This window comes from Helianthus annuus, chromosome 17 (genome assembly GCF_002127325.2).
Source record: "Helianthus annuus cultivar XRQ/B chromosome 17, HanXRQr2.0-SUNRISE, whole genome shotgun sequence".
Lineage (NCBI taxonomy): Eukaryota > Viridiplantae > Streptophyta > Magnoliopsida > Asterales > Asteraceae > Helianthus > Helianthus annuus.
The window spans coordinates 26,406,754-26,478,842 of record NC_035449.2 but is presented as its reverse complement, the minus strand read 5'-3'; the positions used below and the strand labels follow the sequence as shown (position 1 = coordinate 26,478,842).

Here is a 72,089-nt window from a genome sequence, read left to right as displayed (position 1 = left end):
GAACGTTTTAACTGAGTTAGAGCCAGGGAGCAAACTACCGACAAACTCAAAAGATTAGGGAGAAAATGACTATTTGTAAACTATTTGAGTAAAACCATTAAAATGACCAAACCAAAAGAAGTATAACGAAAGTTAACTCAAAATAATAATATACTAAATTATTAAAACCAAATCAAAACATACACGTAAGGTGGAATGAGGATGGGACAGGACTTATCGGCCGTACAAACAATTATTGCAAATCGTCGCATCTAATCCACCAATCCCGACGCCTTTCAAAAAATCTTATCCTGCTCTCACTTACATGATATATAAAATTAGTTTTATTTTGGTTTATAAAAATTTAAGTGATTCGCGTGAAGTAAAACGCAGACAAACTCGAACTTATATATGTATTAGTCAAGAGGGTTATGGGTGTTTAAAAAACTCGTGTCTCGTAACTCGCTCGAAAAAAATTTGAAAAAAAACTCAGCTCGAAATTGGCTCGGTTGTAAACGAGCTAGCTCGGCTCGGCTCGGTTTGTAAACGAGCCGTACTCGAGCTTGGCCTGGCTCGGCTCGTGAGCTCGTGAGCCGGTTCGATAAGGTTGACATCCTTCATTTTTTTGTCCCGCATCGCTTAAAAGACAAACACTAAGGGAGTATCTCCCATATAATAGAAGGCAAAGACAATCTACAAAGTGAGTTCTATTTCTACTTGCATATTTAGTCATTTGGTTAAATTGAATTGCAATTATGGCCCTTAGTCTATGAAGAGATTCATTTTTAGGCATTTTTAAGTTGTAAATTTTACGGTTCTTTGTTAGTTCGAGCTAGATCCAGCCGAGCCGAGCTTGCTCGAATTTAATCGAGTCGAGCTCGAGCCTCAAATTTTAGCTTGATTTGAAATTCGAGCTTGAGTCGAGCCAGCTCAAATTAAGTTCGAGCCGAGCTCAACTCGACTCGACTCGTTTAAAGTTTGAATTGGAGATATTCGATAGACTTTTTGAAAGCCGGGAGGTGTTGTCAACTTTGAAACTTGAGAGGAAGGGGAAATTCCATTCATCACCGAACAAAGTTTGAATGCGAAAACCACAAAAACTCACTGGTGCAATCCCACTTCATTGCAGCGGCCGAATCGAAAGTGAAAAAACGTAAAACAAACCATGAATTTATAAAAACTGGTTGATTAAAAAACAACGTTACGAAAAATTTCATCGAAACGTAGAAAAAATAACTCACATAATAAAAAATTCATTAAAAATTCAAAATGAAAACCTTATTCAAGTTAATGGATTGTAATGTAAATTGGTTAAAGGAAAAAGAAAAAATAACAAACCTAAAGATGAACGATGCAAATGAAAATTATCAACTTAAAACAAAAAAAAATGTGTAGTTAAGAGAAATTTGTGGTCAAATTCAAAAAGATAGAACTGTGTGCTCAAAACAAAAAAGTTATAAAATTAATTGTAGTTAATGAGTTGGTCGATTATACATATAATATTATAGAGTTAGGTTAACGTATAAGAGCCTTTATCCTATATTACGTACGCGATCATCTCAGCCGTCAGATCTTCATCCCACTTTGAAATCGCATGTTGGTTTTTGTAACAATTTCGCATGTTGGTTTTTTAACATACGATTTGATTGCGATTTCATCAAAATTATCACATGCGAAATTGTTACAAAAAACTAACATGCGATTTCATCAAAATTATCACATGTGATTTCACATCGCGTAAGTAGCGTACGTTAAGCCATTTTGTACAATACACTTTTTCTAATATTATATATTTAATAATATAACTATAATAATCAGAAAGAGAATGATGTTAACAAATTTCATGTTCATTACTTCATATTAATACAATATTTATGGTACATAAGTATTAGGTAATAATTTGGGTCATGTAATAGATCAATTATGATTATAAACAATAACATAATAAAAAAAATAATAGTTAGAAAATCTGATATTGAAAAATAAAATTTTGACGTTGAAAGTGTAAGAAATTATTTGAGTTCTATTTTTATAAAATAAAAGTACGATAAGAGTTTATTTGAGTTGATAAGACATATCAAATTATACACGACCTAACTTATTACTTAATACGTATGTACCACAAATATTGTATTAATATAGAGTAGTGCATATGATCCTACTAGATGATGAAATTTGTTAATATCATTCTCTTTCTGTTTATTCTATTTATACTACTATAAGATAAAGAGAACTTTTAAGAAGAAAATAAGTATTTTCATTTCACGAATTATAAAATATGTTTATTAATTTATATTTACCAAAAAAAAAACTAGTTTTAAATATCATGTAAGTGAGAGGATTTAATGATCTGAATTTCTCTTGTATGTGTTACTTGATTTGTTAACGTCAATATTTTTTTTTTTGAATGGCAAATTTGGATCACTGATGGACCGCTGGAGTATTATCGTGCCACCAGTAGAACCACCCGATCATATCCATCTCCACTAGGCAATAATGCCTATACACCAATTCAGGAGGAAACCCAATAAATCTCAATTCAGGAGGAAACCCAATAAATCTGGGAAAAATCCCCTTTATGGGAATCGAACCCATTACCTAATGGTCATAAGCCTTATCCCACCACCAAGATACCACTAGGCCATAATATCATGGGTTTAACGTCAATATTAATATAACCTATTACTATAACCATAAATAGCCATTTATCTCTATGTATTATTAGCTACCTTTATCAAGTTTCGTTACAAATTCTCCTTCCAATCTAACTAATGACATGCTTAATCATCTTTACTCGTCTTATTAAATTTTCAAAAGTAAATATCAACTAAAAAAGAAAAATAACACAAATGGGTCATGATCATAAGATAAATAACAAGTCTTATCTTAAACATCCTCAATCTGTTTCGCTAAATCGTTTGTCACATATGATAGTATTATGTGCCTCAATATAACATAAAATTTAACTCGTCAAAATCCAAAATGCGTCAGCCCTGACATAATTGACATCCCTTACTGAGACCGCATCCGCTTAATGTGGAGCTAATTCAGTAATTAATGATCATTTGTGAATCTGTAATGTATTTAAACACATTAGCGGGGGACTTTATCGTTATCTTACACGGTGGAGAATAACATAGGCCAAAGATAAATAAAAACAAAATCTGATTGGTTGATGGAGGTGGACCCTATTGCTTTCTTCCTCTCACGCCCGCTATTCTTTTGGCGGAGGCCAAGGATAGTACCCTATTGGTGGAGGCGGGGTGATGTAGGGCCGCTATGGGATGATAAAATGAATGAGGTGGCCGAGAGCCTAAGACCACACCGAGTGTTCATATCATTCATTCTCTTTATTTGACAGATCCGTCATCATTATAGAAACCTATGGATTAAAAAACATATAAGCTATGATTTGTTTTACATTATTATAAAGTTCATCTAAGAAAGCCCTTAAAAGCTGTGAACAAATAGAATATTATTTAAAAGAACCTCTAAAGTAAGGCCATATTTATGAAATTGCAATATTTATATTTGATAGCCCCTTAAAAGCTGTGAGAAACTCTAAGTAAAGAAATTTGTAGGTATTAACCTCTTGTCCCCATTTGATTGAGAATATGTGATCAAATATGGTGGAGGTTTTAATGGGGGCTTGTCCATATGATATGCCACCAACCTCACTTTTTATTTCTATGCTTTTTTTTTTTTTTTTTTTTTTTTACTTTTGGCGATTGGTTTGTAATAGTTTATATTCTTAAGGTTTCGTTTCACTTTCACACCCGTGTATTATTTGTTTAACATAAAATAATTGCAATGCTTTCTCAATTTCACTCTTTAAAATTTATTTATTTTTTGTGACAAAGAGGTAGTGGTGGCCGGTGGGTGACTGGGTTCTTAAAGTGAGGGACATAGATTAATAAATTTATGTCTTATAAATGATCAGAAAATAAAAATGTCAAAGTGAATGACAATTTGATAGTGAGTTGGCCGAATGATTACATTAATTCTTATAATTAAAAGGACTTTAAGTTTTTCTTTTTTTAAAATAAAACTTCATTAAAAACACACCTCTGATTTAAATGGGTAAAAAGCCAAACAAGAACAACACCCCCGACCCAAACGGGCAAAGGGCAAAGTTACAACATATACAACGGATATTTACACCACTCCTTCCAAGTTCCAACTAATATATTTACATGAAGATCTATTTTTAACCCACCTAAAACCTCTCGCCTTAATCTCTACCATAATGTCTTGCGGACAACATATACAACGGATATTTACACCATTCCTTCCAACGGACATTTACACCTAAAAGGACTTTAAGTAGCATAGTATTCGTCCGAATGTGGATTTAAAGATTCATCTATTTCCACAACATATACAACGGATATTTGCACCACTCCTTCTAACAGATATTTACACCTAAAAGGACTTTAAGTAGCATAGTATTAGTCCGAATGCGAATTTAAAGATTCAGGAATTTAAAAAAGTTTCAAATAATTTTTTTAATGAATGAGCCTTGAGAGTTGAGAGAAATATCTAGAGTTGAACACTATTTGCTAACTATGGAGGCTTCATAGAAAGTCTTTTTGGTAGGAAGTGGTATAAATAGGTCATAGGTAGTGAGTCATTTGCACAAATTTCTAAATGAAATACTCTCCACTACTGAGCGAAAGAGTTCAGGGTCAGCCGCCCGCTCCCACCCCACTATTTTGCGCCAATATGCACAAATCACCTTGAGTGTGACTAGTAAATCTATCTTGTAGAAGCTCTCAAGCAATACAAACGTTCTTCTTTTGCATAATCTTGTGTTTCTTATAAGAATGTGAAAATATAAAGTAAGGACAATACCGTTATTGTGTATTGCACATACTCTTCCTAGTTCCATGAAAGATACAAATAGAGTAATGATACTATGCTTAAAAATAATTTACAAGTAGTTTAGTTTATGCAATCTTTGACACGCAATCTAAACAACCTTTCTCTCCGGTCTCCATAATCTTTTTCATTGGATTCGGTCTCCATAATCTTTTTCATTGGATTTGCTATATATGTCTTAATCTCTTTATTAGACATGTGCTTAGGTTGATCTGGCCGCCTACGAATCATTAAATTGGTGAATGTAAAAATAAAAAACAACTAAATTGGTGATGTATGGTGGAAAGAGGTGGTGCATAAATCATATAAATAACCTTTTGTTGTACGCTAATTCTACAAGGTGAAAGGGCAAAAATCATATAACTTTACTAGTGAAAGCATAAGTAGAAGGTTCAACGAAAAGTCGGACTGGCCGAGGAAAAAGGAGAAAATTATATATGCAATACATCTCTTAGCCGCATAGAGCCTATGGAAAAACAGGAATAATAAAGTATACAACGACAAAACCACGGTGCCAGTTAAATTGGTAGAAGAGATCAAAGCGGAGTCGTTTGAATGGATAAATTTAAGAACAAGACGAATCAGGGTAACATGGAACGAGTGGAGAAGTTTTTCTATACTGGAGTAGTTTAGTTATATATGATATATGTAGTCGAAAGTTTTGATATGTATTCTTGATGTAGTCTCTTTGGATTTCGATGATTCTTGATGTATACTTGATGAGGGAGGCGATATTTAGCGTCTTGCTTTATGTCGTCTCTTTGGTCTGGAGGAATAAAAGTGTTTTGTTTGCTGTTCAAAAAAAATATATATATATAACTTTACTAGTGTATAGATTGTTCATCGATCTGATCAAGTTATACATTTATTATATGCCTGAAACAACCCATTCATGTCTTGTTTTTTCTATGTATTTGCTATGGAAAGCCTTGGAAGCAGCAATTTGAAGAGTAGTCTAGCTTTTTGGAGCTTAATCGATCGAATCATGAAGAACTTGAGACACGAAAAAAAACACATGGGTCATTCTTTCTACTTAAGGCAAGTTGTGATTTCCAAAAGCATGGGCTTCACACTTCACCAACACACATGCCGTGTTCTTCGATAGATTAAACCCCTACGTTGCCAAGTAAATAATACGGTCATTCAATCTGTGGGCTGTCTACATTTCACATGTATAGACCTGTGTTCATTTCTCTCAATAAACGTGGCATACTTTTTGTCGGAAAGAGATAGGAGGCTTCGAGATACCTTCTTGGCGATTTGAGTTTGAATTAGGAAGATCTCTCGGGTTTGCATATACATACAAAGCGCATCGATGGAATATACATCAATGTATGCCAGTATTTTAAACGTGTAAATGTGAATATTGGTATAACCCAAGCTAAAAAGAATGTGGTTGATCCATTTACAAAGGCACTCCTACACACTAAACATGAGTATCATGCAAAGGCTACAGTCATGAGATATCTTAAAGAGCATGACCATCACCACCGCTACAAAAACATGGATTTGTTACGGATTTTTCCTACGGACACAATCGATAGCAAACTTTTGCTACGAACGAACTATGGGTTAGCTACAAACACTTTTTTGCTTTGCTTTTGCTACGAATATTCTGTCGTGAAAGAAATCTTTAAAATCTAGAAAATCAATATTCAAAAAAACTTTAAAAAACCGAGAAAATAAATACTTAAAAAATAATGTAAAAATCGTAGCAAAACTAAGAAATAAATATTCAAAAAAAAAAAACTATATAAAATCCATAGCAAACTCGAGAATTAAAAATGCAAAAGATACTCTAGTAAAATCTGTAGCAAAATTCATAGCAGAACTTGTAGCTAGATCCACATCAAAATCCATAGCATGCCAAGACAATAAATATTTAAACGTACAATAATTCAAAATAGTCTAATGGATTCGTTTGCTATTAAAAAGAATAAAATTAAAATTAAAACCCTTAGCAAAATCATTTAAGGACTATCACAAATATTTAAAAAAAATTAAAATTAAAATCCTTAGCAAAATCATTTAAGGACTATCACAAATTATAAGAAAACGTGACCGGTCAAAATGTATTGAAATAATTTATTATGATGTGTATTAACGAATCACTGTCAATCTTCATTAATCAGTTTAAAACTTGGTCAACCAAAGTCAAACTTGTCACTCATGAACATAATTTAACAAATCTGAAACATTGAGACCTAAGATGACCTATTAAGGTTTATTAAGCCCCAAAATGACTCGCAAGACATATATGATATGTTAAAAAGTCATTACGACCTAACTTGTAAGATAATTCTTGCTTAATTAAACTCAAACTTGGTCAAACATCGTCGATCTTGATAATAATAAAAGGTAATGCTCAAAGCTTATATCAGTAATATAAAATAAAAATTGGTCAATCATGAACATAGTTAATCAAATCTAACAAAACAAGACCTAATATGTCCCATTAAGAACTACTATCAACAGTGCAACATTCGTAAATTTCGGGTTTTAAATCAATGATCATTTTGTATGAAATTCAATTGGAAAATACAATCGTGTTTATTATTCAATTTGTTAGTTGTTCTCATGCGAAGTAAATCATGTGAAATTTGTAGTTACGTGCATTCTAAATACCACGATCGTGAACCGAGATACCCTAGAACTTTAAACAGCTAACTTAATTAATTAAACTAATTCAATTTTTTATAATAAATCCACAGTTTTTGGATTTGACTATTTAAACCCTAAAGTATTAAAACCTGATAAATCAAATTAATAATTTTGATTTAAAAGTTTTATCAAATAAAAACAGATATATATTATATATAGGGTAGGGATATGGTAAAAAGTGTCTAAAATGTAAGAAGGGTAAGAAGTGTTTTAAACCATTGGATATTTGATCTAATGGTTGAGATCAATAGGGTATAAAATGTAAATTGTGTTTTAATTAGAAGGACCTTATGTAAAAATTGAAGGGCAATAGTGACTTTTCTAACGTTTCAAAATATGGTAACCGTTTCAAAACCCCCATTAACCTTCCTAAAGATCAGCGAATTATATGGTAACCAGCGAATTATATGGTAACCGTCATCAATCTCCAAAAAATCAACGAATTTCTTCATACTTTATCATAAATAGATCTATAATCAGATTCATGGCGTGGTGTTTTTAAAAACTGGATAAATTGACTATGATTCAGGTCATGGTGTTTTATCTGGAGACATTGTTCATGGCGTAGTGTTTTATCAATAGAAAACGTTCACAGATTTTAAAACACCATGACTATGATTCAAGTCATGGTGTTTTATCTGGAGACATTGTTCATGGCGTGGTGTTTTAAAACATCTATGATTCAAGTCATGGTGTTTTATCAGGAGACATTGTTCATGGCGTGGTGTTTTATCAATACAAAAGCATCCCCAGATTTTAAAACGCCATGACTATGATTCAAGTCATGTTGTTTTATCTGTAGACATTGTTCATGGTGTGGTGTTTTAAACATCTATGATTCAAGTCATGGTGTTTTATATGGAGACATTGTATAATCAGATTCATGGCGTGGTGTTTTAAAATAACTGGATAAATTGACTATGATTCAAGTCATGGTGTTTTATCTAGAATCCAGAAAACATTGTATTGTGATTACATCCATGGTGTTTTAACATCTGGACAATCAAAATACAAAACATTCCCATATTTTAAAACACCATGACCATGATTCAAGTCACGATCAGAAATGAGGATGACGAAGATGAAAGACGATGACGGTGAATGATTTGTGGAGACGAAAGAAATTGGTGACGGTGGTCGGATATGCATGTGTGTTCAAATCGGAGAAGATGACGTGAAGATGATGATGAAACAATCAATCCCTAAAAATTCTCATGGCCAGTTTTTTTTTTCAGTTATGTTGTAAATCAATTAAATGACAAAAATGTACAATTACTAATCTACCCTTTTGAATTAATTAAGAGGAGGGACACTTGTCATTCCAAGATTATTTCTTACACTTCTTACAAAAGATGGACTTTTTACAGGATCCTTTACCTATATATATAAAAAAAAAACCCTAGAAAACCTAACCTCCCGACATTTTTTTTTTGAAAAAAATAACACATGTAATATACATGTTTTTAAGAGTTTTGGGCCAAAAAAATCAAAAAAACGCCGAAGGGATGATTTAAAAAAAAATCAGCAATTTCTGTCTTTTGTGCCTAACACATGTTAGGCAACCAGACATTGCTGAAATGCTGAAATTTGTTTATTTTTTTTTTAAATCCCTTCGGCGCTTTTTTGTTTTTTTTGGCCCAAAACACTTTAAAACATGTATATTACATGTGTTATTTTTTTCAAAAAAAAAATTGTCGGGAGGTTGGGTAAAAATGGGGGGAGATTTGAGTTTCCAGAGTTTTCTAAAAATCTAAGGGTTTTTTGTCTAGCATTACCATATATATATATATATATATATATATATATATATATATATATATACATAGGGGAAGATTCAAATGAAAACCCCTAGTTATCACGAAAACTCGAAAACTAAATGAAAAAGCCTAAAAAACATACCAATTTTTTTTTCATACCAATTTTCGCTATTTAAATTATTTAGAAAAAATTTAAAAAAAATTGTAGTGCACATGTGTAATACATGTGAATTATTACTCATGTGTACTACAAAATAAATTTTTTTTTTTTTTTGGAAAAAAAAAATTTATATATAAAAACTAGCGATTTTTAATAAAAAATTGTAAAAAAAATAATTGGTGTGTTTTTTAGGGTTTTTTTAGTTAGTTTTCGAGTTTTCGCAATAAAAATGGTTTTCATTTGAACCCTCCCCTATATATATATGTGTGTGTGTGTTCATAACAATAAAAAAGTTAGATTCTAAAAACCATCAAAATTTCAAGGAATATTGGATTTTAATAATCTCAACTATTCGTCGTTAGCCGCTAATAGTCCCAACTTTAAAAATAACCACCCGCAGTCATAACTTTTAACATATTGGCCTCCAATGGACCCTGACTAATAGAACCCTAACGTCGTTAGTCTCCGGTCGCCGAAAAAACGCTTTTTGGCTGTAAAACTCATTTTTGGCCGGAAAACTCAACATTTTCCCCGCACCTCTTTGTAACCTTATTATGGACCTTTGGGAACCTTTTTCTAGTAAAAACCTCAATTATTAAAGTCGCTGGAAAACTCCTTTTTCGCCGGAAAACTCAACTCTTTGGCCGGAAAACTCAAGATTTGCGTCCCAAACCTCTTTGTAACCTTAGATTGGACCTTTAGAAACCTTTTCCTGGACAAAAACGGTTTTCCGGCGACCGGAGACTAACGGCGTTAGTGTTCTGTTAGTCAGTGTCCATTGGTGGCCAATATGTCAATAGTTGAGACTACCAGTGGTTATTTTTTAAGTTGGGACTATTGGCGGCCAATGACGAATAGCTAAAATTATTAAAATCCAATATTTCTAATTACTATATGATAAAATGAAAACTGAATGAACAGTGTCATTCAGTTTTCATTTTTTAATCCTTTATTTATTATATGATATACCTTATATTCATTTATTAGACTATGAGGTATGGGGTGAGGGTTGGGTCGTGGTTTGGGTACAAATGCCCAAGTCACCACCCCGGGCGGGTTTGGGTTTCGGCGTCGCCCCTTGGGCGATATGATAAAATGAAAATTGAATGACAATTCAGTTTTCATTTTTTAATCCTTTATTTATTATGTGATATACCTTATATTCATTTATTAGACTATGAGGTATGGGGTGAGGGTTGGGTCGTGGTTTGGGTACAAATGCCCAAGTCACCACCCCGGGTGGGTTTGGGTTTCGGCGTCGCCCCTTGGGCGGGAGTTTCAGCTCAGGCGTTGGGCATGCCTAGCGGTCCTCTGTGGCCGGCTCTCATTGGCTAGGCCATAGCGGCTAGGTTTAAATTTTAAAAAATAATCGTTTGGCACTAGGTCCTCCGTGGCCGGCTCTCATTGGCTTGGTTGGCTAGGCCATAGCGGCTAGGTTAAAATTTTAATATTGAGCAATACCTTATATTCATTTATTAGACTATGAGGTATGGGGCGAGAGTTGGGCCGTGGTTTGGGTACAAATGCCCAAGTCACCACCCCGGGTGGGTTTGGGTTTCGGCGTCGCCCCTTGGGCGGGAGTTTCAGCCCGGGCGTTGGGCATGCCTAGCGGTCCTCCGTGGTCGGCTCTCATTGGCTGGGTTGGCTAGGCCATAGCGGCTAGGTTTAAATTTTAAAAAATAACCGTTTGGCGCTAAGTCCTCCGTGACCGGCTCTCATTGGCTTGGTTGGCTAGGTCATAGCGGCTAGGTTAAAATTTTAAAAAATAACCGTTTGGCAAGTCACTATAAAACCCCCCAACCCCAACTCCTGTCCACATCGCTACCCCAACCCTTCACTCCACCTACCCGAACCCGCTACCCACACTTGATACCGGCACAACGCGATGAAGGGCCGCCAACCCGGTGAGACCCGTTACTGGCCGGAAGCTTTCGCTAGCTATCGGCACAACGTGGGGAACGACTGGCACAATTTAAACGCGTGCCAACACAAGTGGCGCGAGCTACGACCGAAGCTCGGCCGTTTTAAAGCCTACTGCGATAGCGTCCCAGGTGGTGATATAAGTCACGAAAACCGGGTGGCGGTGGCCAACATTGAGTTCCGGGGTAAGGAGCGGAAGCCGTTTGTTAAGCTCGCCCTCCTCGAAATCTACCTAACGCTTTAGGCTTTTTTTGTCTTAACCGACCCAACACGTCACTCACCAGCGGGGAGGCTCGAAGTCCACGTGTCAACCCATGCCCCATACATGAATCCTGTAATTTTTACAGTGATTAAGTGGTGAAACAAGAGTTTACGTTCAGTCTTTGCAAGAAATGAAACAGTTAAAAGAAGAGTTGCAGGATGATGTCGGTCGAAAACACCAATACCTTTTCGCGCAACGCGCGTCATTGAAAAACACTAGTTTCAAATAAATATGCATATGTAGGTTTTGGAAATTTTTTATCTAAATTTGTAAAGCATTCCAAGAAATGAGGCATAGCAATTTCTCATGCTACCTAATTATAAAATTAAATTTATTTATAATCTAATTTTATCTTTCAAATAATTTATGGAAAAGCAATATATAATCTAATTTTATATTTAAAATAGCTTAGTAGGGGAGGATTCATTGGGAAACAACAAAAAAGTAGGCAACAGTGGGGAACCGACTCCAACGAACTCTGATTGGACTCATTCCTGCGGCGTTGAAAACAGCTTATCAAACCTTAACTAGGATCTCTTAACCTAAACCCCAAACTCTATACCTAAGCCCAAAAGCTAAACACAACTAAAACCTAAGCTAAACCGTAAAATCTAAACTATAAACCCTAAAGGCTAAATCCTAAGGCTAAATCCAAAACCATAAAGATAAACCCTAGATACTAATGATTAACCCTAAACTAAACCTTAAAGCTAAACCCTAAAACAAAACCCTAATATAAGACCTCTAAAAGCCAAACCTTAATATATTTAAGATTTAGAGGTTATGATTTTTGTTGGATAAGAAAAAGAAAATGGAGAAAAAAAGGGTTGCAACGCGAGGACTTCCCAAGGGGTCACCCATCCTAGTACTACTCTCGCCCAAGATAATTTAGGGTTTAGGGTTAAGAGATTCTAGTTGGGGTGCGACTAGTCGGTTCCAACGCCGCTGGCATGGGTCTAATCGGAATTCGTTTGAGTCGTTTCCCCATTTTTTAGCATTCCCAATAAACCTTACACTAGTTTAGTAATAACCAGTTAAAAACATTATATGGATAACACGAGTATGAGGATAATCTTGTATAGGGATGAGCATGGTACACATTCGGTATCGAAAGTACCGGTACCGAAAATCCCGAAAAGTGGGTACCGGTACCGGTACCGAATATACCCGATACGGTACGGTTCCGTACCGATACGGTACCGGTATTTTAGTGTAAAAACCAGTAAATATCGATAGGGGTGTGCAAAAAACCGAATTAACCGAACCATAACCAAATTAACCGAAAAAACCGAACTAAATAAAAAACCAGTGGGTCGGTTAATGTTTTTTTTGAAAACCGAAAGTAGCGGGTCGGTTATGGTTATCAACTTTCCCATACCAACCATAACCGAACAGAACCGACATGTAATAAATCTTTGTTTGATTTAGGACTTTTCACCGTATTTATTTGATGTTTTTGACTGAAAATTTTTAGTACTTTATGGGTTTTTCATATTATTTTGTGGTTTTGGTTGAATGTTTATTTGAATTTATGGAATGTATCATATCACTTTATTAAAATATTCGATAATAATTGGTATTAATATTATAGATTATATGTATATTTTAATACTATGTAATATACTAATATATACAAATATGCAATAACAATTTATTCCATTAGCTAAGCTAAATACACGGTTAACCACCCATAACCGACTTGCTATAACCATCAAAACCGAATAACCATAACCACCATAACCAATCGGTTATGGTTATGGTTTTTGGTCAAAACCGACCCAAGCCGACCCATGCACACCCCTAAATATCGATATCGAACCGGTACCGTACCATACCGGTACCAAAAATGTCAAAAGGTAGTACCGAATCGGTACCGAAAATGTATCTGGTTCGGTAAATTCGGTACCAGTACCGGTTCGGTACCGCTATCCGGTACCATTTGCTCATCCCTAATCTTGTACGCGTCGTTATGCATATGGCTTAGGCCTTTTTGTTAGATGGAATAAAATTGGATTTTCAAAAAAAAAAAAGAAAAAAAGGATGACCGTGAAAATAATTTGTCCCAGATATATTTTACTACAACTAGGATTATGACCCGCCCGCGTTGCGGTGCGGGTACATCGTAAACATTGAATGGATTGCTCCAAACATTATATGAAAACACACATTTCGACGTATCCAATTGAACTCAATGTAACCTGTATAAGCATTGTGATTGGATCAAACGTAAAGTAAATCAAATTCATATCGAATAATCATAACGTATTATGTGTGACCCAACTCATACATAGAAAATGTAACGGGTATGAAGGAAAATCCGCACATGTAATCGAAAGGGATTAATTAGAGCTTTCGAAAAAATGGGAGAAAAAGAAACCATAATTTGACTCCACTCGGTTCGAAACAAACTTTACGAAACATACATAAAATAAACGAAAAATATTATATTTGACCTGAATCATTTCCCAAAAAAGTTTACGTCCAAACGTAGAACAACTTGAATTTATACCAAAACGTACATAAAAATATGCACATAATATAGAATATTTATTTTTAATAGTTTATCTCTATTATTATTAGTTGTATTCTCCCCATATTTAGAGGATCCTTTCCATTGTTAGGTCTCTTTTTCCCCTATATGTACATCGGCCTATGGCCTTGAATTATGATCACAAATCAATAAACCTTCTCTCAATATTGCTTTCTTTATGGTATCAGAGCAGGTTATACCTTGCTCTTGATCGATTAAGCAATGGCGGGGGAAGATACAAACAAATCAAAGGATGGGGAAGGGAACAATGGAGCCATTCCCCATGAATCCCCATACTATCTACATCCATCGGACCTACCCAAACAACTACACGTAAACGAGGTGCTGACCGACTACAATTATGCCGACTGGAAACAAGAGATGATGAACTTCTTGTTTGCCAAGAACAAAATAGAGTTCGTTGACGGGTCGATTAAGAAACCGGAGAAAACATCCAAGGACTACATGCCTTGGATGCGTGTAGACGCGATGATTAAGGGATGGTTAACGACGGCAATGGAGAAGAACATTCGTAACAGCGTAAAATACGCAAGCACTGCTTCAGAAATATGGTCGGATCTTGATGAAAGATTTGGAAAAGAAAGTGCCCCAAGGGCGTACGAAATAAAACAGAAGATTGCCGGGACTCGTCAAGCGGGAAGCTCCGTCTCTGCCTACTTCACGCAACTCCGCTCATTATGGGATGAAGCCCAATCTGTGCAGCCCTTTCCGCAATGCTCGTGTGACAAGTGCGAGTGTGAAATTAGAAAGAAGATCTTCGAGCATCAAGAGAGAGAACATTTATACGAGTTCCTCATGGGGTTAGATGCTGAGTTCACAGTCATTCGGACTCAGATTCTGGCCACCAAACCAATCCCATCCCTCACAACTGCCTACCACATGGTCCATGAAGACGAGAAGCAAAGGGCCGTGTCTAACGAAAACAAAAGCAATGTTGAATCCGCTGCGTTTAAGGCTTTTCAGAAAAGGGAGAGTGGCCACGGTAAAGAGAAAGGTGGAACAAAGGGATCAAGAGATGGAACCGAACACTGTACCTTTTGCAATAGAGACGAGCATAAAAAGGAGGGATGTTTTAAATTGGTCGGGTACCCAGATTGGTGGCCCGGGAAGAAGGGAGAAAAGGCGAGAGGAAAGGCGGCCTGTGTAGAAACCGAATCCAGCCCCATACCCGGTTTAACGCAGGAACACTATCAAACTCTCGTTAAGCACTTATCCGGATCCGGTAATATCGAAACCATTAAACCCCTTGCTAATATGGCTTGTAAAACCAATGATGAAGGTGAGTGGATTGTTGATTCGGGTTGCACCGAATATATAACTTGTTTACCCAATGTCCTCATTAACGAGAAAGCGGCTCCTCTTGAAGGACCCGTTCTCATCCCTAATGGCGACTCCATCCCTGTGAAGGGAAAGGGGGAATACATCCTCCCTGGAGGAGCCAAAGTAAATAATGTTCTTCACATTCCGGATTTTAAATGCAACCTCCTTTCGGTTAGTCGCCTCAGCCGCGACATTCAGTGCGTCGTATCATTCTTTCCTGATTTTTGTGTAATGCAGGGTTTGCAGAGGAGGAACTTGATTGGTGCGGGTAGGTGTGAAGGGGGACTATACCGAATGAAGATGGTGCAAGAGAAGAAAGCGTTGGCAACTACCATTGGGACATGGCATAAGAGACTTGGGCATGCCTCGAAAGGAAAACTAGCTAAAGTTGATTTTCTTAGCACTTTTACTTCAGAACTTGGTAATTTTTGTGATTCTTGTGCCATGGCCAAGTTTGCCAGAACACCTTTTCCGTCTAGTTTTATTAAAACTGTTGAGCCCTTTCAATTGATTCATTGTGATATTTGGGGGGGTTACCGGGTACCATCCTACACTAAAGCCAACTATTTTTTAACGATAGTTGACGATTTTAGTAGAGCCGTGTGGGTATTCCTGATCAAACATAAAAGCGATGCTAGTAAATGCCTCGTTAATTTTTGCAAGATGGTAGAAGTTCAATTTGAAAAATGTGTTAAGAGGGTTAGGTGTGATAATGGTGGTGAGCTTACGTCTAATGAAATGATTGAATTTTATAGTGAAAAGGGGATGTTGCTTGAAACTACGTGTCCTCACACCCCTCAACAAAACGGTGTGGTGGAGAGAAAGCACCGACACCTCTTGGAAACGGCTCGGGCCTTGAGGTTCGGTGCTAAGCTTCCAAAACGTTTTTGGGGGGAATGTGTTCTTATTGCGGCCTATATCATCAATCGTCTTCCATCTAATGTCCTTAAAAATAAAACACCCTACGAAATAATTCTCGGGATAAAACCCGATTATAATCACCTTAGAGTTTTTGGATGTCTTGTGTATTTCAAGAATTTCAATACCAAAGGAGATAAGTTTGAACTAAGGGGGAAACCGGGGGTGTTTCTTGGATACCCTCCAGGAACGAAAGGGTATAAAATTCTTGATTTGGAAACTAGAAAAATCATAGCTAGCAGGGATGTCTTATTCTGTGAAGATAATTTTCCCTTTGAGAACATTGGGAAAGAAAATTTAGATGGTAATGAAAGCCCAACAAAAATGCATGAATGCTTCTGTGACAAAGAAACCGAACTGGGCTCTAATCGGCTCAATGATCAAGATGATCCCCGTGTTGAGGATATTCCGATTGGGCCTGAGCTAAATGAGTCCGATAATGGGCCTGAATTAGACGGAATGAATGGGGCCGAGATTGGGCCTGAATATAGTGAAATGGGTAATGGTGAAGTTGGGCCCGATCAAGATATTGAATTGGGCCAAGGAAATGAGAATGAAGTCAACAGTGATGTAGTTGAGGAACAAAATAATGTCGATCCAACCGAAGCTAGACCCACGCGAACAAAGTCTCAACCTTCAAGGTTCAAAGATTTTGTTGTCAAGGTTCCCCCTTCGGTCCAACACCCGACATCCAGTCAAGCCTCCTCAGTGGTACGTTACCCTATCTCAGATTTCATTTCCTATAATAATTTCTCAACTAAACAAAAGGCTTTTTTGTCGGCCATCACTAAAGTTGGTGAGCCAAGTTGTTTTCAAGAGGCTTCACAGGATGTCCGATGGCGTGATGCCATGAAAAGTGAGATTCAAGCTCTAGAGAAGAATGGAACGTGGACGCTAGAAGATTTGCCTAAAGGGAAACGAGCAATTGACTCAAAATGGGTTTACAAGATCAAGTTCAAACCGAATGGTGAAATAGAAAGATACAAGGCTCGCCTAGTCGCAAAGGGGTTTACTCAGCAAGAAGGGGTAGACTATCATGACACGTTTGCTCCAGTCGCAAAATTGGTAACAATGCGAACCCTTCTAGCCGTAGCAGTTAAGAGAAATTGGATTATCCACCAACTTGACGTGAATAACGCTTTTTTACATGGCGAGCTCGATGAGGAAGTATACATGAAAATCCCACAAGGTTTTTCGAAAGAAAACGAGACTCGTGTTTGTCGTTTGAGGAAGTCGTTATATGGTTTGAAACAAGCTTCGCGTAATTGGTATCAAAAATTCACCAATTTTCTCTCAAGCCTAAGTTTTAAACAATCCAAAGCAGACCATTCGTTATTCACATACGAGACCGATGAGGTGATGGTTGTCATCCTAATTTACGTAGATGATGTGATTATAACTGGAAACTGCCTTGCCAAAATCAAAGAAGTCAAAAGACAACTTGACGAGAATTTTAGTATAAAGGACCTCGGTGCTCTAAAGTATTTCCTTGGAATCGAAGTTGCAAGAACCAAGGAAGGCCTTGTCCTCAGTCAACGAAAGTATACGTTGGACATTTTGGAAGATAGCGGGAAATTGGGTTGTAAGCCGAGTCCAACTCCTATTGAGCAGGGCTTAAAGTTGGATAAAGGGGAGAAAAATGATCGGGTCGATGCAGGTCAATATCGTCGTCTCGTGGGACGGCTCCTATATCTTCAAGCCACCCGACCGGATATCACATATTCGGTTAATATTCTGAGCCAATTTGTGGCTGATCCGAGAAGTAACCACCTGGAGGCTGTTAACCGAGTTCTCGGCTATCTGAAAGCCACTCCGGGACTGTAACACCTCGAAATTTTGTGTCCAATGATGTGTTAACACGTGTCATTTGTTTACACATGGCATCTATAATAAATAAAGGACTAATTTTGACAAACCTTGAAAGTATGTAAATTCGAGGGTTATAAATGTCAACAAGGGTAAATATACTGTATAGTATCCCTAAATAATGCTTAAACCTTCAAACGAATAAATTATAGATCGTACAAAAACAAAACGCGGAAGAAAGTGAGAGATTACAAACTACAGGGGTTAACTGTGTCAACATGTTTAATCATACCTCTGAGTGACCCTTTAACGTTCCAAAGACTTTGTAACGGTATTATACCCTCACTAAAATAATATATATAAATCTCGCGAAGTTTCGATATGAAACGAGAAAGATACGATCGAATTCGTAGAAGAAGGATTAAAAGCGTCAACAGTGAAAGTTAAGGCTTTCCAATATAAATAATAAATAAACCGGGGACTTAATAATGCGGGTAATTAACACGAGGCCCCTATCGGTAAATAACCGAGGGCCAAACCGCAAAGTTACCCCTTCAAATCCGAAAGGTCAGGCAAATCATTACGAAAGATTTCGTTATTTATGGCCCGATTCTGATAATCATGACAAAAGATTTAAAAATCCTGAAATATTAACCTTAGGCGACCCGCGTAAGGTTTCAACATAAGTTGAGGCGGGCCGCGAGCCCCCTCTATTTCGCGTCTAATGTTTGATCTTTAGGCGACCCGCATTAAAACACATGGGAACTCCCATGCGGGCCGCGTAAAGTGCCCAGATGCAGAAATATGGTAACTACTTGGCTTTTGGAGCTTGTGAACGATCATGCACATAATTATGGGGCATGGGCACCCTATGCTCAACCCATATCACTTAGGGGACACCTACCATTACCTCTGGTCAGATGGTAGTGCTTGCAATGATCAACAAAGCTTGGCATTGGCTATAAATAGCATGCCTTAAGCATAACAATTCACACAACTCAAAAACACTTATATCTGATCATTCAAGAGCTCTCTAGCTTTCCCTTCTGTTCTCTCATCAAGAGTTAACTTCTGTAAGTCGTTCATAACCATTTTGGTTTCACATTTCCATAGTTATAGCCTATAAACGCAACCGTCGTAACTAACGGTTGTCATTGCAATATCTTGCAAATGATTCAGTCTTATGACGAATCAAAAATGGTTATGAGTTGGTATTTATGTGGGTATTAAACCTCTAAAATGGTTCCCCCTGATCACCACTCTAACTATGTCAATTATCGAGTCAAACGTGCGGTTAAAAAGTCAACAGAAAGCTATTTTAGCGATTTAAGCATAATCTGTAATGTATATGTTATGGAACCTGTTTTGATAATCATAAAACATGATAATAAGTATATAAACATGTTTGCGCTCGTTTGAATCGATCATTTACTATATAGAACCGGTTCGGAGCCGAAAGTCGCAAAAGTTTGACTTTTGCTTTGACTTCAGTTCTGACCCGTTTTAGTAAGGTATAAATATACCTTAGGACTCTCTTAGGACCAGGTCACATGTTGGTATAAGCCTCTGTGGTCGGTTCATGAGTTATCCGAGTCTTTTACATATTTCCGTCATTCGCCTAAAAGTTGACCGTAACGACCTTTTAAAATTTAAACGAGTATTTCGGACACGTGAACGGACCAAAACCTTGCTTGTTAAATTATAAGCATGTCCTTAAGGTTTCACGTCAATCCGAGGTCTAGAATGAGAGTTATGCTAAAAGGCGCACTTTTAAGAAAGTTTTGTAATTAACGGCGCAATTAGCATAACGCTCATCTAACCCAAGTTTTCGGCACCAAAACTTTTATCCACTGTGGTAAAATAATATTTTGGGAATTTTAAAGATTTTTAATAATTTTTACCTTGCTCATAACCTGCGGTTATGGCTACGGTTCGGTTTATACCGAATATGCCCTTTTTGGCCAAAACAGGAGTTCTACAAGGTCTTTTGACCCGATTCCAGTTGCTATTGGTTTTAAATAATAAATAAAGTATTTTAAGCTTTATAAGCTGTTCGGGAAACTCAGATTTCCTGTAGGACTCGAAAATCCCTTTTAAAGTCTTTAAAATGACCGAAAAGCCCCTACGGGGCATAATATGAACTTAAACTCGTTACGGGCATTACGGAAGGTATCCTACTGATACCAAAATACTTTTAAGGCATATTGACTCAGGAAATAAGCGTACGACTCTTATGGTTAACCGTTTCGCCTATTTGCGCACACGGTACGGCTCATGGAACTAGTTTTCGTGCAATAGCCGATACGGGTCAAATTATATTATTTGAACCCCAAAATCCAGAGTATGAACTATAAACCCATATAAAACAAGTCACTGAACTTGTTGGGTCCAAATCATACTCCATTCTCGGTTTTCGCCTTTTCGTGCGAATTAACCATATCTAAATATCGGAATCAACCGGTTTAAGCTACGGCTAATACAAGGACCGTTAGGATTCTAAGAGGTTAATTAAAACCTTCGTTCCAGATTAGGAGCCCCAGTAAAAGCTATCGGTGACTTGATCTAAATTAAGGATTAATACTTGCAAAGGTAAATACTTTAACTTATTTCCCCTATATGGGCTTGGGTTACGGTATATTAATACCGCTTGATTGAGCATTATATAATTCCATCGCTTAGGTGGTTAATTGATTAAATATGATCGGCTCATTTAAACAGTTTTGTTGCTTATAAGCCTTTGGGGGGTTTAATGACCGTTGTCCCGGATATCCTCGGCATCATTTTACGAAATGGCCACGACCATCGACATCCCGGTGTAGGCGTACACCCGGTATAAAGTGTCGACATTAAAACTAAAAGACGTAGCCGTTGGTTTCTGTACTACGGTTTTACGCAAACGTGGTGTGTCTATAAATCTTTAACCCGGCACGACCCGGGCTACTGAACGCATAAAAGAACATGTAAAACGTTCACAAGATGATTATGAATTTTCCCAAGTTATAAAAGAATTTGTGCCTTGTGCATTCAAATCAATTTTAATAAACATTTTCAAATGTGTCAGTTGAATGTATTTACCAGTGTAAACTGACGTATTTTCCCCAAAAAGATTAAGTGCAGGTACCTAAACGTAATTGGCTGGTATTAGCTCCCTAGCGTCGGGATAAGCCTCGCAAGCTTGATTGCAGTATCTGATGGAACAATACTTTATAATTATTTACGATCCACTGTGGATATATTCAACCCTTGTAATACATTTGATATTACGGTCAAAGGTTGAAGTTTATATATTTATTTTATGCTTCCGCTGTGCATTATATAATTGTGTGGTTTGACTATATTGTTGCCAACATCGTCACGGTAATCCCCCACCGGGCCCACCGGTGAGACACGTGGAAATCGGGGTGTGACAGGTTGGTATCAGAGCCAACATTGAGTGAATTAAACACTATCCTAATGTGTTTAATCTCAGTGACACAATTGCACATACTTGAGTCTAGACAAGAACTTAGGACAAATTCGGATTACTACTCCATTTTTGTCTTTATTTTCGATTTGATTTTTAATAAGTTATTGGAGCAGGAAAATGCCACCTGTTATATTCCGAGGAAGAGGAAGGGGACGTAGAGGCCGAGGAGAAATCGTGACACATCACGATCAAGAAGCTGGACCATCTGGTACAAGACATCCTTCGATGACACGGAGCGAAGAGCCACAACGACGAAGAGATCTTTACGAACCAGCGAGGCATTCCACTTCGCACAGCTCAACGCCATCCTACCGGCACTCCTTTGGGCCAGATTCAGAAAATAATCCCAACAACCCACAACCTTCCTTCATACCTCTGCAACGTTCGGTATCGCACCGAAACTACGACGACCCTAGTCCATACTACGTAGCTCAGTTTAATCCGGCTGACTACATACAGGAACCTTCAGGTTTTGTTCCACTAGGGCCACAAGACCATTTTTCTGAAGATCCCATGGAGGAAGATGAGGATCCAACTGAACCAGCTCGTGGTACGCCCACGCATCCGATAGAAGTATCTGATGGATCTTCATATCATGGTCCGCAGTATCAAGGCCCAGACAGCTTTATGGCCTTGTTTGACCGACATGAGTGGTACAACACACCATCTCATCAGACATCGCAACCGAGACATCCAAAGGATCCCTCTGAGGATTCACGCTTTGAGGCAGTTACGCCACCACCTCCGCCACCGGCACAACCAGTAATACCTGATCCGCCGAGGCGTAGGAGGACCAATGCTCGTATGTCTACACGAGGAGGAGGGCGTAACCACTTCAGCACTCCTCGACATTCTAGTAGCAGCCACTATCCGCCGCTACAAGAAGAAGGACCTTCAAGTCCTATCCAAGAAGCGAACTCCGCACCTACTGCACGAAATTCGCCACCATTTGGGTATGACCAACCCATACCAGCTTATACGGGTCCAACGGCTTACAACCCGTTTGAACCGTCACAAGCACAATACAACTACGGCTATGAGCGCGACCCATATGTGGTGTCGGCTAGATATAATGCGCGCTACCCTGACGGAGCACATGGAAACATGGGACCACCGGATTACTCAGCTCATGGGTATCCAATACCTCCCAGACCTCCAGTTCCGCATCAAGCGCCGCAACCACGACTTTCTCCTCCTGAACAGGAAGAAATACTCCATCGACTAGATCGTGTGGAGAGAGAGTTCGAGGAAGAAAAGAAAAGCCACCGAGGATTTCTCAAAGGTTTGGCGAATCTGCTAAAGGGCAAAAAGAAGAAACGTGATCACTAGCCCTTAATAGTAGTACGAATGTAATTTCTATTTTGAAATAAGTCCCTGAGTGGACCACTTATCGTATTTCAGTCCCTACGTGGACTTATATTTAGTCCTTGCATGGACACCTATCTTGTATTAGTCCCTGCGTGGACTTGTCACTTATTTTAAAACCTCTATGGAGGTATGTATTATTTGAAAGACCCGTTTAGGGCAATATGTAATTGTATTTGAGATTTTGGAATGTATGTTATGAGTTTTGTTTTAATATATATAAAAATAAATCAAAACCATTCCTTTTACATTGATCTGCCTAAATAAAGAATCTTAAGGGGGTGAAACCTAGCTTGGGGTCTTTTAAGATCAGTCAAGATGGTACGACCTAGCTGAAAAGATTCTGATTCCCTGTTAACCTCTGTACTCATGTTAACATTCATGGCAGATGTGATTCGTTATAATCACGCACGTCATTCCTATACAATAATCCTTTAAGGATTTCAAAACCCAACTAAATGATATATAAATCGTGGGTTAAATCACCAACAAAGGTGGCCAATATTATAAAGACATCCATTTAGCGATGCAATGCCTACGGGCCAATATTATAAAGACATCCATTTAGCGATGCAATGCCTACGGGCCAATATTATAAAGACATCCATTTAGCGATGCAATGCCTACGGGCCAATATTATAAAGACATCCATTTAGCGATGCAATGCCTACGGGCCGATATTATAAAGACATCCATTAGGGATGTAGTGCCTACGGGCCAGTATTATTAAAACATCCATTAGTGATGTAGTGCCTACGGGCCAACCATATTAAGACATCCATTAGGGGTGTAGTGCCTATGGGCCATAATAATTGTCTTATAAGACAAAAGGCAGTAGTAGTCTATGACTCTCTGTCAGAAAGAGATAAAAGAACTACGGTTCAACTCTCTATGCCTTTGATTCTATGAAATCTCGGCTAATATTATAAAACATCATCATGATTAGGCTTTATGCCGCCAATACTATTTATATAGTTGAAATAGGAGATATTCAGATCCTAATATATAATGAAATAATAAGTTAACCAGATATGGTCTCTGTACCATGGTTGACAAATTGTCATAAAAGACAATTTTATAATAATCTCCTAAATTAAAATTTTGTTATCTTCTGTAACAGATTCAAGTTACAATGGCGGATCCCAATGGAGACAACAGCCACACAAACGAAGATGACTATGACAATGCGTCAGTACATTTGACAGGCGCACAGCTAAAGGCTCTGATCAACAATGCTGTCCAGGCAGCTATTGATCGTCAACATACTGAGTCTCAAGGCAGATCTGTGTCAAAACCACCCTCTAAACCAAAGACACACTCCAAACCGCCCTCTGAACCCAAGAAAGATGACGACAAGCACTCGTCTACTGAGCACAGCGTTCACCGCGAGAGAGAATATACTGATGCGTCCAGTGCTAAGGGTTGCACCTACAAATACTTTGTATCATGCAAGCCCCGTGAATTTACAGGGGAGAAAGGTGCGGTTGACTGTATAACCTGGCTGGACGAGATGGACACGATTGTGGACATCAGCGGGTGCGCTGAGAGGGACGTGGTTAAGTTTGTGTCCCAGTCATTTAAGGGCGAGGCCCTGGCATGGTGGAGAGCTCTGGTGCAGGCTTCAGGTAAGTCTGCCTTGTACAAAATGTCATGGGGGGAGTTTATTACCCTCATAAAAGAAAACTACTGCCCTCAGCACGAGGTTGAGAAGATTGAGGCGGATTTTGTCTCACTAGTGATGACAAACCTGGATTGTCAAGCTTATCTGACAAGCTTTAATACTATGTCACGCCTGGTGCCATATCTTGTGACACCAGAACCACGAAGAATTGCCCGATTCATTGGGGGCTTAGAGCCGGCGATCAAGGCCAGCGTAAAGGCCTCTAGGCCAACGACCTTCAGGTCAGTTACTGACCTCTCCTTGTCTCTTACACTTGATGCTGTCCGTCTGAGGGCACAAAGGAGCAAGGAGGCTGAAAAGCGAAAGCGTGAGGATGATACCTCACGAAAGTCCGGTAAAAAGCACCGTGGAAGCGGTGAGGGCAAAAGAGGGTCGGAGGCAAAGAAGGAGGGGCAATCTGATGGAAGACCTTACTGCAAGGTCTGCAAGAAACCACACTCCGGGAAGTGTAGGTTTGCGTCGGGTTCGCAGTCGCAACAACGGACTCCACCCTGTGGGCTATGCAAGTCCAAGGAGCATAAGACAGTGGAGTGCAAAAAGATAAAGGACGCTACCTGCTTTAATTGCAATGAAAAGGGGCACATAAAGAGTAATTGCCCGAAGTATGCCAAGAAGGCGGAGGAGACTAAGAAATCAAATGCAAGAATTTTTCGCTTGGATGCAAAGGAAGCGGTCAAGGACGACACTGTGCTTACAGGTACTTTTCTCGTAAATGATATATTTGCAAGAGTACTGTTCGATTCTGGCGCTGATAAATCCTTTGTAGACCAGAAATTTTGCCAACTACTAAATATGCCAATCAAAACCCTTGACGTGAAATACGAAGTAGAATTAGCAGACGGCACGATAGAAACCGTCTCTACCGTTCTAGAAGGATGTGAAATATCCATTAGGAACCATTCTTTTCCTTTATCTCTACTTCCTTTCAAACTTGCGGGTTTTGACATCGTGCTAGGCATGGACTGGTTATCCCATAACCAGGCCCAAATCATTTGTGGCAAGAGGCAAATAGTCTTAAAGACTCCGAGTGGTGAATCTCTTACCATTCGAGGGGATACGCACTACGGATTGCCAGAAGACGTATCTATGCTGAAAGCTTCAAGGTGTTTGAACAGAGGCTGTGTAATTTACATGGCTCAAGTGATAATTGAAGAACCAAAGCCGAAGATCGAGAATCTTCCTGTCATTTCTGAATACCCTGAGGTTTTTCCTGAAGAACTACCTGGTTTGCCACCGGATAGACAAGTGGAGTTCAGAATTGACATCATACCTGGAGCAGCTCCGATAGCACGAGCACCTTACAGATTAGCTCCGACGGAAATGAAAGAACTGAGGACCCAGTTGGATGAACTGCTGGCAAAAGGTTTTATCAGACCTAGTTCATCTCCCTGGGGAGCTCCTGTCCTATTTGTAAAGAAGAAGGACGGATCAATGCGGTTGTGCATCGACTATAGAGAGCTGAATAAAGTTACCATAAAGAATAGATATCCTTTACCAAGGATCGATGATCTATTCGATCAGCTGCAAGGAGCAAGCTATTTCTCCAAGATCGACTTAAGGTCGGGTTATCATCAACTAAGGGTCAGAGATGAAGATGTACACAAGACTGCATTTAGGACTCGCTATGGTCATTACGAGTTCCTAGTGATGCCTTTTGGGCTCACAAATGCACCGGCTGCATTCATGGATCTCATGAATCGCGTTTGCAAGCCATACTTGGACAAATTCGTCATAGTCTTCATCGACGATATCCTTATCTATTCCAAGAATCAAGATGACCACGAGAAGCACCTTCGTTGCATTCTCGAATTACTACAACGTGAGAAACTCTACGCCAAGTTCTCGAAATGTGAATTCTGGCTACGAGAGGTCCAGTTTTTAGGACACGTTGTGAGTGAGCGTGGTATCCAAGTGGATCCCGCTAAGGTAGAGGCAGTCATGAACTGGCAAGAGCCAAAGACGCCTACCGAAATCCGTAGCTTCCTGGGTTTGGCAGGATACTACCGGAGATTTATTGAAAATTTTTCAAGGATTGCTGCGCCCTTGACTTCCTTGACCAAGAAGAAAGAAAAGTACATTTGGGGCCCGAAGCAGCAAGAGTCCTTTGAAATACTGAAGCAGAAGCTAAGCAACGCACCTGTGTTAACCTTACCGGAAGGTACAGATGAATTCGTGGTTTACTGCGATGCATCACATACAGGCATGGGGTGTGTGCTTATGCAGAAGGGCAAGGTGATTGCCTATGCTTCAAGGCAATTAAAGGTGCATGAAAAGAATTACACCACCCATGATTTGGAGTTGGGTGCCGTTGTATTTGCACTGAAGTTATGGAGGCACTACCTTTATGGTATTAAATTTGTGATTTATTCTGATCACAAAAGCCTCCAGCACCTGTTCAACCAGAAGGAGTTGAACATGAGACAACGCCGTTGGATGGAAACCCTGAATGATTATGACTGCGAAATCAGGTACCATCCCGGCAAGGCGAATGTAGTCGCCGATGCATTAAGCAGGAAAGAAAGGGTAAAACCCATTCGAATCAATGCCAAGAGCATTGAAGTTAAAAATAATTTGATTGAAAGGATTTTGGCTGCACAGCGAGAGGCTGTGTTGGAAGCTAATTATCCTAACGAAAAGCTGGGAGTAACTGCGGAGCAGTTGACTCTTAGCAAGGATGGAATTCTTAGGCTGAATGGACGTATATGGGTTCCGATTTATGGGGGACTACGAGATGTTGTTCTCCAGGAAGCCCATAGTTCCAAATACTCAGTCCATCCTGGTGCTGATAAAATGTACCAAGACTTAAAGGCAAATTATTGGTGGATAGGCTTGAAAAAGTCTGTAGCCGCCCACGTAGCAAAGTGCTTGACTTGTGCTCAAGTCAAAGCCGAGCACCAAAAGCCGTCTGGCTTGCTACAACAGCCTGAGCTTCCCGAGTGGAAATGGGAATGTGTAACTATGGACTTCATAACCAAGTTACCCAAGACCAGGAAAGGAAATGATACAATATGGGTCATAGTCGATAGGCTGACTAAATCAGCTCATTTTCTACCCATCAAGGAGACATATAGCTCCGATATGTTAGCCCAACTTTATGTTGATAAGATTGTAGCCTTACACGGCATACCTGTGTCTATTATTTCCGACAGGGATACCAGATACACGTCACACTTCTGGAAAAGTTTCCAGCAATCTTTGGGCACGCGTCTAAATTTTAGTACGGCTTACCATCCACAGACGGACGGTCAAAGTGAGCGTACTATCCAAACGCTAGAAGACATGCTTCGTGCATGTGCGATCGATTTAGGTGGTAACTGGGATAAAAACCTACCCCTGATCGAATTCTCCTACAATAATAGCTACCACACCAGCATAAAGGCTGCGCCTTTTGAGGCATTATATGGTAGGAAATGCAGATCGCCTGTTTGTTGGGCGGAAGTAGGAGAGGTCCAATTATCGGGACCAGAGATTGTTTTCCAGACGACGGACAAGATTGTCCAGATCCGGGAACGTCTCAAGGCTGCCCGCGTGATGAAACAACAATGGTTAACCGGGCAGGGTTAACACACTGGTCTCGTCAAGAAGGGTTAATCCCTTCCTCTCGGAGATCGCTGGCTGGGTCACCGGTGGATGATCTCCTGCACAAGGAAACAAGCCGTGACTCGTAACAAGGAGGATGGGGTGGGGGGTGCTCCTTGTTACCACTCTCCGGCGTGAGAATCAGTAGTTTGCTTGGGAAGCAAAGCAAGATTATAGTAGTAGTGAGAGAGTTGTGTGAAGATACCTCAAACCTGGTTTGGGGTCGGTATTTATAGCCGAGGAGTGAAGGAGGAGATTGATGGATGGGCTGACGACGAGCTGCACCGTTGCAGGTGTGTCAGTCTCGCCGGCCGTGGGGGTTACGCCACGTCAGCCCATTGCTTTAATAGCTCTGACAGGGGACTGTCGCCGGCGCCACTTGCCTCGTGGTGTCAGCCACTTGCCTGGCGTGTCAGTCCACTTGTTGGATATGCAGGGTGCGGTGCGAGCCGCATCGCTGCATGCGGTAACGTCTGAAGTTACCGCGTCTCCTACTTGTGATCAAGAAATACGCGAGATGCGGTGTTGGCCGCATCATCGTATGTGGAGACTATTTGCTCGCTTCCCTTGTCGTGACGAAAATGGCCATATGATGCGGTGCCAGCCGCATCGATATGTTCATCTTCTTTCGTACTTGGGTCAAGCTATTCATCTTCGAACCGAATGGGTTCGAAGGATGTGACCGCATGGGTGCGGTTCGCTTGCTGGTAGGGGTTTGTTTGATGCGGGTAATGGTCGTTTTGGGACCATACCCCTTCAAGTCCCCCCAGTCTAGTGTTGCTCCCTTGTGCAAGTTGCACGTGGGAGGAGTACTGGACTTATGGTGTAGGAAGGTAGTGTGGCAGTCTGGAGAAAATTTTAGGCCAGATCAACCTGGTGATCTGGTAAAAAATCCGGCTATGCCTCTTCCGTACCGGTGAAGGGGTTTCGCTTGATGCGAAATTCTCAGCCGTTGCATGTCATCAGGTGGGTTGCCACCTGTTGTTGTGTTGAAGGCCTGTTAGGGACCTTCATAGTAATGCTGCACAAACTTCGAACCAACCTCTTGGATGGTGGTTCGAAGGTTTGCACATGTTTCGAACCTCTTGGAGGTGGTTTCTTCTTCGAACCATTTGCCAGAATGGTGCACGAAGAAGAAAAGAAAAACTTGTAAACCAACCTTTGCGGTCAGGTTTGAAGGTTTTGGATGTTGTGTTAGAACTTTGCTCAAGTTCTATGTTCAGCATCCTATGATGAGATGACCATCCCTTTTTTGTGGGGTGTTCGTGTTCATCTTGATAGCTCTCAAGTAACCGTACGTTCTTTGCGGTTACTTCGTTGCGTCATTGTTGGCCATGTTTGGTCGAACAATGTGGATCTAGACTATGGGTAAATAAACATGGTCATAGGCAAGGGGATGCCCATCGTTGTTTATTCCATGCGATCCATTGGTAGGTAAACAAAGTCCTAAGCAGACTTGTTACCGCGGTCCGTTGGCAGGTAAACAAAGTCATAGGCAGACTTGTTACCGCTGTTCGGACACTTGCTGCTTGATAAGTGCTTGTTTAGAGCACGTATCTGCGTTCTTTCTGGAGCCACTTACCTTCACGCTCCAATACCGAGTTTATAACGAGGTAGCCTCGTTCGGTGATGTGGAGTGAGTTTTGCTCTTCCGTAGCAACCACTCTGCGGAAGCTATGGTTATGTCTGTAGCTCTTTATGGGTGTCTGCGATGTTGCAGTCCCATATTCGCTCAAAGTGTGCTTGTTGCACGGATGTAACTCTTGAAGGTTCAGGAGTCAGGGCTGCTGATGTGCGGGCGCGTAGATTTCGTTCCTTCTTTCTTCTGAAGAAGTTGTTCATGCACCCTCTGTGGTTGTGAACCGGACAGGAGGGATTTGAAGCTTGAAGAAAGGAAGGCAATGCGCTTTGCCTGTTCCTGAGATGCGGTTCAGTCCAAAGAACAACACTGGTTCTGAGCATCTGACACATCTGAATGGGTTCATGTGTGTCACTTCCGCATATTTCACGCGTGCTCGTGAGTGATGCGGAAAAGGTAATATATCCCTTTATAGCATAGATAGATATATTTCTACCTATTTTTTAGGGTATATAAAAAAACGACATGCGGTATGGGTTATGGTGCGGTAAACCAGAAAAACCGCATGCCGCTTATGTTTTTTGGATAATGTTGTCGCTTTTTCTTGCCTACGTGGCTTGATCGCACGTGTGAGTTGGTAGAAGTTAGTGAGACGTTTCTGCATGTGCTGAAATGAAAGGACATTTGCACTGCCCGAGGCATTAAATGCACTGTAGCAGGGAGTGTAAACGTCTTCTTTGTCAGGCGCGTGGGCGGCCACGCGCGCGTGATAACCGTCAGCTAAAACGGCGCTCGACACGTGTTGTTGCAAGATACGCTCTTTTTGAACGTGATGATTTGCTTTCTCCCTCCGCCTTAATTGCGATGGGTATATAAGGGGATAACCGTTTGTGGTTTCCTCTCACTTTGTCGAAAATTCAAAAAATTTGCCGTTTGAGAGAAAGTTGTCATCTGTTTTCTCCGACGATTTTTTCTGAAATTCCGGTGAGGTTTCTAGTGTTTCTGTTCACCATCTTCCGTTTCTTTGATATTTTTGATGGCTGAACCATCGAATCCACACAATGTGGAGGGTGAAAACCCTGAACAGCCGATAGTGGCTGAGGACGAAGACGAGGATGATGATGTGAATGTTCCCGGTGGTGGGTTACCGGTGTTGAAGTGGACCAGAAAAAGCTTTGATCGCCTTATGCTGGAGGTCCAAATGCCCTCGGAATATGGGGCTCGGTACCCATCAGAGGGTGATACTGGTGCCGACGCTCCGGCCGGTTATGTGACCATGTGGTCCGATTTCTTCGGAGATTGTAACCTCCGATTACCGTTGACGGTGTTTGTTGTGGATATCTTGGAGTGGTACAAGGTCCACATTTCTCAAGTGAGTCCGTTTGGGATGATTCGGATTCGTAACTTTGAGTTTACCTTCCGTGCTCTTGGCATAGAGCCTACCGTTGGAGACTTCCGACGGTTTTATCAGATGACAGTGTCCATGGGGTTCTTTTCTTTCCGTCTACGAGACGGTACCCCAAAGCTGATGACTCCCCCTAAGGGGATGACGATGTGGAAGAAGAAGTTCTTCTACATCAAGTCTGCTGCCCTTGCTGTGAATATGACGTTTCGGAATGTGACCGAGACGATCATAGCAGAGACCATTGCGATGCCCAGTTTGAAATCAGTGCAATGGTTCCCGCAACTGCAGACTATTGAGTCTGTGAAGTTGACCAACACGCAACTATGGCTGTTGCGTATGATGTTGAGGAGGGGCAAGAACTCGAAACCCGTGGTGCGGGAAAAGAGCGGTGGTACGTACTTTTTGTTTTTTTACGTTCTTTATCCTTACGTATGTTACTGACCTTTGTGTCTACTATCAGAAGATGCCCCCGCATGGAGGATGTTTGCTCCGGATTTCGAGGGTACGGTTGAGACCGTAGTTTGTGCGGATGGTGAACAGGATCACAACACTATCATCCGTAGTAACTTCCGGGTGCCTACTGCGGCTGCACTGGCAGTTGAGTTGCCAGTAGGCAAAGGTATATTATCGAAGCTTTGCTACTTGTGTTGATCATGTTGTGTTATTGACGTATTGATTCCATGCAGGTGATCTTGGGGCCTTGGGGGACCCTGAAGCGAAAGGTGTGCCAAAGAGGCAAACTGTGAAGGGCGTGCGCTTCCGCCAAAAGAAGATAAAGGAGGTCACTACTGTGCCTCATTTGGTGCCGCAGGCAGCAGGTATCTCTCATTCCTCTTTTCGTCGACACAAGGATTGTGTGATAGTATCTGATACCCTTGAGGGTTTGAGTACAGCCGCGGAGTCACGTTCTGGTGCTGCGAAGAAGCAGGCAGAAGAGGTGGCTGCGGGAGGGACAGCTGCGGGTCCCCCTGTGATTGGTGAGAAGAGGAGGCCAGAGCAGAAAGCTGCTGGTGGTGTTGAAACCAAACGTCGGAGGCTAGTAACCAAAAGGTCTGCTCCGGCGCAGAAGAAACCTGCGGTTGTCGTTGGTAAGTGTAGGCTATCTAGTGTTAACTGTTGTGTAACTGGTTCTGATAGCTATTTCACTTTTTTGCAGAGCGTCAAGATGAAGATTTTTCTATCTTCGATGCTCCGGAGTCCCCTCCGCGTGCCATGGATGCGGGTGGAGCGGAGGTGCCATCGACACCTCCCGTCAAGGTGGTACCTGAGTCAACCGTGCAGAAGGAGGGTACCGCAGAGAATGCTGCGGCCCAGATATTTGATACTGTCGACTCGTCCAACAACCTGATCTCTCCCAATGAGGGAGACGATTTGAGTTTGCGGTTCACTGCTACCGGGAAGCAACATTCTGATGCTGAACCGCAAAAAACTGGCGATGAAGCGCGGCAGCATGATGCTGGGCCGCAGAAGTCTGCGGTTGATAAGGGTACCAGTTCGTCGGCCGATGGTGCGGGGTATGACGGGCCTCCAATTCAGCCTGGGGAGTCTGAATTGGAGTATTACTACCGCACCTACTCCCAGGATCGCGGTACGCTGTACCATCGACCCCCCTGGACTGTATTGCAGGGGGATGATATTGCTAACGACCCTGCGGCCTGCAGGGAGATCCTGGGCGGTCTTGGGACCCCTTTTGAAGTTGAGCGGGCTCGTGCCGCACCGCGGGAGCTGCGTATAAACCAGCTCTCGACCATGTTGGTAGGGACTTCCATTGTGGCTAATGCCATTTTGGAAGATTATAAGGTGCTGGGCCGCCGCGAGGAAGATGCTGCTCGCATGCGGGCAGAAGCGGAAAAGCTGGTCCAGGCTGCCCGTGCGGGTGCGGAGCAGTTCGAGAAGGATAAAGCTGCTTTTGAGAAGCAGAAGCAGACTTCGGAATGGGCTGCCGCTGCCCAGCTAAAACAGGTGCGTTCCCTTGCTAAACTCCTTGCTGATGAGCGCAAGAGTTGGAACGAAAAGTTGTCCAATGAGCGCAAGAAATGGAATGAATCTTGGGCTAAGCAGAATAACGTTCTGTTTCATACTCGGCAGGAGTTGGCGAATGCCAAGGCAGCGAATGCTACCTTGAGCCAAGAGAAGGCTGCGGCTGAGGCCATTTCTGTGAAGGCGCTGCAGGCGAAGGCCGACGCCTTGAAGGCCCTTGAAGAGGCCAAAGAAGCCGGGGCTCGTGCCTTAAAGGCCTATGAAGAGGCCGCAGAGAAGGAGAGCCGTGCTTCGAAGGCTCTTGAAGAGGCGAATGCGGAGCGCATTCGTTTAGGCAAAGTTGTTGAAAGCCTGCAGGTACGTTTCTTTAGCGTTGTTGCTTTCGTCTTTATTGTTTTGAAAATATTCACTGAGTGAACTGTTTGCTGTTCTTGTAACAGGCTGAGGTTCAGGCCCGGGAGGTCGCGGTTACGGACCTTACTGCCCGCGTATCTGTTGCGGAGAACCGGGCTGACGCCGCTGTTGAGGCCAAGGATGCCTTGGTGTCCTCTTTTAACCAACTGGAAGCTGACCGTGAGTGGTTGCGGACTCACGGCATCGCGCGTGTAAGTATCCTTTGCCTTTACATTTGCTTGGATTAGCATTCAAGACTTATGATCTTTTTATTGCAGATTGTCGAGGCTATAATGAATGCTCCTGAGACCTCATCAGGTTTGGACCTGGTTAAGGAACGTGCGCGTGATGCGGGCTTCAAGGCTGGTTTTAACCGCTGCATTGGGCACATCAATGTACTATCCGCAGGCGGTTATACCGATCAGGCGTCCGGGTTCCGTGATGTGGATACCGAGGGTCGTCTGAAAGCGGCCGTAGCCTCCTTTTATGACACGCCCCTTGCCTGTGTAGGGGAGCTGGACGAGTGTTTGGAGGTTGCGGACTATGTTGACCGCTTGCGGATGCTTTACCCTGATGTGGAAGAGGAAGAACCCGCTGGTGACGTCGGAGGCGACGCGGGGACCAGTGGTTCAAAATAGGGTTTAGGTAGGCTAGTGTGCCTCCTTTTTTGTATTCCTCTTGTGTAGAATAGGAACTTTATGTAAATTCCGTAAGCATCATGTAGATACTTGAATTTTTTGAATATAAAGTTTCTTTGTTCAGTTTGTACAAGTGTTTTTAATTCTTGCATGTCTGAACGTGTGTATGCGTAATCTTTACCCATTTATGAACGGGGTCAAGTATACTCCATACTTTGTTGTATGGGTATGCATCAATTCTGTTATTTACCATCGAGGGTTTTTAGAATTGCTTAAGCTTTGTAAAAGCTTGTATTACCGGAACTCTACCCATTTGTGAATGGGGTCGAGTGTACTCCATACCTTTGTCGTATGAGTCCGCGTCAATTCCATTGTTTGCCTTTTTGGGGCTCAGGAATTGTGTTTAACAAAAACTTGTGTATCCGGCCGGATAAAACATGCAAGTCTGTTTGTCTTTTGCTGGCCTATTACAATATTTGTGTGTGGTTACCACTTTGTATGGGTATCATGAATGAAGATTTTGCCAATCTGTTTTTGGGATACCGCAAAGTGGAACACGCATTTGTAATAGTAATAACAAACAATAATGTAGAAAATTGCTTATTTATTTATTTGCAAATGGCCTGCGGCCCAATAGGTTACATAGAGAGTGTAGGAACATAGCTTACATATAGCAGCGTCTAAGCTGTTGTGCGTTCCATGTTCTGGCGATAGGTTCGCCCTCTAGTGTTTGTAACCTGTATGCGCCCTTCCCTAAGACCTCGCTGATGAGGTAGGGTCCTTCCCACTTGGGGGCAAGTTTTCCTGGGCGCTCGGCGTTAGATGCCTCGTTGTCACGTAGGACGTAGTCCCCTGGAGTGAAAGTACAAACGCGGACTCGCGCGTTGTAATACTTTTCCAGTTTGGATTTGTATTTGGCCTCGTTGATGGCGGCGTTCTCGCGCCTTTCTTCTAGGAGGTCCAAATCGATCCTACGTTCCCTGTTGTTGTCTAGCTTTTCGATAGCCAACATTCTAGGAGATGGGAGGCCCATTTCCGCGGGTATCACCGCTTCAGACCCGTAGACGAGGCTGAAAGGTGTTTCCCCATTGCTTGTTTTTGGGCTAGTGCGGTGAGCCCATAAGATGCTTGGGAGTTCATCGACCCAGCCACGCCTGGCTGTTCCCAATCGTGCTTTGATTCCGTCGACTAGGCCTTTATTTATACTCTCGACTTGGCCGTTCCCTTGCGGGTGTGCGACTGACGAGAATATGTGTTTGATGTTCAGCTCTTCTAGCCATTTTTGGAATTCGTCGGCAGCGAAGTTGGTGCCGTTGTCGGTAACAATGTACATTGGTAAACCGAAACGGCAGATGATGTGCTCCCAAATGAACTTTCTTGTTATCATAGCAGTGGTTGAAGCGAGTGGTTTCGCCTCTACCCATTTTGTGAAGTAATCAACCGCTACTATGATAAATTTAACTGCACCTGGTGCGTCCGGGAATGGTCCCACTACGTCGATCGCCCATTTTTGAAAAGGCCATGCAGTAGTGACGGGGACCAGATTGTTTTTTGGCCGCAAAGTTTTTGGTGCATGGCGCTGGCAGTCCATGCATTTGCGTAATTCTTTGACGGCGTCCAGGTGCATGCCGGGCCAGTAATACCCGGCATTCATGATTTTTGCCACGACCATGCGTGGTCCGGCATGTATGCCGCATATGCCCTCATGTATCTCTCGGATAAGGTATGTGGCATCTTGTGGATTAACGCATCGGAGGAGCGGTCCGAGGTATGACTTTCGGTATAAGATACCGTCTCCCATTTGATAGTGGCACGCTTTGTATTGTAACTTACGTGCCTCTGTTTTGCTCTCGGGAGTCACACCTGACTGAAGGTATGCGATAATTGGTGTCATCCATGACGTTGTTCCGTATTGGATGACACTGACCTGGCGTAGAGGAACCGAAGGATTTTGCAAAATCTCGATACGTACCTCCTTTGCCAAGTGTTGGAAGCTGGTGGATGCAAGTTTTGATAGTGCATCCGCAGATTTGTTTTCGCTTCGATTAATGTGTCGAATATTGAATGAAGCGAATTTGGATTTTAGCTGCAGGGCTTGCTCGAGGTAGAGGATCATGATATCCCCTTTGGCGGCATAGTCGCCGCGTACCTGGCCCGCAACTAACAAGGAATCGACGTGCGCTTCCAGATGTTGCACGCCGATTTTGACTGCTAAACGTAGCCCGGCTAATAGTGCTTCATATTCTGCCTCGTTGTTGGTGCTTTTAAAATCGAGGCGGATGGCATATGTAAGCTCTTGGCCGTCAGGGCTGACGAGTCGCAGACCTGCGCCCGCGCCATCCTCGTTGGATGCACCATCGGTAAATAGTGCCCATACTTCTGAGGAGGGTGGTGGGGGCGTAGGATTTTGGGATTCTTCGCATTCTTGGATGCGATCCGCTGGTACTTCAGCGGCGAAATCAGCTAAGATTTGGCCTTTGATGGCAGGGCGCGGCTTGTAATGTATTGTATGTGCGCCCAGCTCAATTGCCCATTTTGCTAATCTCCCAGAGATGTCGGGTTTGGACAGGATCGGGCCGATCCTGTAATTGGTTAGCACTGTGATGATGTGGTTTACGAAGTAGCGTCGTAACCGTCTTGAAGCATGTACCAGTGCTAGTACCAATTTTTCCATTATTGAGTATCTCGTCTCCGGGTCGTTGAGCATTTTGCTGATATAATAGATGGGTGTTTGAACCCCCGCTCGTTCCACTATTAATACCGCGCCCACTGCATTGTCCGCAGCGGATAGGTATAAGATGAGTGGCTCATCTTTGCATGGTGCGGTTAGTGTTGGGAGTTGTATCAAACACTCCTTCATTTCCTGGAAGGCCTTTTCGGCCTCTGCGGTCCACTGGAATTGTTCTTTCTTTGAACAGCTTCGCAGGGTCCTGATGAAAGGGTATGACTTGGCTGCGTGGTTAGCCAAGAACTTGTTGAGTGCCGCCAGCCTTCCGGCCAGGCGTTGCATATCTTTCATCGATGCAGGCGATGGCATGCGCTCGATCGCCTGCACTTTTTCCGGGTTTACCTTGAATCCATCTTTGGTGACGATGAACCCAAGGAATTTGCCTTCTTCCATTCCAAACGAGCATTTCCCTGGATTGAGCTTCATGTTGACGCTTCGCAGAGTTTGGAATGTTCTTTCTATATCAGTGAGCATGGTATCTTCCTCCATGCTCATGACGACCAGGTCGTCCATATAGATTTCGACACTTTTGCTTATTTGACCGCGGAAAGTGTCGTTCATCAGTTTCTGGTAGGTTGAGCCCGCGTTGCGCAACCCAAACGGCATTTTTGTATAGCAGTAATTTCCGGTTGGGGTCCGGAATGCCGTTTTGTCTTCATCCTCAAGTGCCATTTGTACCTGGTGGTACCCTTTGTAGCAATCGAGGAAACACTTCCACCTAAATGGTGCGAGGTTATCGACCTTTTCGTCGATTTCCGGAAGCGCGTAACAATCCTTGGGGCAGGCCTTGTTAAGGTCTTTGTAATCGACGCACATGCGCCAGCCCCCGGATGGTTTTTCTACCATGACAGGGTTGGATAACCAAGTCTGGTACTTGACTTCCCGCAGTATACCTGCGGAGAGCAGTTCTTCGATCTGCTCTTGCATCGCCTGATTTTTAGCTGACCCAAGGTGGCGTTGGCCTTGGATCACTGGTTTGATACCTGGTTTGGTATTCAAATAGTGCTGCGCTATTTCACGTGGGACCCCTGTCATGTCTGCGGGAGTCCACGCGAAGATGTCTTGGTTCCTGAAGAGGAGCTCCTTCAGGTGCGCTCTGGTGGTCGAGGATAAGGCGTGACCCAATGTGACCTTCTGTTCCGGATGCGTTGGGTTGAGAACCCATTTTTCCGGTTGGTCGACGGGGGTGGGCCTTGCGACCTTTGTCGGACGTGCTTCGTCCGTCATCATGACGTCCTTGCGGGCGTAGATGATTGCAACCCCCGATGCGGTTGGGAAACCAACCGCGGAGTGGGGGACGGATGTGATCATATTGAAATCTCCTTGGGATTCTCTCCCAAGGAGGACATCATAATTGGAGGTGTGGGGTAAAACCATGAAGTTTACCTCCTCTGTCCGCGTGTGTTTACCATTGGTAAGACGCACGGGAAATGTAATTTGGCCTAGGGGAAAGACTGTTTCCCCTGCGAATCCGGCCAGCGGGTAATCTACGGCTTGCAACCGATCTTTGTCCTCTTGGTCAAATTGATTGAAGCATTGCTCGTAGATTATATCGGATGTACTGCCCGGGTCAATGAACAGACGCTCGGTGCAGTAATGGGCCAGCTGGCCTGAAATGACGACGGCGCGTCTGTCACGCGGTCCGCCTCGGACTTTTGGGAAGACGACTTGCTCGTCTTTCCAATCATTGTCCGGTCTTCGTGCCGCTTTTCGCGGCCTACCCTTGCCTCCGTAGATCATGTGGGTGGAAGCCACGTACATGGCTTTCTTTCCGGAGGAGGTACCTTCGTTGTGAGGGGTGATATGCTTGGTGGGCTTTTGTCCACCTGGTAAAAGGTGTTGCAGTTTCCCCTCTTTCAACGCCCGCTCAATCTCCAGCCGGAGACTGATGCAGTTGTTGGTGGTGTGGCCCGAGTCCTTGTGGTACTCACAGTATAGTGTGAGGTCCTGACTTTTCTTGGACTTCATTGGTTGGGCCGGTCGCAAGAATTGTGGGTCCGCGAGGAGGACCTCTCTTGGCGACTGGTTGATCTCGGTCCATTTGCGGTCCCGAGATTCTTTTCTTGGTGCCCGAGTGTCTTGGGCCGGGTTGTAGCATTGTGGGTCAAACGTGTTGGGTTGCGGGAAATAGGGTTTAGTAATATCCCGATTGCCCGCATCCCGTTTTCGTTTGTTATTACGTTTGGACCCTTGGTGGGATGTTTCGGCTTGGGGTTTTGCCTTTTTGACGTGCGGTTCGAGCGACCGCTGTGTCTGGGCATATGTCTTGACTGCGGTCATGACATCCTCCCATTTTTTAGGCAAACCTTCCTTGCCAGAGATGGTCATGACCATCTCTCTGTCTTTGACGGCCCGAATAAAATGGTTTCGCGCCATTTGGTCCGCCACGTCGCCTATCTCTAGGCATTCTTTATTGTAACGGATGACGAATGCCTCGAGCGATTCGTCATCTCTTCGCCAGATGTTCATGACGTCCAACGAATCGCGTTCGTGGCGTCGCTGTTGGCTAAAGTGGGCGAGGAACTTGGCGCGCAAGTCCTCGAAAGAATCCAGTGATCCCACTGGCAAAGAATCAAACCATGCCCTCGCCAGACCGATAAGGGTCTGGGGGAAAAAATTGCACCAGGTGGGTTCGTCCCACCTGCCATTGACGCCAGCGCCTGTGAAGATGTTCATGTGGTCGTCCGGGTCGGTCGAGCCACTGTATTTCCCAATGTTGACTGGGAATTTTGTCGTTGTGATATCGGCGTTGGCGATGTGCGGGACGAATTTTGAATTTTCGGCCGCGGCCCTTGGCCTGTATGGTTCGTGCACAGGGCGCTTTGCCGCCCTGAGGTATGTAGTGCGGGGGTGACTGGGAGGAACATAGTTGCGTCCCCCCGGTCTGCTGTTGGTGTCGTGAGACTCCCCGCGGTAGGTTTGATCGTCAGGGTCGGTATGACCGTACCCTTCCGTGTAAGGTTGCGGGCCCAGTCGGCTCTGGATGCCTGGGCCGCGCCTGGAGGCTGACCGCCTCCTATCTTCCCCATAGGGGCCCAGGCGGGTATGCACTGGCCCTCTGGAGCGGGACTCATATGAGGAAGTATCCTCATTGAGTGTATGGACCGAACAGTAAGATGATCCACGGTCGTCATGTCGGCTTCTGGAAGCCGGACGTGAGTGTAACCTGCCATCGTATTGGAGTATACGGTTGGCAGGTGTGTGTTGTATTGGAGTAGGCCCAGCTTGTACGTTTGCTTCCGTACAAGCGCGGTTGTAAGCCGCTATCAGCAGATCAGTCTGCTGTTGGTACCAGGAGTGTAAGTCCACGCCTGGTGGAAGCACAGTTGGGGCCTGTGATAAGTCGTGTCCGAACGCAAAGGATGGGATCCTTTGGGTGGACGTGCCAATGTGTCCGGGTTGGGGGGTCGAAGGGTGGACCCCTGTTGGGACCGGGGGATTTGGGTTATCCGCATTGGTGTTTTGGTTATCAGTCATGATCTTGAGAGGGAGAGGGATGGATTAAAAAGTGCTAAGAGTAGCGGTGGGCGCCAATGATGAAACAATGGTTAACCGGGCAGGGTTAACACACTGGTCTCGTCAAGAAGGGTTAATCCCTTCCTCTCGGAGATCGCTGGCTGGGTCACCGGTGGATGATCTCCTGCACAAGGAAACAAGCCGTGACTCGTAACAAGGAGGATGGGGTGGGGGGTGCTCCTTGTTACCACTCTCCGGCGTGAGAATCAGTAGTTTGCTTGGGAAGCAAAGCAAGATTATAGTAGTAGTGAGAGAGTTGTGTGAAGATACCTCAAACCTGGTTTGGGGTCGGTATTTATAGCCGAGGAGTGAAGGAGGAGATTGATGGATGGGCTGACGACGAGCTGCACCGTTGCAGGTGTGTCAGTCTCGCCGGCCGTGGGGGTTACGCCACGTCAGCCCATTGCTTTAATAGCTCTGACAGGGGACTGTCGCCGGCGCCACTTGCCTCGTGGTGTCAGCCACTTGCCTGGCGTGTCAGTCCACTTGTTGGATATGCAGGGTGCGGTGCGAGCCGCATCGCTGCATGCGGTAACGTCTGAAGTTACCGCGTCTCCTACTTGTGATCAAGAAATACGCGAGATGCGGTGTTGGCCGCATCATCGTATGTGGAGACTATTTGCTCGCTTCCCTTGTCGTGACGAAAATGGCCATATGATGCGGTGCCAGCCGCATCGATATGTTCATCTTCTTTCGTACTTGGGTCAAGCTATTCATCTTCGAACCGAATGGGTTCGAAGGATGTGACCGCATGGGTGCGGTTCGCTTGCTGGTAGGGGTTTGTTTGATGCGGGTAATGGTCGTTTTGGGACCATACCCCTTCACCGCGATAGGCAGAAGAGCTACGCTGATCCAAAGCGTAAGGATTTTCACTTCGAAGTGGGTGAAAAGGTATTGTTGAAAGTATCACCTTGGAAAGGGGTGATGCGTTTCGGCAAGAAGGGCAAGATGAGTCCGAGATACATAGGACCTTTTGAGGTCATTGAACGAGTCGGATCAGTTGCCTATAAACTGAACTTGCCTGAAGAGCTCAATGGAATTCACAATGTGTTCCACATCTGCAATCTCAAAAAGTGCTTCGCCGACGAATCGTTGGTGATTCCACACACAGATGTGCATATAGATGAGAGCTTAAAGTTTATAGAAAAACCTTTGTCGATTGAAGATCGACAGGTGAAGAAGCTTCGCAGAAAGCACGTACCGATTGTAAAAGTCAAATGGGATGCTCGTAGAGGTCCTGAATATACGTGGGAAGTCGAAGCTACAATGAAAGAAAAATACCCCTATTTATTTGAGTAAATCTCGGGTCGAGATTTATTTTAAGGGGGTGAGGATGTAACACCTCGAAATTTTGTGTCCAATGATGTGTTAACACGTGTCATTTGTTTACACATGGCATCTATAATAAATAAAGGACTAATTTTGACAAACCTTGAAAGTATGTAAATTCGAGGGTTATAAATGTCAACAAGGGTAAATATACTGTATAGTATCCCTAAATAATGCTTAAACCTTCAAACGAATAAATTATAGATCGTACAAAAACAAAACGCGGAAGAAAGTGAGAGATTACAAACTACAGGGGTTAACTGTGTCAACATGTTTAATCATACCTCTGAGTGACCCTTTAACGTTCCAAAGACTTTGTAACGGTATTATACCCTCACTAAAATAATATATATAAATCTCGCGAAGTTTCGATATGAAACGAGAAAGATACGATCGAATTCGTAGAAGAAGGATTAAAAGCGTCAACAGTGAAAGTTAAGGCTTTCCAATATAAATAATAAATAAACCGGGGACTTAATAATGCGGGTAATTAACACGAGGCCCCTATCGGTAAATAACCGAGGGCCAAACCGCAAAGTTACCCCTTCAAATCCGAAAGGTCAGGCAAATCATTACGAAAGATTTCGTTATTTATGGCCCGATTCTGATAATCATGACAAAAGATTTAAAAATCCTGAAATATTAACCTTAGGCGACCCGCGTAAGGTTTCAACATAAGTTGAGGCGGGCCGCGAGCCCCCTCTATTTCGCGTCTAATGTTTGATCTTTAGGCGACCCGCATTAAAACACATGGGAACTCCCATGCGGGCCGCGTAAAGTGCCCAGATGCAGAAATATGGTAACTACTTGGCTTTTGGAGCTTGTGAACGATCATGCACATAATTATGGGGCATGGGCACCCTATGCTCAACCCATATCACTTAGGGGACACCTACCATTACCTCTGGTCAGATGGTAGTGCTTGCAATGATCAACAAAGCTTGGCATTGGCTATAAATAGCATGCCTTAAGCATAACAATTCACACAACTCAAAAACACTTATATCTGATCATTCAAGAGCTCTCTAGCTTTCCCTTCTGTTCTCTCATCAAGAGTTAACTTCTGTAAGTCGTTCATAACCATTTTGGTTTCACATTTCCATAGTTATAGCCTATAAACGCAACCGTCGTAACTAACGGTTGTCATTGCAATATCTTGCAAATGATTCAGTCTTATGACGAATCAAAAATGGTTATGAGTTGGTATTTATGTGGGTATTAAACCTCTAAAATGGTTCCCCCTGATCACCACTCTAACTATGTCAATTATCGAGTCAAACGTGCGGTTAAAAAGTCAACAGAAAGCTATTTTAGCGATTTAAGCATAATCTGTAATGTATATGTTATGGAACCTGTTTTGATAATCATAAAACATGATAATAAGTATATAAACATGTTTGCGCTCGTTTGAATCGATCATTTACTATATAGAACCGGTTCGGAGCCGAAAGTCGCAAAAGTTTGACTTTTGCTTTGACTTCAGTTCTGACCCGTTTTAGTAAGGTATAAATATACCTTAGGACTCTCTTAGGACCAGGTCACATGTTGGTATAAGCCTCTGTGGTCGGTTCATGAGTTATCCGAGTCTTTTACATATTTCCGTCATTCGCCTAAAAGTTGACCGTAACGACCTTTTAAAATTTAAACGAGTATTTCGGACACGTGAACGGACCAAAACCTTGCTTGTTAAATTATAAGCATGTCCTTAAGGTTTCACGTCAATCCGAGGTCTAGAATGAGAGTTATGCTAAAAGGCGCACTTTTAAGAAAGTTTTGTAATTAACGGCGCAATTAGCATAACGCTCATCTAACCCAAGTTTTCGGCACCAAAACTTTTATCCACTGTGGTAAAATAATATTTTGGGAATTTTAAAGATTTTTAATAATTTTTACCTTGCTCATAACCTGCGGTTATGGCTACGGTTCGGTTTATACCGAATATGCCCTTTTTGGCCAAAACAGGAGTTCTACAAGGTCTTTTGACCCGATTCCAGTTGCTATTGGTTTTAAATAATAAATAAAGTATTTTAAGCTTTATAAGCTGTTCGGGAAACTCAGATTTCCTGTAGGACTCGAAAATCCCTTTTAAAGTCTTTAAAATGACCGAAAAGCCCCTACGGGGCATAATATGAACTTAAACTCGTTACGGGCATTACGGAAGGTATCCTACTGATACCAAAATACTTTTAAGGCATATTGACTCAGGAAATAAGCGTACGACTCTTATGGTTAACCGTTTCGCCTATTTGCGCACACGGTACGGCTCATGGAACTAGTTTTCGTGCAATAGCCGATACGGGTCAAATTATATTATTTGAACCCCAAAATCCAGAGTATGAACTATAAACCCATATAAAAAGTCACTGAACTTGTTGGGTCCAAATCATACTCCATTCTCGGTTTTCGCCTTTTCGTGCGAATTAACCATATCTAAATATCGGAATCAACCGGTTTAAGCTACGGCTAATACAAGGACCGTTAGGATTCTAAGAGGTTAATTAAAACCTTCGTTCCAGATTAGGAGCCCCAGTAAAAGCTATCGGTGACTTGATCTAAATTAAGGATTAATACTTGCAAAGGTAAATACTTTAACTTATTTCCCCTATATGGGCTTGGGTTACGGTATATTAATACCGCTTGATTGAGCATTATATAATTCCATCGCTTAGGTGGTTAATTGATTAAATATGATCGGCTCATTTAAACAGTTTTGTTGCTTATAAGCCTTTGGGGGGTTTAATGACCGTTGTCCCGGATATCCTCGGCATCATTTTACGAAATGGCCACGACCATCGACATCCCGGTGTAGGCGTACACCCGGTATAAAGTGTCGACATTAAAACTAAAAGACGTAGCCGTTGGTTTCTGTACTACGGTTTTACGCAAACGTGGTGTGTCTATAAATCTTTAACCCGGCACGACCCGGGCTACTGAACGCATAAAAGAACATGTAAAACGTTCACAAGATGATTATGAATTTTCCCAAGTTATAAAAGAATTTGTGCCTTGTGCATTCAAATCAATTTTAATAAACATTTTCAAATGTGTCAGTTGAATGTATTTACCAGTGTAAACTGACGTATTTTCCCCAAAAAGATTAAGTGCAGGTACCTAAACGTAATTGGCTGGTATTAGCTCCCTAGCGTCGGGATAAGCCTCGCAAGCTTGATTGCAGTATCTGATGGAACAATACTTTATAATTATTTACGATCCACTGTGGATATATTCAACCCTTGTAATACATTTGATATTACGGTCAAAGGTTGAAGTTTATATATTTATTTTATGCTTCCGCTGTGCATTATATAATTGTGTGGTTTGACTATATTGTTGCCAACATCGTCACGGTAATCCCCCACCGGGCCCACCGGTGAGACACGTGGAAATCGGGGTGTGACAGGGACAAGGTATTCTCCTTTCGCGTGAAGGGGACCCGGCTCTGTCTGCATACTGTGACTCCGATTGGTTGGGGTGTCCATACACGAGGAGGTCACGAACTGGGTATTTTCTTTTGCTTGAGGGAACTCCCATTTCATGGAGAACTAAAAAGCAGTCTGTGGTTTCACGTTCCTCGGCCGAAGCAGAATATCGTGCCATGGCAACCACGGTCAGTGAAGTTATTTGGGTGCGTTGGCTTCTTACCGAGTTAGGGGTACGTATAGACTCGGCCACTCCTCTGTTTTGTGACAACCAGGCAGCCCGTCACATTGCCAACAACTCTGTTTACCATGAGAGAACAAAGCACGTTGAGATGGATTGCTTCTTTGTGCGTGAACGTGTAGAATCAAAGGAAATTGTTCCAATGAATATCAGCAGCAAGATGCAAATTGCAGACCTACTGACAAAGGGCCTTTCTAGACAACAACTTGGTTTCTTACTTGGCAAGATTAGCATGATCAACTTACATGCTTCATCTTGAGGGGGAATATAGAATATTTATTTTTAATAGTTTATTTCTATTATTATTAGTTGTATTCTCCCCATATTTAGAGGATCCTTTCCATTGTTAGGTCTCTTTTTCCCCTATATGTACATCGGCCTATGGCCTTGAATTATGATCACAAATCAATAAACCTTCTCTCAATATTGCTATCATATTTATACCTATCCGTACATAAAATATGCACGTAAAAAATAGTTTTTAAGTAAAGGAAGTATAGGGGTAAACCGAAACAAAATATTCGTAAAAAATTTAATAGGTTAAAAACGTTCGTAAAACCGTGCCAAGTAGCACCAACGCCACAACGGCATCGACTCTCAACATCGTAAAAATAAAATAGATAAAATTGGAAAAATTACACCGAACGAAAAGCAGATTTAAAATCGTTGAACCACGCATACCCGTTACACTGTGTTAGTTCGAAGAAATTAATCAGAAACGTAAAACATAGAAAATAATAATTTAGTCGATCTAGGACCCGCCCGTTGCAGCGAACTTGTCAAAAGAGAAAAAAATGGACACGTTGCGACGGGTCTCTCAAATATGAAAAAAATAGAGCAAAAAACGTTGAACCTCACATGCACGCTACGACGTGTTAACTCGCAAAATTTAGAACGAAACGTAAAACTTGCGGAAGATAAAAAGTATGGGGGACCAAAGTTGTAAATAATAAAGTGTTGTGTTAAATTATAAACGATGGAAAACTTTGGGTTAAATATAAAAAAATTATAAGGGGTTAAAATATAAAATATGAAAATGTTTGGGTTAAAAGTGGAAAATCAAAGTTTTTTTTTTTTTGAAAAACTCCCCAAGCTTGGGGTACAACACCACAATGCAACAAAAAGTTGCTAATTTATAATATGGGAATTTGAGTGTTCTTGTGTTAATTTAGTGATTTTGATGGGGGATTTGATATGGATGTTGATAGAGGAACAATTTCTGGGGTTTAGGAGAGAGAGAGACGTATGGGTTTGATTGTTAGTTGTTAGTGGTGGATTACGGTTGGGAGGTGGTGGCAGCATGTGGTGGTAAGTGGTGGCGGTGGGCTGGATGGTGGTGGTAGATGGTTTATGGATTGTGGTGGAAGATGGTTTATGGTGGGCTGGATAGTAAGTATATGTGTTAAAACTTTTTATGTATTTAAAGCTTTTGTTTTTTGAAGTTATTAACATAATTAGTCCTTTTAAAGGTTAAATGACAAAAATGCCCTCATGGGCAAGGCACATATGATCAAATTTAACAGAAAAATTAACTGGATTTGGGTTAAAGGACATACAGTGCAAGATTTTGAAACAATAAGTACACAACTCATCAATTTTAAACATAAAGGACACCGCCTGCAAATGAGTATAAAGATAAAGGACAATCTTTACAATTCACTCGAATAAATATTTGCACATAATAAAGGTTAAGTGGTTGAGAGTAAAGTTATCCTATAATGTCTCTTAAATTTACAAAGAGTATAAAGACATAATGGATCATAAAACATAACATAATGAATAGAAAAATAAAACACAATGCCTCGAAATATAACACACTGTCAAGGAAAAGAGACACAATAAGTCACAAAAAAGACATAATAACACAAACAAAGAAAATACACAATGCTAAAAGAAAAAAAAAGACAATGATCTAAACAAAAATTTTAAAATCTAAAAGCTAAAAATTCAAAAGTGAAAACCTAAAACCTCATATCATAAAATTCGACGAGACGGTTCCAATGCCACTTGAATGAGTTCAATCGAAGTCCATTTGATACCCTTCCTACACCTTCCTATTTTTAGGCGACTATATTTAAACCTTATCCAGTAGTTGGTTCTTACCTTCAAACCTTATGTAGTTATAAGTTCTTAGGGTGCATTTGTCATGACTTTTTTTTTTTTTGAAGAAACTATAATTTGTCACCATGGCGGTGACTACGGGGTGATGGATTGACAAATTGGGCGACTTTAATGGGCATGGCGATTGTGAGGCGGGGGTAGATGGTGTGACGGGGAAGGGGCATTGACGACGACAACTACGACGGTAGTGGGGGTGGTTAGGGCGGTAGTGGCGATGACCAAAGAAATTGGAATCTTTGAACACTTATTGTCGTCGCTTTCACCGCCCCTTGCCACACACCACTTCACTACCGTCATCATCCACCCCCACCATCGTTGTTATCGATGTTCCTTTTGACATCGTTATTGTCACTGCTCCTTCCGCCATTGTCATCGCAATCACCCTCATACCCCTACTTTGTTATCATCACCGCCACGACCCCACTGTAGTCGTCACCACCGCCATCCTCACCACCACAACCATCGCCTCCCCCTACCAACACCTATAATATTTATGGTGTAGGTGGTGTTCATATCATTCTCTATGATGGGGTAGTGATGCTAGAGGTGCCAGGGGTGATAAGTAAGATCTTGGTTACTTAGGTAGAGGCGGAAAGCCGCAACCTAGGGGTGAAAGGCAGTGGCAGGGTCGATTAGTAGGCGTTGATTGTAGTGATATACTCCAATCCCTTTGTAATTGTTTTGTTAGGGTGGAGGGTATCATTCAATCACTTTAGGGTGTTTGAGTTACCGTCTAACCAATAATATTATGCCATGTCAAGTCCCCATTCCACTCCCCATTTTGCACTCAATCACTAGCAATGGTTCAAACACTATTAGGGTGTTTGAGTTATATATTTTTTAATTATTCATAAATCAATCCCACTCAAACAATCGGTGTATATACACCGAACAAGACACTCACCGATCATCGAAAAGGGGGCGGCGACCATTCACCGTGCGGTGAAAACAACTCCCCGAAGGGGTCCCCGACATCATACCGTCCGCCCTTAACCGGACACAATACAATAAAACTTCATATTCATTTGATAAATTCCAATTCAAATTTCAAAGTCTTTTGATAACTTTCATTTCCAAAATCATTTTCATTGACAACCTTTAATTCTTTCAAAAAAATTCAGCAATCGTTTGTTTAACAATAATCAATTTAGAATAACAAGCATGTTATATTCATGTCGTGTCTTGATTTGATTCTTGAAGAAATTACCGTAATTGAATTTTAGGCTATATCCCGTTCCCAAAATTCCTTAAAATTGGAATCAAAATAAATTTATTTAAAATGATATGTTTGACTCAATGAACTAGTTGATGCCCCGTCCACGTTGCGGGGCGAAGGCCGAATAATTCTCAACCAATTAAAAAAACAGTACTATAGTTTTGTTAGAAAGGAAAACTAAAACGATGACAAGATCGTAATTTTTAGCGGGGGTAAAATCGTAATTTTTAGCTAGGGGAAAACCATATTTTTATTTTGAATTCGGGGAAAAACGTAATTTTGAATTGAGGGTGAAAGCGTAATTTTGAAACGAGGGGAAAATCGTAATTTTTTTTACATGCTACAATTCATTCATTACAGAAAAGACAAAAGATAAAGCAAAATAAGTTGTTGTGTATATAAAACCTCATTCAAACGAAATACAATTTACTTACTGTGTGTATGAAAAGTAATATAAACGGTGCAATTACTTGCATTGCTACGTTGCTACAGGATTTGATGAGCTCGGTACGAACCGGTACGGAAAATACCGTTACCGAAATCCCCAAAAGTGGGTACCGGTACCGAATATACCTGGTACGGTACGGATCGGTACCAGTACTGGTACGACACCGGCATTTGAGGGTAAAAACAGAAGAAACCGGTGTCGAACAGATACCGAAAATATACCCGTTTTGGTAAATTCGATACCGATACAGGTACCCGATACCATAGTTTATTACCATATTCATTCAATTATGTTTACTGTTCATTCAGTTCTCTTTTTAATATATAGGACAATTAAAAATTTATAACTCAATATAGATAGCAATTAAATATAATAAAATATAATTATACCTTTTATAGTATTAATGTATAAATTTTAAATTTATAATGCTACTGATATTATCATTTTGGGTAGCTTCTTGATTTATTTAACATGATCATTTAAAGAAAAACCTTATAATCTGTGTTTCTGATAAGTTCTTTTTTCTTCAAATAAAATACAAAATAAATCATATTTCAAACTCTTTATATTGATAAATTTTATTAAAATGGGGTTTTCAAAATTGCTTATTGTTAATTACTTATTCTAAGGTCAATTCGTTTGTGTGTAATCGATTGTTCATTTTGAATTGGTGTATTGATTGTATTAGCATATAGTTTGAAAATAACACGAGAATACCAACCGCTCTTATTACAGACGAAACCCGCCACGAAACGCGAGGTTCCTTACTAGTTTTAATAAACTTAATATATTGTACAATCATTAACTAATATGCTAAAAACTATAATATATTATTAAAATGTAACAATGTAGGTTTTTTTATCTAAATTTTAAAATGATTTGTGGTTAGTTTTTGGTTTTTGGATACTTAAAACTTTATAATTAGATTCAAATATGTTGTAGATTCTCTAATGTATTTAACAAAAACTATTTCATTACTTCATTGGCCAACAATTTAAACTAATTAAAAAGCTTCCTAAAGAATATTTTACTCTGACGAAAGTTGTAAGCTTTTGGAATGACTATCAGGTATAATTGTCTTATTATGCTTTACTAACAAATAATTTTTATTATTTACCCGTGTAGTACATAAGACTATAACCGGGTTTATATTGTAATATGTAAATATATTTAAACGAGGATAATTGTAGATTTGAATTTAGTATCTATGTTTAAATAAGTTTATAATAAGTATTCCATTCAGATTGAAGTTTGTGTATAATATTTTTCAAACTAAATACTAACTAGTATTAAGCAATCCCTGCGTTGCGGCAGAGAGGAGCACTAATGCCACACTACTGACAGCGACCACTGACACTGAAGTTGCGGTTTTAATGCGAAGAAATTAAACAGAAACGCAAAACATATAATAAAATAACTAATTTGATCTAGGACTCGCGCGTTACGATGAACCTGCGTCAATTTTTTCCTGTTTAATAGGTTCATTGTAATCTATATATGATATATATCATTACCACTATAAAACCATAATGCATACATTACAACAATCATTGCATCAATATGTTGCAAATTATATTTATACAAAATTTTGGCTAAATTAATTAGATTATTATAAATAATAAAAATTTACAAATAAAACAACACAACTTTGAATGGATCAAACCGATTGAATGTGGCAAGATAATAAAATCATTATTTGATTAGGGTACAACCACCTAAGCAAAATTTACAACTATACATGCATACAAAACAGATTGAATTTGGTAAGGTAATGAAACCATTATTTGATTAAGGTACAACCACTTAAGCACAACTTACAACCAATATTTGATTAAGTTACAACCACTTAAACATAACTTACAATCAAACATGCATAGTTTGATTAACGTACAACCACTTAAGCATAACTTACAATCAAACATACATACAAATGTTTCAAATTAATAGTATAATAGTATAATAATAATAATAATAATAATAATAATAATAATAATAATAATAATAATAATAATAATAATAATAATAATATTAATATTACGAACGAGAAAATAAAGAAGATACCTAACAAACAAGAAAACAAACCACAAAAGTATCACTTGTAAATTAACTAGTAGATGCCTCGTCCGCGTTGGGGGGCGAGAGCCGAATAATTCTCAATCAATTAATAAAAGACTACTATAATTTTCCTATGAAAAAATACGATTATAAGACTGTAATTTTGAGCTTAGGGCAAAACTGTAATTTTTCAGGACTAATGAGCCAGTGTTAGGCAGCTAGAGTTATGCGCCGCCCGCGTTGCGGGGCGCTAAACCGAGTATTTCTTAGATTAATAACATGTACGCCTTTATGTCGGTTAGTTATACATGCTACCTATAACACAATATCAAAAAAGATATATCAAGTTAACCAATTAAAGAAAAACAGTACCATAATTATGATAAAAAAATTAACTAAAACAATGACAAGCGTGTAATTTAGAGTTGGGGGCAAAACAATAATTTGTAAGGACCAATTAGCGAGTGCTAGGCAGCTGTTTGGCATGAATAAAAACAAAATTAAGTCAACAAAGTAAAATAAAACACTACCATGGTTTTGCCAAAGAAAAAAACGATGGCAAGATTGCAATTTTTAGCGGAGGTAAAATCGTAATTTTAAAATGGAGGTAAAATGATATATTTGAACTGAGGGCAAAACCATTTTTTTATTTTGAAATGGGGGCAAAATCGTAATATTTTAGCTGCGGACAAATCGTAATTTATTTATTCTCTGTGGTTTACTCACTTGTTACTTGTGTAGTCCCTACACTGGATGAACGTTAGCTTGTTTTAGCTGCGGGCAAAATTGTAATTTTAAACTGTGAACCAAATCGTAATTTGGCAGGACTCTAGCTGAGGGCAAAGCCATAATTTTATTTTGAACTGTGGGCAAAATTGTATTTTTAACTGAGGGCAAAATCGTAAATTTAAGCAAGAGGCAAAAGCAAAATTTTATTTTAAATCTAGGGCGAAATCATAATTTTACACCTGGGATAAATTTGTAATTTGGCATTACATATAAATAACTATTATATGAAAAAAGGAAAAAAAAACAAAAGTCAAAAGTGGCGCCTCTTCACCAGTGACTGATATTCCCACCGACATTCACATCTTATGTTTGTATGTATTGTAAATAGTGTAACTAAGTTACAGTAATTTTTTGAGTATATGTTTCATTTGTAAAACAACAAAATAGAGTTTAACATACATTATTATTTCACCAAAAAACTTACAAAGTTACATCAAAATAAAAGGTAGAGAGATAACAAGCTACGATGTCACCCCTTTTTGAATTGCAAACCATAACCTTTCGAAGACAAACCCCTGCCTCCTAGGGTTGAACAATTGCTGTGGATGACCTGTTGGACCCTGGTTAAGAAGTGGATAGCTTCTAGCGCTATGAAGCCAAATGTATCAAAGACAAAAGGGACAAACACATGCTGGTTCTCTACGCAAGCTTTAGCGTGCTTATCCATTTTCTTCGATTCTGCCTTTCTTGCTGCCTGTCCCGCTACAAACTCGTTTTCCATTAAACCAACCAAAAGGAAAAACCCCCGTGAGGTCCATACAAGCATGTTTCCCCCAACCCAGCCAAAGACGGGCAGATCCGATGGTCGCAGAGTAGACCTCCCTTACATAGGGTCCGTGAGGAAATTCACACTAGCCCCTTTCTTAGTAAAGATCCCAGCTCTTCTCAGGAGATCACACAAAAAATCCCGCACCTAGCCATGACAATATTTAAACCCAGAAAGCTCTTTACAATGAACTATGTACTCTCCATACAAGCTTTACAGCATATCGGACATGTTTCATCTTCTATATTATTTTCATTTTTATTTTCATAATATTAATATTTAAACTATTATTATTATTATTATTATTATTATTATTATTATTATTATTATTATTATTAAATCTTAAAGATTTAAGGTAACAACTTTTTGAAATCACAAGATTATAACAGAGATAAGTTATTTATTTTTTATTACTAAAAATAGCGTAACGCGGATAATCAGTAGTTATATCTATCTTTTAAGACCGCTGGGTGTGGGCGTTACTTTTGGGCGTTTATGGCCCTTTAGCGCCGGGTGGCGTTTTGGTGGGTGTTGACCGCTTGACATGGAAATACTGCTTGGCGTTGGCCGTTGGCTTGGGGTGACATGTCTGTTAATGGTTGGCTGGTTTTTGATGACGTTTAGCTAGCCCCTTCCACAACACCGGCCTGACCACGCGGCTTTTACACACCACTTTTTTGGGTGTAGAATGGTGAAGCCCACATCTGTTACGTGTCAAGCAATGCTCCCAACCCAAACCCCTATACACTTGAAAAGGTCTAATTTTTACATGGTGGGGACTTTGATATAAACGGAAATAAGTGAAATTTAATACGGGCTTTAATAATTCAAATAGAAGAAGGGTGTTGAGTGGAAATCTCTGCTGTCCCAGCTGGCCCTCTGACAATATGACGTCACACATAAAACAAAAAACAAAAGATATTTTCAATGCCCTCTCTCGCTAGGCATGCTTGTTACAGTTGGGTAATTTTTTTTTAATTTTATTATATACTAGAAGCTTATCCAATACTACTTCGTAATTTTCTTTTGAATGGCTATAAAAATTTTAAATTTAAAATACTAACCTCCTTGGAAAAAACAAGTTATAAATTTTGAACGGAAATAAAAAATTAAATTTAGAATATGAACCTCCTTGGATATAAAAAAAAGGAAAAAAAGAAAAAAGAAAATACAGATAAGTTAATAATTCTATAATCATGATGCGAACTTTATTCGCGTATGTTTTAAATGAGGCTAATGAGTTAACAAGAAGATACATAAAGCAGAGTGGGTACTTGATAATAAATGTGTGAAAAATAGATACCCGAAGATGCATATGAATTAAACAACTAAAAATTCGCGACCTAGTAATATGGTTGTTCTTTTCACAAATTTTGTGGCTTTTAAGTGTAAAAAATTTTGTTAATTTTAATTTAAAATTAAACAACTAAAAAAGCCACACATTTTGTACACTCATATAAAGCTGGGAGACGCGGAATAGAGCCCAATACTATATATCAGTACATCGTCTGCCACATGGACAATAATGCCCCCTTTAACTATGTTAAGATGACGAGGGCGTGATTGAAAAAAACTTGATTGTTGAAACAAGATGGCCCCCACTACACAACCCTTTGGTGCTCACCATTGTGTTAGCGGAGGGGAATGACGCCTTGTAATGGATGGCGGTAGTGGGGTGATGTTTAAGGCGTAACGATATTATCTGGAGATGAGGTGTGAGTATGTTAGGTGTCTCTCAAGAAAAAATATCTAGAAATTTGAAAGTGTGTTATGTATGTTGTTTTTTGTCATCTTCTCTAGTTCGTAGTTAGACTTGATGATTTATTATGTACTGTTTCTAAATTCAAACCATTTTAGTACTAGATAATAGGAAATTTATTTTAGAAAGGCTGGTAAACAGGCAATAAATTGTCCTGCAATGCCTTTTCAATAGTAAAACCGATCCTACTCAAAATGAAAGTATGATTCCTTAACGTCGAGAAATTGTTATGCACAACCTTGTACACTCTCTATTCATGAAATTACTATTTTGTTCAAATATTTTAAAGGGTGTAAATAATTTCCCATAAAATAACGTTACCTTCAAGTTTTTTTTAACGACCAACAGAATCAATCCTGAGCACTCTCGGGCCACCAGTGGACAAACAGAGTACTCCGAGAGTAACCTGAGTCCACCACCAATTCCGAGGAAATCCCAGTAACCCACCGGTCCGTAGGCACGACAGTGAAATTACCGGTAAAACCCGTTTGGCTTAAGGATCCAACCCAGATTTCCTCGAATATAAAATATTTAATAAAATTACAGTTATAACGTTACTAGTAAGGTTTGATGTAGCAGGCTAAATCAAGATATTTTTCAAAAGAACCTGTTAACAAAAGATATGAAAAACGATACTTTCTGTTTATTTAGATTGAAGTTTATCCTCCACGCTCCTAACTAGACAAACGATACTAGTTTGTCCTCCACGCTTCGTAACTATGTACAAATAGCGCGTGGGAGCATTTACCAATAAAGGAAAGGGTGAATGTAAAAGAGGGACGTCCTTTTTAACCACTAGATAAATGACAGCTATACAGTACCTCCTCCAGCTGTAATCAGCCACCTGTCGTTCTCTCATTCGTCATCATTTCCAGTTATCTTTTCCGATAGCGACTTTTCGTACCGCACTAGCCCCTCATACTCAAAACACCCATTCATAGCCAGCTCAAACGGCTAGTTTTTTAATTTAAATTTCATCCATTGTGGGCTCCACTCATCCTACATGCAATTCATATATCCTACGTGTCGCTGATATGTCCATCCTCACACATAACATACTCCTATATAACCACCCCTACACTACATGTTTTTCCCACAACAAAAACCTTGTAATATGTCTTCCATCATGGCTGATTCTTCTTCATCTTTAGTTGCTGTTGCATTGTTTCTATCTTTGTTCTTTTGTGCTAATGCTACTGCTAAATTTGATCAGCTGTTTCAGCCTTACTGGGCTCCTGATCATTTCTCGTTTGATGGTGATGCCGTCAACATGAAGCTAGATAACTTCTCTGGTAGATTGATAGTTATATACATTTTTTGTTGCAACTTTCAATGAAACTTTTATCCTAAGTTTATTATTTACTAATTGTATATTTTGACACTCAGGAGCTGGATTTTCATCAAAGTCAAAGTATATGTTCGGAAAAGTCAACATTCAGATCAAGCTTGTTGAAGGCGATTCCGCGGGAACTGTAACTGCATTCTACGTGAGTTATTTTATTGTATTTTATTTTTTTACAACGACTAACTCATACAATCTCTAAACATACTCTTAAGTTTACACTCAACTAGTGGAGAGACACATTTACATTTTACACAATGTTTTCATAACCGGACTGAACATCGAACCAGACACCTCAACGGTGCACTGGTCAAACCGGATTAAAAACACCTTGATATCGAAGTTTGCTTCTGCAATGTTTGATTCGTTTCTAATATTATATGGTTTATGATCTGAGCAGATGTCATCTGACGGTCCAAAACACCACGAGTTTGATTTCGAATTCCTGGGGAACACTACCGGCGAGCCTTACGTTGTGCAGACAAATGTGTACGTGAATGGTGTGGGTAACAGGGAACAGAGGCTGAACCTGTGGTTTGACCCAACAAAGGACTTCCATACTTACTCTATTCTATGGAACCAGCGTCAAGTTGTGTAAGTTTCTTATCCAAAACACACACACAAACACACTTTGTGTACAAATCTTGAAGCACGATATTACTCAAGTGTTATCTTATTACGCTAGACTTGCTTGTACATTTCAATCATTCATTTCATTGTCTTTTATATATGCAATGATGGGTCTGAATTGGAAAGCAGGCAAAGTAAATACCTTATTTATTATACATTGAGTGTCACGCCCTTACTTTTCATTCATATAAGTTTTAATGCATGTAGTACAATTAAATATGCACATGCCACTTGAGTGCAACATTTTACAATGAATAATATTGTAATGTAATGATCTTAATAATATAATATTATGTTATTTTGTTACAGGTTTTTGGTTGATGAGACACCAATTAGAGTGCACACTAATTTGGAACACAAAGGTATTCCATTCCCTAAAGACCAAGCAATGGGTGTTTACAGCTCGATTTGGAATGCGGACGACTGGGCCACACAAGGGGGCCGGGTCAAGACTGACTGGACCCATGCCCCCTTTGTGGCGTCGTACCGCGCATTCGAAATAGACGGGTGCGAGTGTCCCGTGACAACTGCGGATTCCGATAATGCAAAGCGATGTGCCAACAGCGGTGGTTGGTGGGATCAACCGGTGTTGTCTGAGTTAAATGTGCATCAAAGCCACCAGTTGATTTGGGTGCGGGCAAACCATATGATTTATGACTACTGCAGTGACACTGGTCGGTTTCCATCGGTTCCAGCGGAATGCGAACACCATCGTCATTAGTCGGTTGTTTGTGATGGATTGAGAATCAAATGTTTGTGTAAAAATTAATTAAAAGGCATGTGGAAAAACAACATAAGCTTCATGTTGAACATTTGGTTAATGTATGATAATTCTAGTTTTAGTTACTGTTCATTTATATTATTGTTCCTTTCATATTGTAGTAATGTTATTAAAAACGTGTGTTAATTAGTATGTTTGGATTATTCTCTAAGATAAAGATGAAAATAAGTCCTGTGACTGTGATGGAATTATATTCGGTCACGGGCTTCCATACATGGGCCCATGTGAGAGAAAAAAAAGGCAGTACTATGTATAAATTTTCAACAAATTTTGGGCCCACCTAAGGAAGAAATTTGTACCTTTGGGTCTGTAATATATTTTTACGATTTTTTCATAAAACAGACAAATTAAATCTATCACAAAGAGATGCTAATTATATATATTTTTTTTTCACAATATCTATATGACTCTATGTATGTAAGTGATAATATTACAAAATTTTAACTTTTTTAGATATAAAAGTCTTTAAATAAGTCCAATTAAATTGTTACAATTTTGAAGGAATCTTAAAGAAGGGATTGATTTGATTTAACTTCAAATTTGTCTCTTAAGAAGTGAGTAGTCACGGTCTACATATAATTGAGTCTATACGGTTGTTGTCAACGATAATAATACAATGAAATAATTGTCGTAGCTCACATACGTTAATAATGAATGCGTTGGTGGGCCACGTAAGAATCATCACAAATTGAATAAAGTTGATAGACCATACCAAAATCCATTATTAGAAATGAGATGCACTTCACAAACTGATTTTTTTTTCACTCCATACATATGGACCACATTCTAAACCGACTTGGGTGTGTTTACCTCAAAAAAATACATCCATATGCTGTAAATTAATCAAATCTAGCCAAGGGGTACGAGATATATAATAACGAAAAGCTAGTGTTATTTATGAATAAAGCTGTGATAATTACAAAGAAAACGTAACCTAATCATAACTCGTAAGTATAATTGTAAAATCATATTTGAAATATAATCTTCACCTTCCCCAATGGATTAGCAGAAGAAAAGGTTTGATGAAAATCTAATTCAGATATTATCCAGTTATCTGCGTATCTAGCTATGTCATCTCTTGTTAATCCGTTGGTAAGGCTACTTGGTATGATTGAGGCTCATCGTTGGAGGATGACCCTCCATGTAAGCGACACGTCATAGTTCTTGGAGGATGCCCCCAAGGATGTGAAACCAAGGAAATTGAGGATGAACATACCCCACCAACTTAATTTATATATAAATTTTTAATTTCATTTACTTTTTTAACATTTATTAAATAACATATAAAAATAAATCATTAATATTAAAAACCAAACATTACATAATATAAAATATAAAAAATCAAACATTACATAAGTTAAAAAAGATATAACCTAAAAAAATAAAAATCCTAAGAACTACCTCACTTTTTCATGATTTTTTCTTGCATTTTCTTTAAAACCACTCGATTACATAAGTTAAAAAAGACATAACCTAAAAAAATAAAAATCCTAAGAACTACCCCACTTTTTCATGATCTTTTCTTGCATTTTTTTTTTAAAACCACTCGCTTTTATTCAGGATAATTGTTTATATCGATTGTCATTATCTCCCATTCTTTTAGTTCCTTCTTTTCTTGCTTCAACTGAACCCGTTCTTCCACCTTGCGTTCCTTCGCTTTTGCCTTTTGGGCCGTGACCTCAGTATACGCTTTGAACTGGGTCATAAACTCGTCCATTTTGGAACCGCCCTCCATTGCGGCTTGTATTTTTGCAGCACCTCCTTTTTTGATTTGTCCCTGCCCTGGGACGTTCCTTCTCTCGAAGCGCGTACTCTTCTTCGTCAAATTCGGGCTCATCGTTTATATTAATTTGACATCGTGCGTCCGAGCCCCCCGCACTAAAACTACCGGTCTCCGAGGTTTTTTTTTTCGTTTAGCCATTGCAACCTCATTTGGAACCGACGCCCACTTGCTATTGGTTCGTAAAACTTCCCAAGCCCGTACGTGTGGGAAAATGGACTCATGCATAATTTCGTATTTATCCATCGCCGCTTTGAAAACATCTTTGTCACTCATCCCACTACGACGATTACTTGTATATAAATTATTATATATCGACGCAAAGCGGTTCACGACCGGATGCATCTTTCGCCACTTTGGAGAGATCGAGTCGACATCGCGATAATGGCCTTGTTTCATGATTGTTAGACTAAATTGTTTAGATAGACAAGATTATTATTATTGAGGGTACTAAACTGTAATTAGTTTATCTATATATAGGGCCTTGTATTCTTTATTCATAATCAATAAAAACCAATTACAATTACAACCAAATATATGCTTTGATTTGGTATCAGAGCTGGTCCATCCTAACCCTAATATACAAACCCTAGCTGCCGTCACTGTTCAACAGTACTGTTCACGTTTACTGTTCACGTTTTTTTTTTCCAGCTCCAGCTTTTTGATCAATCAACCCTAACGGATTCCTATGGCTGCCATTACACTCTTTACAAATTAAGAAAAAGCTACCCACAACTCTCACAAATTCAGTTTCACTCTAAAACCTACAAACTATGGCTACTGGAAACAGATAGTCGAACCCTTTCTTGCCTCGCATAACCTTTTCGGTTATGTGGATGGTACCATCCCATGCCCGTCACAGAATGTAACAACTGGAACTACCACTACTGTCAACCCTAGCTATGCTCCATGGATTGCTAATGATGCCCATGTACGTATGCTTATTGTCAACACAGTCTCTGAAGAATCTTTTCAGCATGTTCAAGGTCAAACTTCTCGTGAGGTATGGTTATCACTAGGACGCGCTTATGCACCTGTTTCTTCCTCTCATGAATTTACCCTCAAAAGTCAGTTACTGAGAATCACCATGAAAGGTGATGAAAAACCAGCCAACTACTTGGCACGGGCCCAAGAGTATGCTACTGCTCTAGCCAAAATAGGTGAACCAATGAAGGATAAAGACCTAGTCATGTTAACTGTTACAGGGCTCCGTGAAGAATACAATGGCCTCAAGGCTAACTTATTGGCTCGTTCCCCTCCTGTTACCTTTAACGAGCTCCATGGGTTACTAAGTGACAATGATTTTATGATCACAAAGATCTTGGCTGCAAATCAGCAGGTCCCACATGCTCTTTTTGCGGCTGCCACACCAGCACAGCAGCCCCTTACAACTGCTGTCACACCCACTCAGCAGCCCAATATTGATACCATACAACAACAACTTCATACCCTTCAACTCATGGCCTCTCAGTTGGGTTATCAGCTCAATCCTGCACCTTCATTACAACCACAGGCTTACTTTGGGTCTCGGTCATTTAACAACAACCGTGGCAACCGTGGCTCTCGCGGTCCTTCGCGTGGTAACTCTCGTGCTAACCCAAATAACCGCAATCGGGATACTAGTGGCACACGTCAATTTTCTGGGGCTTCAACCCAAAACACTGTTTATGGCCACTGTAACCGTTGTGGCATTGGTCATCTCCCGTCTCAATGCCCTAATCAGCCCAATCAATCACGTGCAGCGCCACAGGCAAATTATGCTACTTCCTCAGATGCTGGCTCACAATCAGGACTTACTTGGAAGCCTGATACTGGAGCTAATGAACATGCTACCCCAGACTTATCTGGCATTGACAACCCTGAAGCCTACTTTGGTAATGATTCTTTACTTATTGGTGACGGTAAGCCACTACCCATTTTTCACATTGGATCCTCAACCATTTACTCACCTAACAAAACCTTTAAATTATCCGATATACTTCATGCTCCTGAACTAAAACAAAATCTTTTGTCTGTTCAAAAATTTTGTGTTGATAATGATGTTTTCTTTGAATTTCACTCATCTTATTTTGTTGTGAAGGACGACTCTACACGCACTACCCTCCTAACGGGTCCCAGTGAACAGGGCTTGTACTCCATTCGTCTGCCACAGCTCAAGTCTATTCCCAAGGTGGCATTCACTGCTGTCAAAGCATCTTCCACCACTTGGCATCAACGCTTAGGACATCCTCATGCTCAAGTTTTTCGTTTCATTGTTTCACATTTTTCTTTACCCAGTTCGGACAAGTTTTCTAATAATTTATGTACTTCGTGTCAATTAGGCAAGTCTTCCAAATTATCTTTGTCAGACTCAACCTTTCGGAGTACCGATTTTTTAGACCTTGTTTATTGTGATGTTTGGGGGCCTTCGCCCGATTTATCATTTGATGGTTGTCGTTACTTTTTATTATGTGTAGATCATCATTCTAGATATATGTGGTTCTATCCATTAGTTCAAAAATCAGATGTCTACAACGTGCTAACACACTTTATTAAATTGGCAGAACGACAATTTAACACCAAACTAAAAAGTATACAATTTGATTGGGGAGGGGAGTTTCGTCCTCTTACGTCCTTCTGCACTAGTCTTGGTATCATTCATCGACGCTCTTGCCCTCACACAAGAGAGCAAAATGGGATTGTCGAGCGCCGTCATCGCCATGTTGTGGAAACTGGACTTACTCTTCTTGCACATTCCAGTCTTCCCCAACGTTTCTGGCAATTTGCCTTTGAAACAGCCGTTTACTTAATTAACCGTCTTCCCTCTCGTGTCTCCTCCAACAAATCTCCGTATGAACATGTTTTTAAACGGAAACCTGATTACTCCTTTCTTCGTGTTTTCGGATGCCAATGTTTTCCTTATCTCCGTCCGCACAATCGTCATAAGATTGAATTTCGATCCACCCCGTGTGTCTTTCTTGGCTACAGCCCTGTTCACCATGGCTACCGATGCTTTGACCCGTCCACCGAACGACTATACATTGCCCGACATGTTCGCTTCAATGAACACATCTTTCCATACCATACACCCATACCTACCCAATCCTCACCACAGCCCGAACCATCGTATGTATCCATCTTTCCTGAACCACCACCCGGTTTTCCAACCGAACCCATCCCACCCCCATCACCCTCCACAGATCCCCTACCAACCGCCACCATCTCACCTGAAACTGCAACCACTTCACCACCCACTAACTCGTCTCCCGGACCCTCAACCGAACCCACCATGCACACGGCCCAATCAATCCCAACCCCTAGACAACGGCCTCCCAACCTACGTCCCAATCCCAAGCACCCACTCGCTATGATCCCGCTGCCTACACTGCCACCACCACCCCCACCTTACCCATTGAGCCCACCTCTTTTACCATTGCTAATAAGTCTATAGAATGGCGCCAAGCCATGGCTGATGAGTTGGATGCGCTACATAGGAATGGGACATGGACATTAGTTCCCCTGCCCCTCATACTAATGTCGTTGATTGTAAATGGGTTTACAGGTTGAAAACGGATCAAAATGGAAAGATTAGCAGGTACAAGGCACGACTTGTGGCAAAAGGATTTCACCAAAAACATGGGGTCGATTATCGTGAGACTTTCAGCCTAGTAATCAAACCTGCTACTATTAGGACTATCTTATCACTTGCTGTTACAAATAAGTGGTCTTTCAGACAGTTAGATGTCCAAAACACCTTTCTGCATGGTGATCTTCAAGAGACAGTTTATATGCGACAACCTCCTGGATTCGTTGATCAAACCAGGTCAGATCATGTGTGCTTATTACACAAGTCCTTATATGGGCTCAAGCAAGCCCCTCGTGCCTGGTTTACAAAACTGTCAATGGCTCTTCTTCAGTTGGGCTTTCACGGGTCCAAAACTGACCCGTCCCTATTCATTCTCAATTCAAGTGGCACGCTTGTCTATCTTCTTGTGTATGTAGACGACATTATCATTACAGGTAATCACTCTAGGGTTGTTAATGATGTTATTAAAGATCTCAGCTCTATGTTTGCGCTCAAAGATTTGGGTCAGTTACATTATTTCTTGGGCATTGAAGTGGTGCATCATGGTTCTGATCTGGTTCTGTCTCAACGCAAATATATTCTTGATATTCTTCACCGAGCAAGTCTTGCAGACTGCAAACCCGTATCATCCCCTATGAGTACCTCTCATGTCTTCTTACCTAATGATAGTCCTTTACTTGATGATCCTTCCAGATACAGGCAGACGGTAGGTGCTCTTCAATATGCAACCTTAACTCGCCCGGACATTGCCTTTGCAGTTAATAAGGTGTGCCAATTTATGCATGCTCCTACTGAGAATCATTGGGCTGGTGTGAAGCGCATATTGCGTTATCTGAAGGGCACGACTCATTTTGGCCTACTATTTCGTCACAACACAGGGTCCAGGCTACAAGCCTTTTCTGACTCCCATGGGGCTACTAATCTTCGGGCATTCTCGGATTCTGACTGGGCTGGTTGCCCTCTTGATCGTCGATCCACGGGGGGATATGCTATCTATCTGGGTTCTGACGGGTGGTCCGTAGGACAACCCTTAAAATGTCTAAATACATATACATTCCATGCTTAATTCGGTTTATTGTTTGAACTTGGTAACTATTAGTTGTTTGGACGTGCAGGTGCAAATGGAGCATAAAAGAGAAAGAATTTGGAGCATCAATAAAAAATTAATTTTTGGAATTGAAGAATTAAGAGGATAGCATGATAGAGGACGAAATTACGAGAACGTAGGCGAAAACGGTGAAGAAAACGGAGTTGAAACGAAAAAGTTATGCTGAAAACAAGTTTTCAACGTTGCCTGCCGTAAAATAGGAGCTCCTGGGCGTAAGACTTCAATGACAGCCGTAAGCTACGGCTGGGAGGCGTAGCTTACGGCTCCGACTGATCCAAAAAGTGTAACTCCTCATTTAATGGCCAATTTGAGGGAATTTATGGGGACCTATCATTGCTATTCGGTTATGCTTCACTTGGGAACGAATTTGGGGAGTTCTTGGAGACTTTTTGGTGTGAAGAACACATTGGAATCATAAGTTAATTGTCTTTGATCTTGATGAACAATATTACTTTTGTTATGATGTTGCTTCAAGCCATGTGTGGCTAAATCATACGTGGCCTCCTCCAGACAGATGGTTCAGTTAGGTTTTATTTCTTTCCAGTTTTATTCATGTTTGGAATTACTTTTGGATTGACAAACCTTTATAAGTAATTTGATGTGTTGATTTTGTTTGAACTATTTGCTTGTGTTTTTGAGTCCTTACTTTACAATTTGTTCGGTTGATGACAAAACCTTGTAGCGGATTGGGTGACATAGAGTAGGTTGATTCACGCTAGTGAATAGGGTTAATTGACTTATAAGAGATCTGATGACAAAGACCTGTTTTCAGTAACCAATCAAACTAATCAACTTTTCCACACTATGTCTATGTGGTGTCAATTATTGAATTAAACTGAGATTTTGTAAACCTAGAACCTGAAGTTTGGAGGAGGTTACCTTTACCACTATTGTTTTCTAAATCACATTAGTTTAGATTTTATTTTCTAAAGAACAAAACAACCAAACCAATCAATTACTTATTTTATTTAGTTAATTTAGATAGAAAACCAATTCTGACCACATACTCCTCGTGGACCGACACCCTACTTACCCTAACTAGTTAAGGTATTTAGGAACTTTTTATAAATATTTTTTTTGACCGACCAAACGACATCGATCAAAATGGCGCCATTGCCGGGGAGTTAGTGCGCTTAGTTTTGGTTTTTAGTTTAGTTTAGTTTCTTTCAAAATTAAAAAAAAAAACCTAAAATATTTTTTTTTTTGTTCAGTATTACACGAGGTTGTGTTACTTGTGCAGGCTATCATGGACGTGAATTATGATGATGGCCAGTATTATTATGAGCCGTGTTCGTGTTGTGGTGAATTTGGTCATTGGGCTCAAGATTGCCAAAATAAGTACAGGATGAATCAAAACATCCAGTGCAATAATCAACGAGGGGGTTATTCAAACGACTGCCAGTATCAAATCGGTCGACAAGTGGATCAGTCTGAATTGAATGACATCCGGGTAGCTATCAAGGAGCTAACAAGCATAGTCAAAGAGGTCATGTATCGACAAGAGATCCTAGAGGCTAGGCATCAATTGTTGTTGGAACAAACTGAACAGATAGTTACACATGTACGTGGGGTAGTTGCAGTAATCACAGATTCAGGTACGTCATCTAATCATAATCAAGTCGACCCAACACATCAGTTTTCCAGTTCCCAAAACACAGACAGTGCACACATTAATACGGTAAATTTTCAACCATCATCTGAGCTTTATGTGAATGAACAGATTCCATCACCAAGGGTTGAGAAAGTGGTAGAGCATAGTGTTTATGACGTTGATCAGGATTTGATTTCACAAACTAAATTGGAAACTAAAGATGTGGAAAAATCCTTTAATGTTCCATTTCCTTCGGCGTTAATAGCCCCGGTGTCAACTAAACCAAAAGCGAATTCAACACATGATGAAAAATGGGAAAAATTCGAAAATCGAAATATTAATTTACCCTTTTTGAAAATAATTAAAGAAAATCTTGATAATGTTGAGTGTTTAAAAGAATTAAGTTCCAGAAAACGACGTCACAAAATTCCAAAAGAATTAGATTTAACTAATAATGTGAATGCCGTTTTGTTGGGTACTCTTCCCACGAAACTCCAAGATCTGGGAGCGCCTATTATTTCTATACAAGTTGGTAATTTTAAAATAGACCGGGCTTTATTGGATCTTGGAGCGAGTGTTAGTATTTTACCGGGGAGTTTATTTGATCAGTGTGATTTTGGTTCATTAGAAAAAGCTGACACAACTGTGGTTTTAGCTGATCAAACTCCTACAAGTCCTAGGGGGATTGTGCGGGATGTGATAATTAAAGTTGGTGATTTTTATTATCCGGTAGATTTTCTTGTTCTTGATTGTGTTAAAAATTATCAACCAACAGTTATTTTGGGAAGACCGTTCTTAGCCACCGCTCATGCTAATATTAATTGTGTTGAAAGAACGGTCAAGTTTAGGTTTGGGTCTCAAAAGATGACAATTAAAATATTTTCCAGTTTGACTAAACCTAAAGCTAATGACAAAAGTGGACCTTCTGAAGAGAAGAGTCAGAAAGAGTGTTTTATGGTTAACGGGTTAGGCGAAAATAAAAGGAAGAGACAGAGAAAAAGAACAAAGAAGAGGAAAAGGAAAGGATCATACCCGTCGGATGAGGAGGAGGCATACATGTTATTCCTTGACAAATATTGGGGAATGGGTGCTGATGATAGTGATGATATGATGAAGAAGGCGTGCAAGCATCCCACTCAACCACCATGAGTGCCAGGTTAGGTCTGGCTGAAGACGTTAAACTTAGCGCTCTCGGGAGGCAGCCCGAGGATGTAGAGTATTGTATTTGTGTTTTGTTTTGTTTTGTTTTGCTTTGTTTGGTTTTGCTTTGGTGTTGTGTTTGTGTTTTGGCAGGTTATTACGTTTCAACCCTCGCGGATGCAATGATTCAAGTGTGGGGATGTTTGGCAACATCCCCGTTGAGATATCGGCGAATCCAAGAGATGTTTATGAACCGGTCCGATTACCGCAGCTGCATCACTACCAACACTGCTGATTTACTAATCAGGTTGTGTCTTGTTCTCATTTTGTGCACCTTTGTATATATTCATGTTTAAGTTTTTGGTTGGGTGGTTGGGTGGTGTTTTGATGTGTTTGTTTGTTTGGTGGGATGTGTTAGTTGGTGGTGTGTTTTAAAAAAAAAATAATAAAAAAAAATACAAAAAGAAATTTGGGATTTGAGAGTATTAGCGAAAGCTAATGTTCTTGGTTAAAAGCGATCATCCCTTCAAAACTATACATTGGGACAATGTATCCCAAGTGTGGGGATGGGGGAAATTTTTGAGAAATTAAAAAGTTTTGTAAATCCAAGCGAAAAGTGTAACAATTTGAAAACTTGATATTGTACCATTTGACACACCGACACCCGTTCTTAGCCTTTTCTTGGTGAGAATTGAGCCACATATGAGAGTTAATTCTTTGTTTGAGTGGCGGTGTGTGTAGTGTGTAAATAGAACTTGTGTGTGAATACTTGTTAAATCCTAGAGTTCGCATGCTTTTGAAGATGATAGGGGACTTTTAGTTAGCCTCGTCTAGATGTGTGAGAGTGCGGGATTAGTGGGTTGGACCTCATACGTTACATATATGAGCTTGGTATTGTGAGGGGTGGGGGTTTGGTCCACAGAAAGCTATGTTTGAAGCCTTAAGCCATTCGATTGAAACCCAAAGCCTACTTCCCATATAAATTATACCCTATTGAGATGACCCGGTTTAGGATAATGTTGTGATTGTGATGTCTTTGTATATATTGTTGAGTTTTATGTGGGTAAAAAAAAAAGAAAGAAAAAAAAAGAGAAAAATATGAGAAAAATACAAAAAGAAGTCATTAGTGCAATAGTAGTTAGAAGTTTATGATGTTTTGGTACATAGTCGTTTGCTTTGGAAATAAAACCGGGTCAAATCAAAATTAGCTCTTATATATATGTTCCACCATTTTCCTACCTTTGCACCTAGCCCCATAACAACCCGTAAGTTTCTTTGATTCAAAAGCATGCTAAATATTTGTTAGAAGGAAACTTGATTCTCATACAAGCTTATTGTCGCACACACACATACATGCGTTGAGTGGTTTAGCATAACATGCTAATTTTTCTTGTCACCGAGAGTTGTGTGAGGGGTGTGTCTTGCGGTATGATTGAAAGTGAGTAAAAGGACGATACTTTAGCTTGGTTTGCATGATTGATCGCTTGAGGATTGAAAATAGTTTTTGAATAGGTTGCTTGGGACAAGCAACGGGTAAGTGTGGGGATGTGACGGGTGGTCCGTAGGACAACCCTTAAAATGTCTAAATACATATACATTCCATGCTTAATTCGGTTTATTGTTTGAACTTGGTAACTATTAGTTGTTTGGACGTGCAGGTGCAAATGGAGCATAAAAGAGAAAGAATTTGGAGCATCAATAAAAAATTAATTTTTGGAATTGAAGAATTAAGAGGATAGCATGATAGAGGACGAAATTACGAGAACGTAGGCGAAAACGGTGAAGAAAACGGAGTTGAAACGAAAAAGTTATGCTGAAAACAAGTTTTCAACGTTGCCTGCCGTAAAATAGGAGCTCCTGGGCGTAAGACTTCAATGACAGCCGTAAGCTACGGCTGGGAGGCGTAGCTTACGGCTCCGACTGATCCAAAAAGTGTAACTCCTCATTTAATGGCCAATTTGAGGGAATTTATGGGGACCTATCATTGCTATTCGGTTATGCTTCACTTGGGAACGAATTTGGGGAGTTCTTGGAGACTTTTTGGTGTGAAGAACACATTGGAATCATAAGTTAATTGTCTTTGATCTTGATGAACAATATTACTTTTGTTATGATGTTGCTTCAAGCCATGTGTGGCTAAATCATACGTGGCCTCCTCCAGACAGATGGTTCAGTTAGGTTTTATTTCTTTCCAGTTTTATTCATGTTTGGAATTACTTTTGGATTGACAAACCTTTATAAGTAATTTGATGTGTTGATTTTGTTTGAACTATTTGCTTGTGTTTTTGAGTCCTTACTTTACAATTTGTTCGGTTGATGACAAAACCTTGTAGCGGATTGGGTGACATAGAGTAGGTTGATTCACGCTAGTGAATAGGGTTAATTGACTTATAAGAGATCTGATGACAAAGACCTGTTTTCAGTAACCAATCAAACTAATCAACTTTTCCACACTATGTCTATGTGGTGTCAATTATTGAATTAAACTGAGATTTTGTAAACCTAGAACCTGAAGTTTGGAGGAGGTTACCTTTACCACTATTGTTTTCTAAATCACATTAGTTTAGATTTTATTTTCTAAAGAACAAAACAACCAAACCAATCAATTACTTATTTTATTTAGTTAATTTAGATAGAAAACCAATTCTGACCACATACTCCTCGTGGACCGACACCCTACTTACCCTAACTAGTTAAGGTATTTAGGAACTTTTTATAAATATTTTTTTTGACCGACCAAACGACATCGATCAGGTTCCAACCTTATTTCTTGGTCTGCTCGCAAACAACGAACTGTCTATCGATCTTCAACAGAGTCAGAATATAAGGCTATTGCTGATACTGTCGCAGAACTGATTTGGTTAAAATCTCTACTTCATGAACTCGGTCTGGTTAGCAAGGCACCAACGCTTTGGTGTGATAATCTTGGTGCAACCTATCTCTCTGCCAATCCAGTGTTTCATACCCGCACAAAGCATGTTGAAGTAGATTACCACTTTGTTCGTGAACAAGTAATTCAAGAAAAGCTGAATGTCAAGTTCATCTCGACTGATGATCAAATTGCTGATGTGTTTACAAAGCCCTTATCTTCACAAAGATTTGAGTTTCTACGGTCCAAGTTGTAGGTCGTTCCCCGCCCTCAACTTGCGGGGGAATGTTAGACTAAATTGTTTAGATAGACAAGATTATTATTATTGAGGGTACTAAACTGTAATTAGTTTATCTATATATAGGGCCTTGTATTCTCTATTCATAATCAATAAAAACCAATTACAATTACAACCAAATATACGCTTTGATTATGATCGAAAGGAACTTTGCTAATGCCGCTTTCCAAAAACCCATCGTTTGTTTGGTTGGAACCTATATGAAGAAACACTAGATAAATGGTCGGAACCGAGATATCTAGGGGGTTTGAATCCGCATAAAAGGTTGGTTTCCACTCGATTGATTCAGGTCCGACTGGTCTTCTTCTCCGATAACTCTGCAAAAAAGAGCACCGTTAGCCTCGCCAAGGGGAGAAAAGGGTTCTCCCCTTGACCCGACACCGGTGTGAGAAAAAGTATTGGTAATGAAGAAGAAGATGTATTTTGTAAGTGTGTGTAACTTGAAATCATACCTGGGTTGCTTCTCATATTTATAGCCGGGAGTCGTTTTAGGCGGGAAAACCCGTTAGTGAAAAGTTGACGGAAGATGCTAACCCCGTAAGCGGTTACATTCCCTTCCGTTAAGCTTCTTGGTCCGACGTGAGAGCACACGGATCGTGGATTAGATCGAAGGCTGGGAATTTGCCACGTGTAAAGTGATCAAGTGGAGATTACTTTCCAATTGCATGCTTCCGTTGTGAATTCAAGGATGCTTGAGATGGTGACACGTGTCTAGACGGTTGTAACCGTCTTGGTGGTGCACGATTGTATTTCTTCTAGAAGATTACTGCTGTAATCTGGTGTGGCACCTTATCGTGTGGAGACAGGTGAATAAATAAATCCCAAGTCTGGGTAAATAATATCCAGGTCTGGATATTTAGGCGATAGTGTTTATGTCAGGATTTTCATCCTTTGTCTATGGAAGAAAACGCAAAGGTTTATGATTTCTTTTGGGCGCGCAAGTGTTGACAGTTGTCTGTTCTTTAAGTCTTTATTTGTGAAATCATTGCGCGGCCGCGCAAGGTACAAGGCTGAAAGGTAAGGGTGTGGTGTGGTCCCAAGCACTTTTTATGGGGTTTTTGGGACCTTACCCCTTCAAGTCCCCCCAGTCTAGTGTTGCACTTATGCAAGTAAGTGGAGCACTGGACTTTTGGGAGATCTCGAGGGAAATGCTTTTTGTTACGAAAAATGAGGGGAGACTTCCGGAGGAAGATTCATTCTGATTTTTGTAAAGATTTTTGTAAAATCTTTGGCTTTGGATGAGACTGGTACAGTAAACCTGAATGACAGTCTGTCATTGTCAGTTGTTTTTTACTGCACGTGTCCTACACGCGCGCGTGTAAGCGCGTTTGTGTCAGTTACTGTTCTCTCTGCTGCTTGGAGAACTGTGATATTTGAAAAAGTTGCTGTGGCGGTTACCTATGCTATTTATTGCGATGAGTATATATAACGTTTGAGTAACCCCTCTTTTTGTGTAATCATTGTTTTGTTGAAAACTTTCCCTGTTCCGTTCTTCTAAGAAAAGGTTTATCAGTCCCTCCTCTTATGTCAACCGGAGAACACCAAGAAGATCTTGCTGAAGAAATGTCGTCTGAACTTCCACCGTTAAAGTGGCCTAGAGCGACCTTTGATGGTTTAATTCGGAATCTCAAATTTCCGGAAAATTGGGGTGCTCTGTATCCTGAAGAGGGGCAGACTGCAGCGGATGCTCCGGCTGGGTATATTACCCTTTTTTGGGATTTTTTCTGTGAGGGTAACTTTCGCTTGCCTGTCACTAAATTTTTTCTTGAAATCCTTGGGTTTTACAACCTGCACATCTCCCAACTTCATCCTATTGGCATGGTTAGGGTTCGACATTTCGAATTCGTGTGTCGGACAATGCATGTTGAGCCAACCGTTTCCCGATTTAGGGTTTTTCATCAGATGCATTGTACCCAAGGGTTTTACTCGTTCGTTTAGAGGGCTTCTGTAAAGAAGATTCTACAGCAACCCCCAAAATCCTTTCACGATTGGAAACAAAAATTCTCTTTATCAAGACCGGAATAATTCCGGTGAGGATGGTTCTAAGGGGGAAAGAAGACGTTCCGATCGAAACGCTTCAGACCCCTGTTGATGAAAACTGGTATCAAGATTTGAAGGATGTGCCCAATATTGCTTTGCCGGAGAAAGCTCTCGTCGGGGCCGGCATGAGTTTGAATTGGAAGATGGAGCGTGATGACAAACCGGTGTACACCGAGGATGGTCATGGTAAGATTGGGGTTTTTTCCATTTCCATATCTCTTTTTTTTTTTTGACTTGCTATCCTTTGCTTGCAGTTGTTT

The 72,089-nt window shown here is 40.6% G+C and overlaps 3 protein-coding genes across 3 annotated transcripts; all 3 read left to right on the top strand.

Annotated features, from left to right (window-relative positions):
• The first annotated feature begins 14,162 nt into the window (after positions 1-14,162).
• LOC110922584 lies at positions 14,163-16,001 on the top strand. The gene is made up of 2 exons (XM_022166859.1): positions 14,163-15,447; positions 15,726-16,001. The coding sequence occupies exons 1-2, from the start codon at positions 14,370-14,372 to the stop codon at positions 15,758-15,760; spliced, it is 1,113 nt and encodes a 370-aa protein (XP_022022551.1). The 5' UTR covers positions 14,163-14,369; the 3' UTR covers positions 15,761-16,001.
• Positions 16,002-31,050: 15,049 nt separating this feature from the next.
• On the top strand, positions 31,051-45,790 carry LOC110923903. The gene is made up of 7 exons (XM_035986180.1): positions 31,051-31,678; positions 31,748-31,906; positions 31,974-32,105; positions 32,181-32,375; positions 32,444-33,249; positions 33,939-34,055; positions 45,566-45,790. Exons 1-7 carry the CDS (start codon positions 31,069-31,071, stop codon positions 45,788-45,790), a joined length of 2,244 nt encoding a protein of 747 aa, XP_035842073.1. The 5' UTR covers positions 31,051-31,068.
• A 9,976-nt stretch (positions 45,791-55,766) lies between these two features.
• Positions 55,767-57,533, top strand: LOC110926088 (xyloglucan endotransglucosylase/hydrolase protein 9). The gene is made up of 4 exons (XM_022169840.2): positions 55,767-55,977; positions 56,072-56,172; positions 56,428-56,621; positions 56,967-57,533. The coding sequence occupies exons 1-4, from the start codon at positions 55,770-55,772 to the stop codon at positions 57,376-57,378; spliced, it is 915 nt and encodes a 304-aa protein (XP_022025532.1). The 5' UTR covers positions 55,767-55,769; the 3' UTR covers positions 57,379-57,533.
• Positions 57,534-72,089: the final 14,556 nt, after the last annotated feature.

What these genes read in the sequence shown, in the direction of transcription:
- LOC110926088 (XM_022169840.2), top strand. Translation starts at nt 55,770, where the DNA reads ATGTTTTTCCCACAACAAAAACCTTGTAATATGTCTTCCATCATGGCT. An exon ending in GAACTGTAACTGCATTCTAC is followed by an intron (nt 56,173 to 56,427) that starts GTGAGTTATTTT and finishes TGATCTGAGCAG; the next exon opens with ATGTCATCTGACGGTCCAAA. An exon ending in TGGAACCAGCGTCAAGTTGT is followed by an intron (nt 56,622 to 56,966) that starts GTAAGTTTCTTA and finishes ATTTTGTTACAG; the next exon opens with GTTTTTGGTTGATGAGACAC.
- LOC110923903 (XM_035986180.1), top strand. Translation starts at nt 31,069, where the DNA reads ATGCTGGAGGTCCAAATGCCCTCGGAATATGGGGCTCGGTACCCATCA. An exon ending in TGAGTTGCCAGTAGGCAAAG is followed by an intron (nt 31,907 to 31,973) that starts GTATATTATCGA and finishes GATTCCATGCAG; the next exon opens with GTGATCTTGGGGCCTTGGGG. An exon ending in TTTGGTGCCGCAGGCAGCAG is followed by an intron (nt 32,106 to 32,180) that starts GTATCTCTCATT and finishes GTTTGAGTACAG; the next exon opens with CCGCGGAGTCACGTTCTGGT.
- LOC110922584 (XM_022166859.1), top strand. Translation starts at nt 14,370, where the DNA reads ATGGCGGGGGAAGATACAAACAAATCAAAGGATGGGGAAGGGAACAAT. An exon ending in TTGTAAAACCAATGATGAAG is followed by an intron (nt 15,448 to 15,725) that starts GTGAGTGGATTG and finishes TGTGTAATGCAG; the next exon opens with GGTTTGCAGAGGAGGAACTT.